Source organism: Arachis hypogaea, chromosome 11 (genome assembly GCF_003086295.3).
Source record: "Arachis hypogaea cultivar Tifrunner chromosome 11, arahy.Tifrunner.gnm2.J5K5, whole genome shotgun sequence".
In the NCBI taxonomy this organism is placed as follows: Eukaryota; Viridiplantae; Streptophyta; class Magnoliopsida; order Fabales; family Fabaceae; genus Arachis; species Arachis hypogaea.
This window is the reverse complement of record NC_092046.1, coordinates 21,801,329-21,856,091: the sequence shown is the minus strand read 5'-3', so window position 1 is coordinate 21,856,091 and position 54,763 is coordinate 21,801,329. Positions and strand designations below refer to the sequence as shown.

General features: G+C 35.3%; 3 protein-coding genes across 5 annotated transcripts; all 3 read left to right on the top strand.

Moving 5' to 3' along the window:
• Positions 1-12,627: 12,627 nt before the first annotated feature.
• Positions 12,628-15,026, top strand: LOC112720531 (microtubule-associated protein RP/EB family member 1C). Its single transcript, XM_025771494.3, has 6 exons — positions 12,628-12,894; positions 13,007-13,162; positions 13,271-13,374; positions 14,062-14,275; positions 14,361-14,474; positions 14,561-15,026. The coding sequence occupies exons 1-6, from the start codon at positions 12,787-12,789 to the stop codon at positions 14,828-14,830; spliced, it is 966 nt and encodes a 321-aa protein (XP_025627279.1). The 5' UTR covers positions 12,628-12,786; the 3' UTR covers positions 14,831-15,026.
• A 1,127-nt stretch (positions 15,027-16,153) lies between these two features.
• Positions 16,154-16,858, top strand: LOC112720530 (uncharacterized). The gene is made up of 2 exons (XM_025771493.3): positions 16,154-16,308; positions 16,461-16,858. The coding sequence occupies exons 1-2, from the start codon at positions 16,294-16,296 to the stop codon at positions 16,692-16,694; spliced, it is 249 nt and encodes an 82-aa protein (XP_025627278.2). The 5' UTR covers positions 16,154-16,293; the 3' UTR covers positions 16,695-16,858.
• A 371-nt stretch (positions 16,859-17,229) lies between these two features.
• Positions 17,230-41,797, top strand: LOC112720528 (ADP-ribosylation factor 1). 3 transcript variants are annotated; one of them, XM_025771491.3, is made up of 8 exons: positions 17,230-17,369; positions 17,455-17,629; positions 18,209-18,279; positions 18,379-18,498; positions 18,566-18,684; positions 21,019-21,100; positions 22,074-22,159; positions 41,593-41,797. In XM_025771491.3, the coding sequence occupies exons 2-8, from the start codon at positions 17,482-17,484 to the stop codon at positions 41,636-41,638; spliced, it is 672 nt and encodes a 223-aa protein (XP_025627276.1). In that variant the 5' UTR covers positions 17,230-17,369; positions 17,455-17,481; the 3' UTR covers positions 41,639-41,797. The 3 variants fall into 3 exon arrangements, with proteins under 3 accessions (XP_025627276.1, XP_072062688.1, XP_072062689.1); XM_072206587.1 differs by having other exon boundaries at positions 22,074-22,186; XM_072206588.1 differs by lacking the exon at positions 22,074-22,159.
• The last annotated feature ends 12,966 nt before the right edge of the window (positions 41,798-54,763 follow it).

Here is a 54,763-nt window from a genome sequence, read left to right as displayed (position 1 = left end):
TATTAAGAAAATAGTTATGTTTCGAGTTTAATTCATTTAAGAAAAGTATATGTTTTGAGTTCGATTTATTTAGAAGAATTATTTTACGATTTTAAATTATTTAAGAGAAGTATTATGTTTTAAGGTTGATTTAAATATGAAAAGGGCTTATATTTTGAATTTGACTTAAAAATTTTATTCGGAGAAGTTTTAGTAAATTTTAAAAGTAATTGAATTTTGATTGAATGTTTTCGTTTTGCGACATCTTGGAAAATGTTAAAGAATTAATTTTAAGGATGACACTCGGATTGGTGTTGGTTTTGACATTGGTTCAAACCTCTGATTTGTATGATTTAGTTTTGATTTGATTTAGAAACTTTATTTGATTAATTCAATTTAGAAAAACAATGATTGTTAAGGATTTCTAATGAACTTAAGAAAATGAGATTGGTTGTCGCTCCCCTAAGGTTTGGAGGCTTTGTTGAGGGGTTTAACTAATAAATGGTTTCTCTTTGTCTTTTGAAAGAAGAATTGATTTTAAGTGAAATTGTTTTAAAGGTTTTGGAGAATATCATAAAGAGGTGGTTTTGATTTTAAAAGAAAACGAGAAGATAAATTGGCACGTATGATTATGGGAAGGTCACGAGAGGGTGACGATTCCTATCCATCTGAAAATCTTAGTTCAAACTCTTCGATTCTTACTGGATCAATGCCCGAGTGGTTAATGGGGACGGACTGTAAATTAGTTAGCAATATATCTACGCTGGTTCAAATCCAGCTCGGCCCAATAGGGCACACAAAGAAACAAAAAAAATTAAGATAATTATTAAAAATCAAGTTGTTTTTCCATTGATCAAGAATTTCGATTTTTAGGGGATCATATTGGAATTGGGATCCCAAAAAAACTTGGGCCTTTATTACTTGGACCATATCCGAACTCAAATTCATTATTTCAAGATAATAAATAATAAAAACCATAATATGGTTAAGGTGCCGAAAGATAGATGTTAATAAGCCGTGGGTTTTGTTTGTGATTTTGCGGGGATGCCCATAAATATGGAATGGCTTCCAGGAGAAGGGGTCACATGCTTCAGTTGGAGAATCAGTGCCTGCAAGTACTTGCAGAGGTCATGTTCGACATACTTCAGCTGGAGAATCAATGCCTGCAAGGAGTGAAAACTTGTAGAGGTTATGTCGCTGGAATGCCTTATCCGACTTGCGAGTTGGATTGCGTCGGGTGCGGGTCGAAACCGACAAATGAGCTCATTACCTACGATAGGAATAGGCATACATCATCCTTGTTTGCATATTTTGCATTTGGTTCGGTGTTGTAAATTGTTTGTAATTGTTTGAGTGTGTTTGTGATTTTCTTTGCTTGTTAATTTGAACTTCTATGACTGGTTATTGTTCTGGGTCCTTGTGTTGGACTGTGAATTAAGTTGAGCTATGATAATTCCGACTTAACTAACTACTCCGGTCCTATTAAGAACTCCCTAGTTCTTACCCCCTATTTCCATCCCTTTCAGTTACAGGTGCGAAGGTTTAGTGCGGAGCTAAAGGAGCATAAAAGATTATGTTTATGATTTAAGCTGTTAGATTTTATTTTTCCCTCGTCGTTTATTGTTTTTAGTTTTTAGAGGGGCAATATTTGTTTTTGAGAATCTTGGAATAAGTCTATGTATTAATGCTATATATATACCTTTGTGGTTTAGTGGTTTAAAATAAAGAATTTTCGTTTTCTTAATTAAAAGTTTCGGTTCGTATTTGCAAAGGCTCAATATTAAATAAATATAGTATAAAATTAAAAAAGTAGAGGGAGGTGACACCCGGACTTTTAGTGCGATCATGAGGTGCTAAAAGTTAGGGTGTTACATTATGGTATCAGAGAAGTTCGTTCCTGTTAGAGCCTTGGGAATGGACTGACTATGCTTCACTGCATACTCTGAGTGTCTGTCATGCGATAGGACTTGTCCTAATGACAAAAGTTTAGATTTTAGATGCATGACTGTCTATTGACTGATACTGTTAGTCGACCGTTGTATTTCTCATGGTATTAAGTCTGGCCAACTTAATACTGATAATTTTTGTATACGAAAACACTAATAAATTATCATAGACAAAATAGAAGTAATAGGTTATGCGAATCTTGGGGTTTGGGAATATTAGAAGTTAACTTTTAATGATTCATTTTCACGTATACTCTTTGTTCGTGCTGTGTGACTTGGTGTCATCTCTTCTTTCATTGTTTTCATTGGAATTCTTTATTTCGGATTCCATCCTTAAAATGTGATTTGAATGTTTCTTTCAACCACACCTTATCACTCATGTATATCTTTGCCTGATTATGATCCTATCTGTTTACTTGAATTTTTTCGAATATTCATTCTTGACATTGCCTGTATCATTCTTCTTGATTCCTGTTTTCTTTTAGTAGAGTTTGAATTTATTTTATTATATCAAATTTCGAGGGCGAAAATTTTTGTAAGGTGGGTAGAATGTAACGACCCACATTTTTGGAAATATAAATATAAATAAGTTATAATTTATTTTATAAATTGGAGTTTCTTATTTTTAGAAATTATTTTATTATAAGTAATTGAATTAATTTTATAACTGTTTGAATTCAATCAAATTTATATTCTTATATATATTTTTGTTATGATGAAATATTTTACAAAATTAAAACTATAATTTTAGTAATTTATAAATAATAAAAATTATATATATATATATATATATATATATATATATATATTAATTTGAGTAATTGATATTTTTAATTTAAAAATAAAGTTTAGTTAATAATTTATTATCGAGCTAGATATCCACCGATATGAGTAAATATCAGTACTTTTCGGTGAACTTAGCTTTGCCTATGCTTTATCGTATATCTTTTATTATTATGTTACTAATGTTATTTATATTAGTAACTCATATATATTATTACTTGTATTTTAATATATCTAATTTTCATAGTTATCCGTTTAAGATATTTATAACTTGAATCGCTGACTCAGCAGTTTAAGAACATGACACGTCTCTCCTAATGTGACCCATGCCCCTATAACACATATAATCACATTAATCTCATCCTTCCCTTCATTTTGACCGAAGCCAAGAAAGGAAGAGAGAGAGAGAGCACGAGAAACTCCATGGAAGCCACAAACCTTCGGCGTTCGATTTCTTGAGATCTGTAACTCTAATAAAAAATCTAATCAGATAAAAGTGTTCGTATCTTCTTCCTCTTCACTTTGACGTTACTTTTGTTTAGTAGAAGTTGACGGTGACATAGCTCCCCTTCCCTTGAGTTCGGCCAATTAGAATTCTAGGAGGCACAGACGATTTCTAACGTTTTCTTCTTCAGCAACTCGGTCAGAAAGCTTCTCTGGAATTTCTGGTGTTGTGATTTCTATACGGAGGTAGGATTTGGTAGTTTTATAATAATTGAATGTGAATTTGATAAGTGAATATTCTTGTGATTGATTATTGATTGAATTTGACTGAATTTATGTTGAATTTTTGTGATATATTGATATTTGTGAATAGTTTGGGGTTCGGTCAGTTTAAGTGCAGCCAAGAACTGAATTATTTTGATAAATTTGGGGCTGGAATGTTGTTGGTAATCAAGTGAAAGATTTGATTATGACAATGAGATTTAATAAGAAATAAATTGATGACATGCTTTGAGATATGGAAATGGTTTGATTTTGGAAGCGGCTGAATTTTTAATTGGTTTAATTTTATAAATGTTTTGGATATTAGAAATGATTTTGATTTATTGAAAATTATTTGAAAGAATTTGAGAAATGGTTTGGATGGGACCCGAAAAGGGTGGCAATGTCCGAGTTTTAGGGAAGATGCTGCCAAAATTTTGTTATTAAATTTAAAACTTTGTTTGAAATGTTATTTAGAAAAAGATTGGGTTTAAAAAGTTGTATTATTTGATTTTTGATTTATTAAGAAAATAGTTATGTTTCGAGTTTAATTCATTTAAGAAAAGTATATGTTTTGAGTTCGATTTATTTAGAAAAGAATTATTTTATGATTTTAAATTATTTAAGAGAAGTATTATATTTTAAGGTTGATTTAAATATAGAAAGGGCTTATATTTTTAATTTGACTTAAAAATTTTATTTGGAGAAGTTTTAACAAATTTTAAAAGTAATTGAATTTCGATTGAATGATTTTGTTTTGCGACGTCTTGGAAAAAGTTAAAGAATTAATTTTAAGGATGGAACTCGGATTGGTGTTGGTTTTGACATTGGTTCGAACCTCTGATTTGTATGATTTGGTTTTGATTTGATTTAGAAACTTTATTTGATTAATTCAATTTAAGGAAACAATGATTGTTAAGGATTTCTAATGAACTTAAGAAAATGAGATTGGTTCTCGCTCCCCTAAAGTTTAATTTGGAGGCATTGTTGAGGGGTTTAACTAATAAATGGTTTCTCTTTGTCTTTTGAAAGAAGAATTGGTTTTAAGTGAAATTATTTTAAAGATTTTGGAGAATGTCATAAAAAGGTGGTTTTGGTTTTAAAAGAAAACGAGAAGATAAATCAGCACGTATGATTATGGGAAGGTCACAAGAGGGTGACAATAATATGGTTAAGGTGCCGAAAGATAGATGTTAATAATTCGGGGTTTTGTTTGTGATATTGCGGGGATGCCCGTAAATATGGAATGACTTCCAAGAAAAGGAGTCACATGCTTCAGCTGGAGAATCAGCGCCTGCAAGTACTTGCAGAGGTCATGTTCGACATACTTCAGCTAGAGAATCAGCACCTGCAAGGAGTGAAAACTTGCAGAAGTTATGTCGCTGGAATGCCTTATCCAACTTGTGAGTTGGGTTGTGTCGGGTGCAGGTCGAAACCGACAATTGAGTTCATTACCTGCGATAGGAATAGGCATGCATCATCCTTGTTTGCATATTTTGTATTTGGTTCGGTGTGTGAATTGTTTGTGATTGTTTGAGTGTGTTTGTGATTTTCTTTTCTTGTTAATTTGAACTTCTATGACTGGTTATTATTCTGGGTCCTTGTGTTGGACTATGAATTAAGTTGAGCTGTGATAATTCTGACTTAACTAACTACTCCGACCCTACTAAGAACTCCTCAGTTCTTACCCCCTATTTCTGTAATGACCCAATTTTCAGTACGCCTAGGACATACCGGAAACTGAGTGCTACCAATTTTTCGTCCTAATTATTATCTATTATTTATTATATGAGCATGATTCGTTGTTAAAAGCGTAGTTAGTTTGCAAGGCACTTTTTTTTTGAAAATGTTTGAATTAATAAACAGAATCATTTATAATCAATTCACAAATAATAACAGATAAAACAGTTATAAATAACCACACATAAATACATCACAAGTAGTTGACAACATTCGGTGATTTAGCCTTTGTTAGAGTATAGACTGTTAGTTAGAACACCCCTAGATATAGCTAGATAATAACTATATACATATATATACATACAACATCCCAGGCCCTGACCTGTTTAAGAAGTCCCTAAGCTGGCACCCAGGCTAGCCTAGACTCTATACTCACCTAGTCCCTCTAAACTACTAAAGCGAGGGAAAGTACGTTCTAAGTCTTCAAAACTCAAGTCAGGTGGAACATCATCAAAAGGTAGAACATCATTTGTTACTCCTCTGCACGATCATACATTGCCATATAACGTCGCTCTGGTACCTCATCAAGTAGCCACACAACAGGAGTCTTGTACACAGGATTTAGGTTAAAGTTCACGTACAAACGGGGTGCAGACATTGGCTAGTCTCACAGTATATACATATAAACAGAAAACGAGATTCACCATAGACCCAGAAGACTACCTAGAGTGGAATCCTTTTTACGAACAGTCGTCAGTGAACTACGGAAGGGTACTCATGCTTCCATCTGAAGGGGAAGGGAGAGAGAAGGGGTAAGAACTTGGGAGTTCTTAGTAGGGCCGGGGTTATTAGTTAAGTTCATTAATTATATGTTATTTTGCAAACGAATAGCAAAATACAGAAAGCAGTAAATAGAAGATGAAGATAAATAGAGGAAATAGAGAAAATAGAAAATAGAACACAAACAGAAGAATACAAGAAAATACAACACAGACACAGAGAATAGAATACAAACAAGGAAAGCATACATTCATACCACAATCATACAAAGGAAATGCACAACCAAGTATGTTGCATGTCTAGCCCTAGCGCAGGTAATGAGCTCATTTGTCGGTTACATACCCGCTCCCGACTTTATCCAGCAACCTCTGTCTGGATAAGGCTTTCCTGTTGGCAATACCCACTGCAAGCAACCTTTGTCTTACAGGGTATCCACTGCAAGCAGCCTTTGTCTTGCAGGGCGGCACTTATTAGCCGATATATGCTCAACACACTCATTGTAAGCAACCTCTGTCTTACAGGAACAACAACACACTCACTATAAGCAACCTCTGTCTTACAGGAGTAACAACACACTCACTGTAAGCAACCTCTGTCTTACAGCAAAGTATTATAGCAAGGTATCCCAGGAAAGCACTCTCAGTGGTTGTACCACCATCTATCTAACTGCCTCAGTGCAGTAGATGATCATACAAATAACTCTGGAGTTGACTTAATGCAACAAATGACCTTTCAATAGGCCCTCTGCTTGTTCTCTATTCTGGTTTCTCTTTTCTCTGTATCTCTTTACTTTGCTCTGGTTACTTTGCTCTGATTTCTCTGCTTAACATATGTATTTAAAGCTTATGTAAATTTCGGTATGAATAGTTAGTCTGTCCCAAGTATAGGTTCATTAAGTCTATACTGAAATACTTTAACTTTTCATATAATACCTAACCCTAGTCGCAACTCAAGGACTAACTATGTTGCCCTAGTTCGTTCACTAATCCCTGTCTGTTTTTCTATCATTAAAACTTTACAGAATTTTCTTTGGTTTTTATCTTTTCTTTAACTTCTTGTCTTTCCTTTATCTTTGCCTCAATATCATGTTATTACCACTTCCTAAGTGTTTTATGAAGGTAATTATGAGATTCTGCGCTTAAAGTTGTTTTTCTAAAGCTTTTACAGAAAACTGTCTTTTTTGCATTATTTTATTATTTTTATTATAATATTATTGTTACGTTGGGTAACCGGAGATTATTGGGCTGGACTCGCTGGATTAGCCCAATCGTTTGAGGAAGGAAGCCTTCTAGCGGGTTTGCACCTTGGGGGCCTCCGTCCGACTTGTGAGTATGAACGAATGGGGGTGGTACCTGCAAAGACACTCCGATGCCTAAGTCAGCAAGGGTGTGAGCAGGTCTAGAGAGTATTGGGACTTAGAGATACCTGAGGGGTATCAGGGTATTTATAGCGGTGAACCAATAACCACCGCTGAAGTAGTTCCACCTTTTAAGATGAATAATCGTCCCTTTATCTTAGCGAAGTTGAGATATGGCTCCTGGAAGTGGGTTGAGAAATTTTAGGGGCAGTTACCCATTTGAATGAGTGTTTATCTGCCAGCTAATCGTCGTTCCCGACTTCTTTAGAGCAAGCCGTGGTAAGAACCGACTTTGTAGAATGAAGGTCGGTGTAGGGTGAGGCTTAATCCTTTGGATTAGACCTTTCGTCTAGACCTGGGCCTTAGCGTTGGGCCAGGGTATGAACAATTATTTTTAATTAAATATTATTATTTAATATTTTATTATTTTTTATTATTTTATTAATATATTTTTGAGATTTACCCTTTCTTACCCTAAAAGTTATTTAAATTCACTTTTTACCACCCGTAACTTTTAATATTTCTACTTTAACCACCCTAACTTTCAGAAATTATAAAATAACCCCCCCAAACACCAAAATATTTACTTCCTTACCCTTTTTAAGATCTAAAAGGTGTTCTTCAATGTTCTTCATCACACTCAAAGTGTTCTTTGTGTTCTTCATAAATTCTTCAGATTCTTTCTCTGTTTTAACCCGTTTTTCAATCTTTTCAGCAACCGATTTTTACCAAAATTCAAAATAAAATTGCAGCCACTAAAGCTCCATCTTTTCCACATGATTTCAACACAAATTAAACCTTAATTTAGGGCTTAGGGTTTCATTTTCCAGCAGCCATGAAGAACACAAGTTCATAGCTTGAATTTCATCAAATTTCATCAAATTTTCACCAAAATTTCAACAAGAATTACTCATATAAACAATCAATTTCAAGCACAGCTAAACCATATCATAATCATACAACTCAAACACAATCAATCAAGATTAAATTCGTCAAACCCTACCTGGTTTTGCTGCTCCTAATTCGGTTATGTCCTTAGGTGGTCCTTAAGCACTTTTTCCTCCTAAATCACATCAAGAACAACTTTAAATTCACAAACCCTCAACTGACCAAATCTTTCTCAGCACATTATAAAGGGATATCTCACATTAGACTTGCTGGAAATTAACGTTTCTTGGCCCTCAAGTCAAGTTAAGCATGATTCCTAAGGAAGAACATCAAGAAAATACATGTTTAAGCATATTTCCTTGAAAACCGAATTGAAATGGGAAAGGAACAGCCATCTCACCTTATTTCCAGCCTTGATAAGTTACATGGTTATGTAGAGGAAGAAGAGAGGGTCATTTTGGTAAAATCGGAGTTTTGATTTGAGTTTTAGTTAAGAAGAAATCAAGCTTTGAAGATTAAGTGTTCATGAAGTTTTCTCTCTTTTTTCTCCTTTCAATTTCGGCCAAAGGGAATAAATGACCAGCCTTGGAGTGTCTTGGAGGTGTAAGGTGAGTTGTGATTGGTTGGCTTGGAGGTGGATTAAAATAATATTAAAATATCTCAGGTGTATAACTACTAAAACTAGGTGTATCAGAATACTTGTAAAAACATTTCTAAAAATTATTTTCTGAGCTACTAGCATAAATGACACTAGTAACATATTTATTATGAGAATAGAACATGTATGATGAGACCTTAGCATTGCTAAAGTCATCAGAGAGTGCTGGTGCTAAGTTGCACCAGTAAACTGTGAACCCGGTTAAACCGATTTCTTATTTTTAACTAAAACAGACCGGATAACCTTATAATATCATTCAATCACCTTCTGATACTAATATAATGATAATATTATACTATTATCTCTCTTCTATCATGAATCGAGTCCGGTTCATCAAACAGAGACTATTTACGAAAACTAGAATCAAAACTCCTAACCGATACGGTTCAAAAACAAGGTTCTTCGCGATTGCGTTGTCGGGCTTGTCTCAACTAACGTCCTGAGTTAAAGATAATATAATGACAATGAGGATTGAGATGCTTGATGATACAGAAGAGGTGTTCTCTTTACTGATATTTCGGAGAAATCCGTGTCTTCAGAAAAGATCTCACGTACTCGAAAATTAGGGTTGTTACAATTTCCATCCCTTTCAGTTACATGTGTGAAGGTTTACTGCAGAGCTACAGGAGCATAGAAGATTATGTTTATGAGTTAAGTTGTTAGATTTTATTTTTCCCTCGTCGTTTATTGTTTTTAGTTTTTAGAGGGGCAGGATTTGTTTCTGAGAATCTTGAAATAAGTCTATGTATTAATGCTATGTGAATATATATATTAATGTTACAAGGTGCAATGTTGTAACACCCTAACTTTTAGCACCTCATGATTGCACTAAAAGTCCGGGTGTCACCTACCTCTACTAATTTAATTTTATACTATATTTATTTAATATTGAGCCTTTGCAAATACGAACCGAAACCTTTGTGATTCAGTGGTTTAAAATTAAGGATTTTCGTTTTCTTAATTAAAGGTTTCGGTTCGTATTTACAAAGGTTCAATATTAAATAAATATAGTATAAAATTAAATTAGTAGAGGTAGGTGACACCCAGACTTTTAGTTTAATCATGAGGTGCTAAAAGTTAGGGTGTTACAACATTGCACCTTGTAACAGAACCAGGATATATCTAGGTATTATTTCTTCTTCCCTTCTACTTTTCTTTTTCTGTAACTCAGGAGACAAAAACAAAAATGTCTCTCAGTTGACCACGAGACAAAAGTGAAAATATCTCCTAAGTTCCCTTAAGAAAGAAAAAGCAATATTCAACAGAAACGATAGCTAAGATTCAACTCCCCGTCTCTTAGCCACTGATAACCATCAATCTCTTTAAACAATTTTTTGTAATTTTTCTCACTTTTATTCTCTCTTTTTTTTTTGTTTGAAAACTCTCTTTTTTAGATTTTATTTTCTGAATCTTTTTTTCCTTTTATTTTAGGTTTTTTTTCCTGAATTTTTTTAACCTTTTTTTCTCTCTCCCCTCTGCACTGATTTGTTTGTGATATTTATAAAAAAATGCTCCTCTATTAATATAAATTGAAGAAAAAATTTTATCATCTGTATATATTTTGGTCAGTATTTTTAATAACAGCTTGTAGATAAGATGACTGCTTTGTTTTACAAAATTTTGGTGCTGTTAATTTTTTTAAAGGTTTCTATCTCTAACTTTATTCTGTTGTTAGCTTATTATTTATGATTTTTCATATTTTTTATTTTTATTTTTATTTTTTTATACTACTATAAAAAAATATAAAATTATTTTTGTGATTTTTATGATTTTATATTTTTTATTTTTAAAAAAAGATAATAATAATAATAATAATAATAATAATAGAAATAAAATTATATGTTAGTTAAAATAAATAAAAAAATAAAATTTATTTTGAATTTATAAAATATTCACTAAATAATAAAGATAAAAAGGTATAAAATATTGAATCTATTATAAGTAAAACTTCTAGGATTTAGCGTGTATTATATTACTTTGTGCGATTTTAATTGAATTGGATCGATTTTAAAAAGTAGATTCGAAATTCGATCTAATTCATGCGGTTTGTCAAAAATAAAATCCGATCAAATTTAAATTAGTACAGTTTTAATTGATTTTCGATTTGGATTAAATTAGATAAATGATTTAATTTGGATTACTTTAGATTTAAATACCACTACTAAGAGCCATTGTTAGAACTTTTAATGTTAAAAAAAGGGATTAAGTACGATTTTGATCCCTAAGGTATATGCCAAAAATTTTATTCGTCCCTAACTTTTTTTGCATACAAAATTGTCCCTAAGGTTCAGCTTGATTTTAAAATCATCCTTTTGGACAAAAATACCTTTCTTCCCTAATTTATCCTAATCCCTCATCTTCTTTCTTCATTGCAATGAAAGGAGGGCAGAGAGATAAAGACACTGGCAGTAGCAACGTGGGTGAGTAGAGATGCAGGCGGTAGCAATGCGAGCGGGAAGACACGTTAGCGGCAGCGAACCAGACGGGAAGAGAAGCATGCGACAGCCACACAAACGGCAGCGACACGGGTGGGAAAAGATGCAGGCGGCAGCAACGCAGGCGGGTACGGACGTAGGCGGCAGCGACTTGGGTAGGCACAGACTCTCACGACAGCAACGTGGGTAGGCATAGATGCTCGCGGTGGTCTGAGTCGTCTTCTTCTCATTGCGGTGGTCACCCCCATTCGTACTCCCTCAAGTTCTAATCTTCAGCCTTTCATCACATAAATTTTTGAGTATTTGGTGATGATTTTTGTTGTTATTTGTGACTGATTTTTCTTCTGTTAGTTTTTTGTTCTTGTTGTTGATTCTCTTTGTTCATCCTTCTCTTTTTCTGGTTCGGTCTTTAAGAAATTGTGACATTTGTGTGAGAAATTGGTGTTGCTGATTCTTGAATTTTCGGAGTATATGTGAGAAATTGTGAAAATTGGGGTTGTTGAGTATGAGAACTTGGTTGGTGTTGCTGAGTATGAGAACTTGGTTATCTTTCAATAATGTTGGATCTGAGAGAGTGGGAGTCAATGTGTGTAAAATTGGGGAAAGCTAATTTTGTCCGAAAATTAGAGAAAGGACGATTTTAAAACTAAGCTAAACCTTAAGGATAATTTTGTATGCAAAAAAGGTTGGAAACAAACAAAATTTTCGACTTATAACTTAAGGACCAAAATCGTATTTAACCCTTAAAAAAAATAAATGTAACATATAATCTTTAAAATGACATAGGATTTCAAAACTTAAAATTTTTAGATTTTAAACTAAGAAACAATTCGATCAAGACATTTATTATACACTATTTATTTTACAAATTGAATAATAAATTGATTGATATAATATTTTAATTATCTTTTAAATAATATATTATGTAGATTTAGTTGATATCTTTATGTTTTTTTTATTACGACTAGCTAGAAAATTCAAATTTCTGCTCCTATACAGCTTAGAGGCCATATTTTAGAGAAGATAAAAACTATATATACACTATATGTAACTAACTAATTTATTTTTTGCTAACAGCGTTTGAGAAATATGTTTAAAAATCACCAACAAATTCAAATGAGATAATTTTTTTTTATTCATCTAAAAGATCGCATGTTCGAGTGTCTATATCTACGGTAAAAAAGAAAAAGAAATATGTGTGAAAATCTATTTGTTATGTAATTCGTAAACTGTGCCTACCAGATTAGCTAGTAAAGTAAAGTAATATATAAAGCCGTAAATTTTCTTATTTTTGCACAAAATAAAATAATTAATTTTTTATTTAGATAAAAGAAACCCTAAAATTGGTAGCACAGTAGTATTTTATTTGGACTTAGCACAGTAGTATTTGAGTCACGAAGGCCCACCTAGAGGCCCAAACAGCGTCAATCAACGTTCTGATTTGAAATTCGTGAGATTCCCGCTCTTCTCTCTATTTAAATTTCAACGCTCCCCACATTCTCTCTCCATATCCAGATAGCCGTTAGAACTTAGAACTCAGAACGAGAGAGAAATAATCAGAGAAAGAAAAAGAAAATGGCGACCAACATCGGCATCATGGATTCGGCTTACTTCGTCGGTAGATCTGAGATTCTTACATGGATCAACTCCACTCTCCAACTCAGTCTCTCCAAAGTTGAAGAGGTAAGTAAAAGATTCTCTCTCTCTCTTTCTCTTTCTCTTTCTTTCTGTCACACTAAACCCTAAAAAAAAATTAAGAATTCCGTCTGGTTCTTGTATTTTGCAAAATTGATAGGCATGTTCGGGCGCGGTTCATTGCCAATTGATGGATGCGGCTCATCCAGGGATCGTGCCGATGCACAAGGTCAATTTCGATGCCAAGAACGAGTACGAAATGATACAGAACTACAAAGTTCTTCAAGACGTTTTCAACAAGCTCAAAATCACCAAGGTCGGTTCGAATTTCATGAATATTCTCTTCTATTTATGTGGTTGATAAATTCAAATTTCTAATTGATTTTGTGGTTTTGTTTTGTTTTGTTTTGTTTTGTTTTTTCAGCACATTGAGGTTAGTAAGCTTGTGAAGGGACGCCCTCTCGATAATTTGGAGTTCATGCAATGGATGAAGCGATACTGTGATTCAGTCAATGCCGGCGCCCACAAGTAATTTCTTAACGTTCTGTGTGACGCTTAGTTATTAAGATTTAAAGATTTTGTCATAATTTTGAGATTTCTAATCCTAAGGTGAACCGTTGTTGTTAGTTATCAATTTCAAATCTAAGAAGTTGAACAGGTTCAAGTGCATGTTTGAATTATCTTATGTACTGTGTTCGAAATGATTTGTAACTTAAAGCATGTGTCCCTTTTAGATGGGACAAAAAGGATAGGTGATTCTCGATGTATTGGTTTTTAGGCTCTTGGTTTAATGGTATCTGAATTGATTTGGGGGTTATGTTTTTAAGGTTATCTGAAAGTCTAAATTGCTTTACGTTTTTGTTATAATATAATGGTATCTGAAATTTTGAATTGCTTTCTGTTTTGTTATTTAATCTGTTTTGATTTGTAGTTTCGTTTAACAGTATCATCTTCTTTTAGGAGATGTTTTTCTTAGCTTATAATTTATAATCATGAAATATGCAAAATTGAAACTTCAACTGTATGCTTCAAAATAAATTGCAATTAAAAAGGTTGTGTTGCTTTTGAGCTTAAAAAGTGATTTTTGAATAAAATTGGCTACAGATATATTAAATGCCTTGATATTTCTAGTTTTGAATTTCGTGAAGTTTGGTTTTCCATGGATTTGTATATAGGCTTTTGTTTGATATCTCAATTTGAATTTGAATGCTGCAGTTATAATCCTCTTGAAAGGAGAGAGGTTTGCAAGGGAGGAAGAGAAGGTGGCAAGAAATCAGCACAATCACAAGCCTCCACCAAGGCTTCTTCAGCACCGAAATCTCACTCTTCTCATCCTACTCGAAGAAATGAAGTGCCATCTGCAAATGCTGCTGCAAGCCAAGCTGCAAAGAGGCCCTCTTCTTCTGGTGGCCCTGCTTATGACGAAAAGGTGTGTCTTTTTTTTTTTTTCAATCTAAAATTTATGAAAGCAATAGTAAAGTGCATTTATCTTGACTAATCCAAAATCAATGCAGATAACTGAGCTGAAGCTATCCATCGATAGCCTCGAGAAGGAGCGCGATTTCTACTTTGCAAAATTGAGGGATATTGAGATACTCTGCCAAACACCAGAGATAGAACGCTTACCGGTATTGCACTCTTTTTTTCCTTTGGTTTTGTAACTGAATATGGACTCCAATACTGATTATGAGGTTCTTTTTATCATTTTCTTCAGGTTGTTGCAGCAATACAGAAGATATTGTATGATGCTGGGAATGATGGAACAGCCATGGCCGAAGCTCAAGCTATGATTTCTTCTGATCACTACGAGGATGCTGCTGGATTGAGCCCCATCGCGGAGGTTTCAGACGAGAGAAGCGCTTCTGAAAACCAGAAGAGAAAGAATATTGTGAATCCAGAGTTTGATGCTGCTGGCATCACAACTCCGAGACAAAGGCTTTCGGACATTTCCAATGTTCACTGCAGCGAGTCACCTCTTGTATGACTTGCTAAAAGAAAATGACTATTTTTTTCTTCAACTATGAGCCTGTATTGCTCTGGGTGAATGTGTAGTGTTGGGTGAATTATGTGTTGTGTTGGGTGAATTATGTGCAATGATTAGTATTGTTCTGCTTCTATATGAATACTCGTGTATCTGATATGCTATATGATTACAGGAATCAAATATTTTATCAGGACAAGTTTTTTTTCTGTTTTTTCATTTATTTTAAAGTGAAGGTTAAGAAGAGAGAATATAAAAAATCTTATTTTGTTTAGTATTTAGTATTTACCAAGACATGAGAATTGAGAAATCTTATTGGGTGATTATATCATATTAATTTTAAAAAAAAAATCAAAACTTACAAAACTTATCTTGCTAATCACTATAAAGGGGGTATAACGGTCTCTGCTTTTTGCTAGGACTTTGAATGCTCTTTGGTTTTGAAGAAATAAATACATCTTCCATAGGACTTGAGAGCCTGAGGAAGGAAAAATTGATGAGCTCGTGTTTCATATGGTAAAGGACTATCATATAGCTAACTGCCTAACTCTGAGTGTTTGCAAAGGTGAAAAAGAGAGTCAGTACATTTTAGGAGAGATTACTTCGCTGGCATCCACCCATTTCGTCCTACATCAATCTGAACTCGGACAACTCGGTTGACAAATAGGGAAGGGCGGCTGGTGGAGGAATTTTGAGGGATCACCATGGGAGGTTCATTGGTTGCTATAATGCGAACCTTGGTTGCTATTCGGTAACCTCAGCTGAGCTTTGGACTATTTTATTTGGTCTAGATTTGCTGCTACAAGATCTTGGTAGTTGTATTCTTCAATATCATTTGTAGCGGATTTTGTAACTCAATTCTTCATCCTGAGTATAGGGAGACTAATACTTGTGCAGATAAATTTGCATTTTACTCATAATTTATCTTATGGTTGTCATATTTACTTTATATTATTAACTTGTATTTCTCTGTGTGTCCATGCAAATTAAGTTGGAATTACTCTTTCTTGAATAATTTTTTTTTTGATCAAATTTCTTGAATAATTTCGATATCGTTTTTTTTAGCGTTTAGTCCGGTTGTTCTAAAAAAAAAAAGTATCCGTTACAAATCACCTTTATCTATTAGAAATGTCCTATCCTAATAGCATCATAAAAATCAAATAAACACGTGACAAAATCTTATTGGGTGGTCCAATGACCCAAAATGTAGCATTTTGCTTTGGTGACACGTGGACTTGGGTTTGCGTGTGAGCAGACCCTCTTCCTATGCCTATATAATCGTCTTTGAAGTAGTAATCAACTCCCAACATCCGTTATTACCTGAAATATTTTGTTTGAATAGCAATTTTTAAATAAAAGAAGACTAAAAACAAAAAGAAATCTTAAAACTGAAGCATCTAAAGAGTAATACCAAATTAAATTTCCTCAAGGAAGAAGCAGTATCTAGATCAAAGTCCTTTGTTAAGATGAATGCACAACAAGTAAAGAATCTATATCCTTAATTCCTCTGTTTCTATGTTAATTGTCGTTAATCAATGTGTTGTTATGTAAATTCTCACACTAGAGAATCTATATCCTTATTTCCTCTGTTTCCAAAGTTGATTGAAACTTGCATGATGAGTTCCTATGTCAGAATGAGACCATGAACGCAGAAGCAAGTGCCACTCAAACAAGGGTGGAGACGGTGGAATATCGATCCTCGGCCGGGCAACCGCAAGAACAGAGGAAGGTGGAGGTGATTCACCAGCACCAGCACCATCCCAACACCACCACCAAAACCAAAACCAGCGGTGGCATTCTTACTGAAGCCGCAGCTGCCGTGTCGTCTACTCTGGAGTCTGCAAAGGATGCCTTGTCCAAGAATTAATGTCAACTCAGGATGTCCCATTCCCATAGATAATTCAGCATCTAAACAAGTTTGTTTAGGCCATGTAAATTTGGCTTGGTTTATGTTTCATTTGTATCTTCTGTTTTTGCTATGGCTAGCTGCACCTTTTATTATTATTATGATCATTTTTTTTAATTTGTCAATTTTCTTTGTGCCTGATCCATATTCTACTATTCCTTTGTTAAGATATTTTTGGTCAAAATGTCTAGTTCAACAGATTCCTTCTTTCATTTCTCAACAACAGCATTATACAGATACTTGTAATTCTAATAAATGACCTAATTGTGGAAGCAGGGAAATAAACAAAAAGAGATTTTTTTATTTAAAAAATGATTATTAGAATGATGCTTTCTGCATGAACCGCTGCCTTTTATTTTTCTTTAAAAAATCCCGCACAAAATGATTGTGCTAAAATTAAAGACATATTCGAATGCTTTTATTTATGTCAAGCACAATATGAGAATGTTACAGCTGGAACAATCCACATTCTCTTTTACCCAACTTGGGCCTCCTTTATGCTTTCATCAATCCACATTTGAATCTTATTCCTATCAATTCTTAATGGTAATTTCTCTTTTTGATGATTATATAATACGCCATCTGCTAGTGTGAAGTACTTAAAAGATATTTTGCTATAAGATATCATCTAAGCAGGTAAATTATTTCTTCCTTTTCTTTGTCATAAATTGTTTAATTGACTCTGGAGAATTCTGTTGGTCTTACTTTTCTGTTTTTTCAGCCTCAGATTCAGTTCCTAATAGGTACAATGGGTTTGATGATATCACGGCTATTCAGAATGCTGTATTCAAAGAAAGAAATGAGGATTCTCATGGTGGGTCTTGATGCTGCTGGCAAAACCACCATACTCTATAAGCTGAAACTTGGAGAAATTGTCACTACCATACCAACCATAGGTGATCCACTACTTACTTCATCCCATGATTAAGTGTTTATGTCTTTGTTTGCTTGGTGTTGGAAGAGGATGAAAAATTGAAATTAAAGTCTGTTTGGTTTCTGTTCTATTTCCTGTGTTTATTTTTAGTGTTCTATTTTCAGGATTTTAGGAAGACCAAGAGATTTTGTTGTTTTTCCTGTTTCCAATATTTTCTTAGCAAAATTTGTTAAATAAAAACATTGAAATATTTGTTCTGCACTTCAATGTTCATTGAAGTTGCAGTTATATATTATTTGTTCTGCACTTGATGTAATATCACTGATTGCACAGTTGTTCCAACTTCCAACTTCCAAGTTTATGATTGTCGAATAATGCTATGGTGAAGAGTGTTTTTAACGAAAAATAACGATTCTTCTTATTACAAGAGAAAAATATTTAAAAAAAGACATGTACAATGCACATTCTCCTAAAAAATTTAGTTGCAATTTTCACTTTCTATCCAATTTTACTCTTCACTAAAGAAGTTTATAGATTGTCTGTCATTAGTTCATTATAACAACAAATAATATATTTGTTAATTACTTTCTTAATGAAACAGGTTTCAATGTTGAGACTGTTGAGTACAAGAATGTTAGCTTCACAGTTTGGGATGTTGGAGGACAAGACAAGGTACAACATGATTTATGACCATTAATCCTAGATTGATGCGTCAAAGTGCTTTGTCAAAGATTTATGTATGATATAATTATTTTGCCAAATTCTATGTAGATTCGACCACTGTGGAGACATTATTTTCAGAACACACAAGGGCTTATCTTTGTGGTAGATAGCAATGACAGAGAAAGAATTTCTGAAGCCAGAGATGAACTCCATAGGATGCTAAGTGAGGTCAGTAATGAAATCCTAATTTGAATTAAAAGGAAATATGTGATTGAAACCATATCGTTCCTTGCAGATTGAACTTCGCGACGCAACATTGCTAGTTTTTGCCAATAAGCAAGACCTTCCAAATGCCATGAGTGTTTCAGAAATAACAGATAAACTCGGTTTGCATTCGCTTCGCCAGCGCCGCTGGTAAGTCACAATTTAATTAGAGAGTAGAAGCAAGAGCTCCAGCTAAAATGAAATTATCAATCTAACTAATTCAATTTTTTTACATCCCTTATATACAGTACTCCCTAAATTTCAAAATATCCGTTAATTTAAAACCTTGCTTCATTTATATCTCCACGTATCGAGTTGCAATTATATCAGATAGATACATTAAATTATTAAAAATTAAGATAATATATAATTTGGTCTTTAAATTCATAAGCGAATCTCAATTTAGTTTCTAAAGTTTCAAGTGCCTCTATTTAATCCCAAAATTTTACGAACGTGTTTCATATTAGTTCTTGAAAATAATTTTTAACGCATAGATGTTAACAGAATGCTGTCAAGAAAACGACGTCATTTTGGTTTTGGTACTCAAATAGCCTAAAAACATTGTAAGTGCTGTTTATTAAAAGCTTTCTTCAAAAATTAGTGATATGACGTGATTTTTGAGTTATTTAAGAACCAAAACCAAAACTATATCAATTTACAAATTGCTAGTGGCATCTGACTATATATGTCAATGCTTCACTAACGTTTGTGTGTCGAAAATTGTCTCAGATACTAATAATGTGAGTCACGTTTGCAAAATTTTGAGATTAATGGCCAGTTTGGATAAACAACTTAATTAAGTTCTTTTAAAAAAAGAGTTTAAAACATAATGACTTACATTAAAAGTATCTTATAAATAAGTTGTTACGGATCCGGCCCACGGATCCTACACCCGAAACGGTCCCCGAACCCGGTTACCAGGGTCTGACCCGCTTCGCCCTTCCAGAAGGCCCGGAACTAGCCCACTAGAGCTCCTAACCAACTTTCGAATTCAAACGTCTCCCTTATCTTAGCCAAATAAAATAAGATAAGATAAGATAATTCAAACGTCTCCCTTATCTTAACCAAATAAGATAAGATAAGATAAGATAAGATAAGATATTCACCATCACCTATAAATAGAGGACCCAGGTCCCTCCAGGTATTCATTCATTCCTCACAGCCTCCCGAACTACAGAGAATTGGACTCTCCAAACAACTTACCATTGAGACCAAGTAAGCATGCTCTCATGCTCCAGGGGCAACTGTTCCAGACCCGATCTCCGGGCCCTTCCTCGGAACGGTCATCAAACCCGGCATGTGATGAGACGCACAAAAAACGCAGTCCTCGCCTGACCATGAAACGACTAGAAACTCCCCAAAATTCTCGACCTTGGTCGGAAAAACCAAACAACGATCTCCTTGCCAAACCACAATGGCGAGGAAAAGGTTCCTCCAGCGATGAGACCGAGCACCCTCACTCTCTCGCTCCGGGGGCAACTGTTACGGATCCGGCCCACCGATCCTACACCCGGAACGGTCCTCGAACCCGGTTACCAGGGTCTGACCCGCTTCGCCCTTCCAGAAGGCCCGGAACTAGCCCACTAGAGCTCCTAACCAACTTTCGAATTCAAACGTCTCCCTTATCTTAGCCAAATAAGATAAGATAAGATATTCACCATCACCTATAAATAGAGGACCCAGGTCCCTCCAGGTATTCATTCATTCTTCACACCTTATATTTCTTAGATCCATTCTGACTTGAGCGTCGGAGTGTCTTTGCGGGTACCTCCCCCATTGCTCCAGTCAAGTGATCCGGCATCTGCCTCAACCCAAGTTCTCAATCCATCTTTCAACCCGTACTAGAGACATCTTGTACATAAGTTATTTTGTATTCGAAAAGTTATCATAGAAATATTTAATTTAAAGTTGTTTAATAAATAGGAGTGATAAAGCTTTTGAGAATGAGAAAAATAAAATTTTTTTACTTCTTCAAAAGCTTTTTTTAAATAACTTTTCGAAAAGTTAAAAACATATATAAAAAACTGTACCAAACATCATTAATATGACTTTTCATGAATCAAAAGCATTTTCAAACAGGTTCTAAATAGAGGTAATTAAAACTTCAGGACTAAATTAAAATTCGTATATAAATTTAAAGGCTAAATTAAATATTAACTCTTATAAATATATATAAAAAAATTTAACGTCATAGATATTTTGGAATAGGTGGAATATGCATATGCGTAAAGTATAAACGAGATAACTCAAAAGTTAACAGATAAGTTGTAACAAACTGAAAGTGCTTGGTTGAGGGAAAAAGTTTGAGATTGCATATAAGAAGAATAAGTTGTTAGACTTGTCTCCACAGTAGAATCTCTAAGCATAAAGTACTTAGAGCTATGCTATCTAATTTGTACGTCTAAAAAGTAGTATGAACACCAAAATTCGAAGCTGATATTGATATTTTCATGTAGTTATTATTGCGGTTATTGATAAGTGCAGGTACATTCAGGCAACTTGTGCTCCATCTGGCCAAGGACTATACGAAGGGCTTGATTGGTTATCCAGTAACATATCCACCAAGGTCATATAATTTACAATCCAAGCTATCATCGTTTCTGATCTTTCTCTCAACTATGAAGAAAACAAGATCGGTACATAAATATACGGTGTAATGTAATCTAAAACAAAAATGGTTATATATATACACTAAAATTAGTTATTATCTATTTATATATAAATATGTATTTTTAATTTATTTATAATATATATTTTATATTTTAATATATATTTTATATTAATAACTGATATTAGTATATATTTAGTATGGTTAATCTAAAATATTTTAATTTTTTATGGACATATGTAATATATTTAGGCATATAATTGTTCCAAGGGATATCTGAAACATTGATTTTGTGCTTGAACGTGAGGTCCACTACAACAATATAGATTATTTTTGAGGGTTGTAATGTGTAAAAGAAAATTAAAATTTGTCAAAAAAATAAATTTTGACATTATTTTAACTATGAAAATATGTTAATAAAAGTTTTGTCAAAAATAGTATTTTTAACGTATAAGTGATTGTGAAAAAAATTTAAATCTTATTTTGATAAATATTGACTGTCAAAAATAATTTGTTAGAAAATTTTGAGAACATATTTTCTGTGATACTTATTAATTGTCAAAAATACTATTTATTTTGACACTTATTGACTATAAAATATTCTCAACAAAAAATTTTAACAAAGAATGAGATGAGATCTTGAAACTAAAGAATAACTTGAGATTTTGAAGATAAAGAATGAGTAGTATAATCCTAAACTGAAAGCAGTGTGATGTCAAAATTAACAGAGCCAAAGAAGAAGAAAAATAGTGGAGTAAATTGAAAACAAATAAGTGTCAAAATTGATGAGTAATTTTCTACGGTCAAATTATTCATCAAGAAAACATAGAAAATTTGACATTTATGATATTTGTCAAAAATATATATTAATTTTGACATTTAATTATAGTGTTAAAAAATAAAGTGTTAAAATAACTCTATTTTCTTGTAGTGGTCTAGACTCCTTCTGAGACAGCGTCCGACTTGTTCTTACGGAATGGAGCTGACGTCCGAGTTCTTTGTGATGAAGTGGGGGTGGTACGTGTAAGAGACTCCAATGCTTAAGTTAGTAAGGATTTTAAGCAGGATCTTTAGTAAATTAGAATGTAAAATATATCTGAGGGGTGTCAGTGTACTTATAGTAGGGCTCATAACCATCTTTGTTGGAGTAGTTCCACATTTATTGGTGGATAACCGTTCCCTTTATCTGAGGAGTTTGTTGGAATCTATCTTTTAGGAAAGATAGAGATAGTTAGAGAGATTTGCGGAGGCAGTTACTTGTTTGGACAAGTAGCACTGAGCTCCTTTCGTTGCGTCTGACCTCTTCAAAGAGGTTGGATATACGGCATAGGCCTCCTCTTTAGATTGGGCCTTCTACCTTTATTGGGCCTGAGTATGAACAGTGTCCCTGCTTGAATCCGAGCTTTATATGAGATTGGGTTCAAGCATTTCGTGGCTCTAGTCTCGACGTCGGGTACGCCGTCTTCAAGAGATCGGGTACTCGACATGTTTTTGAAAATTTGAACATTGCCTCTTTAAATGAAGGGTGAACGTTTTGCGACACTTCCCTTGAGATTCGCGCACATCTTTAATGGGGGATGAAAGGACTATTTTGCTCCTTCTTTCTTATAAAATGCTCCACGTTTTTCTTATTCCCCATTTCTAAAAGAGCTTCCGTTGCTCTCTTCTTCGCAAAAATTCCATCTCTTTGTTTGCTTCGCGATCATTTTTCGTTTTTCAAGATTTTCTCTATCTTGATTTGTTTGAGAGAGCATTTAGTGAAGAAGATCGTTCGTGTCTTTGCCACTTGACGTGCCTCTTTCCTTATTCGAATTCTTCATCAAGGTTGGTACTGTTGACTTTTGACTTCTTTTCGTGTAACTGTTTGTTGGTCTTGTTGAATCTGTTTGCATTGAGGCAACCTTTTAGGTAGCAGTAGAGGTTCTTCATAATGTTGGTTTTGTTCTATCTTTGAAACTTTTCTCTGAAAATTTGTTGGTTGCTGTCGCTTTGTCTACTAATGAAAAATTCTTTCGAAACTGCCTTGTTGAAACTGCTTTTTGCCATTTGTGATGTGTTTGAACTACGTTTCTGGTGTTTTGAGGGATTGTGGTCCTTTGTGACTCGTTGGTTATGTTCGTGTTACCCCCAATGGTGTCGCTGCTATCGGCACAGGAGAGATGCCATTTCTGTTTATTCTTGTTTTGAAAAGATGTTTTTCAAATCGCATTTTGCATTTTGTTTCTTTTGTCCGACTTCTTTTGAATGATACCTAAGTTCTGTAGTGATGATTTCTTTGTTGTATTTGTATGTGTAGATTTTATGTCTCGGTTAGTCATAAAAGACATGCCGACAAAAGTCCTCCTCTCTTTTGACTTGGGTAGATACTCCCGTCCTTATCGCTGTCCCTGTAGTTGATAAAGAGTACTGTGAGGTATTCCGTAGGCATAATAGGTTATGTGAAAATAGAGAGGATGAGCGAAATTACGAGATAATAGTACCCGATCCTGAGGAGAAGGTGTGTTTTCCTCCCTTAGACGACTCGAAACGTCCCTTTTCCTATGCATATGACTGCTTCTTTACAAAACTAGGCATTACATTTTCTTTTTCCGATTTTGAAACGAACATCCTCTGGACCTATAATGTCGCTCTTTCCCAACTTTACGCAAATTTTTGGGCTTTTTTGAAAATCTACCAACTTTTATGTCAAGAGCTCGAGGTCTGACCTTCCCTTAAGGTCTTCTTTCACCTTTTTGTCTTGACAAAACCTGGATCTTCAAAAGGGAATTCTTCTTGGTTTTCCTTTCGCATTATTCAAGGTAGAAATGTTTTTTACATTTACGATGAATTCTTCCACGATTTTAAAAACTATTTCTTTAAAATTCGAGCTGTAGAGGGTGCTTGGCCTTTCTATCTAGATGAAAATGATGAGCCTTCTTTTCCACTGTAATGGGAGGAAAAATCCATAATAGCTAAGTACAACGTAAATGCCTTAGATGATATTGAAAAGTGTGTGGTGGACGTGTTTAAAGAGTGTTGGGGCCGAACTCTTTACTTGGATACTAAAAGATTCTTAGGAAACCCCAGTCAATTTCGGTTCGAGCTAGGTAGATTTTCGAGCTTTAGCTTTTATAACCTCTCTGTTGTAACTTGTTTAGCTAAGTGGCCCGAGGTATTCAGGAAAAAGAAGCCGGGGGTGCTTCTGTCTGACCTTTCCCGAAGAAGACAGATTCGGGTTCTTCAGCCCAGAAGAAGGTCATCCCCACCCCTTCCATTTGATTCATTTCTCCTGATTCTCTGTCAAAGAGGCGACAGTCCCTGCTTCTCCTTCATCTTCAGAGCCTCCTCCAAAAAGGCAAAAAACTGCTGGAGAGGAGCATTTATGATACAAAGTTCGACGAGATTGCTTGGAGTGAGAAAAGCATCTTTCTCCATAGCCACATTAGCATGGACAATGCGGCTATTCAGAACCATCTCCAGCTTATGGCCCAAAATGGAATTCGGATAGCTGGGGTATGTACATCCTTGGTCAAGGAGTTGTAGAAGACTCCCCTTAGTGCCACCCACAACTCTTTGGTGGCTTCCCGAGCTGAGGTGGAAAGGCTTAAAGAGATAAAGAAGGAGCTGGAGGAGGAAAAAGATGGGTTGACCTCTGACTTAGAGAAAGCTCGGTCTCGGATAAAGAAGGCAGAAGCGGCTGCAGCCATGGCGGAGGGGATAAAGAAGAAAGCGGATGAAAGTTATACTCGTCTTTATGGGGAGAAAATTGACCTTCAGGAGAAGTTAAAAAATGTCAGAGAGGAATATGCTGCTCTTCAAGAGTCTGTGGTTGAGGGGATGGACGAAATGTTTAACAATCTGAAAGCTCAAGTCCAGGTCCTTGCCCCCGGGGTCGATCTTTTCTTGTTCAGTCAAGACAACAAAGTGATTGATGGAAAAATCGTCCTGGCCCCCGAGGACAAGGAGGAGGATCCTTTGCCCGACCCGAAGTCTTCGAGAGCGCAAGGCGGTCAAGCTTTTCAAACCCCCGAGGTCCAGCCCGAGGTTGTTAATGCTGAACTCCCTCCTTCGCCTCCTAGTGCTATCCCGGCCGTGCCGATCTCTGTTCATCCTCCGACCCCTCCTGCCTGAGGTCAAGACGTCGTGACGAGGGAGGATCTTAACCCTCTTTTTGGCCCCTCTTTGTAGTTTTTCGTGATTTTTCTTTTTGTTGAATGACCTGACTTGTGGGCCTTTGGCAAACGATTTATTTTATAATAGTGGGTAGTTTCTTAGACACTTTATTTTTTATCGGTTGTAGTTTTAACAACTTTTTGTAGTTGCATTCAAACAACTTTGAAATTTAGAAAGCCTTTTTGCTCTTTTAAATGAAGCTAAGCCTTTTTTTTTGGAATTTAGCTTTTATATAGTTGCTTAGTTTGTTATTATGTCTTAGCAACCTTTTTCAATGCTGCTCATTTACTGAACCCAAACAATGAGCAGATTTCCTTTTTTAAGTTCCGACTTCGTGTAGTCAGACTTTGTTAAGTTACTTCTACACTTTGTTTTTGTTCTGCCTTATAATTGAGGTCGGTTTTTACGAGTTGTTTATATAACTTCTTACATTAATTTGTACCTCGTCGCTTCATATTGCCGACCATTTTAGGTCGGGCAATGATTTTCACGATTTGTCGAGTTTAAATTAATGCGTTTTATAAGAAACTTTTTGAAGAGTAAATGGAATTTTTATTAATGGATAAGAAATTCCTTTACATGAAACCTACTACTAAGGGTTTTGACTGCCCTTAGCCCTTACTGTGATGCCTCGTTAAAACCCCCTTTTGAAAAAACTCTTTTTAGGGAAAAAAAATCTTAAGGTTGGGAAAAAGAGTACACTAGCTAGGGAGCAAAGTTTACTTCTCAACTGTAGTACTCTTTTAGGTTGCATGCGTGCCTAGACCTCGGGAGCTCCCGTCCTTGTAGGTGAGACACTTTATAATAACTCTTTCCTAAGACCTCGACAATTTTTTAGGGTACTTTTCAATTTGCTGCTAGCTTCCCTTCACCCGAATTTTGAACTCCGATGTCGTTTCGGATCAGTATGAGATCGTTAGTGGCAAAGCTTCTTTTGATCACATTTTGATTACCTTAGGGTCATCCTTTGTTTTAGTACTTCCTCTCTAATCCGGACCCATTCTCGGACTTCTGGGAGGAAGTTGAGCTCTTCTTTTTGTGCCTAGGTATTGGCCCCTTCATTGTAGAATATAACTCTGGGTAACTCTTCAGTGATTTCTATGGGAATCATGGCGTCCATTCCGTAAGCAAGTCGGAAAGGTGACTCCCCTGTCGTTGAATGAGGGGTTGTCCGATATGCCCATAAGACTTGGAGAAGCTCGTCTGTCCATGCCCCCCCCCTTTTGTTACCTGCAATCGGCGTTTTAACCTGGCCAGTATGACTTTATTGGTACCTTCAGCTTTTCCATTGGCCTGGGTATGTTCCACCGATGTGAATTGGTATTTTATTTTGAAGTCGGCCACCAGATTCCTGAAGGTTAAGTCATAAAATTGGGTTCCATTGTCCGTGGCGATGGAGTGGGGAACTCCAAATCTTGTGACGATGTTCCTGTATAGAAATTTCCGACTTCTCTGTGTAGTGATAGTTGCTAGTGATTTTTCCTCGATCCACTTAGCGAAGTAGTCAATCTCCACTATGAGATATTTAACTTGTCCTGGAGCTGGGAAAAATGGTCTGAGAAGATCGAGTCCCCATTTTGCAAATAGCCAGGGGGAGATGACGCTACATGAAAATTGGCATGCTTCTAGCAAGGTGGACATTTTTTAACAAACTCGGCACTTTTCTTTGTAAGGTTGGCCAGAAGAAGCCGGCCCGGATGACCTTTTTGGCTAGTGATCGGGATCCCAGGTGGTTCCCACATATATCATTGTATACCTCATCTAGGACTTCCTTTGTGTTAGAGGTTGGGATGCACTTTAGGAGAGGTGTTGATATTCCTCTTTTGTACAGGACGTTGTGAACCAACGTGTAATTTTGTGCCTTCCTTATAAGTCTTCGGGGTTCTTTTTCATTTTCAGAGAGGATATCAAATTTAAGATAGTTGACTATAGGGGTCATCCATCCTAAATGTTGATTAGATATAGTCATCACCTCTGTGCTGTCACCTCCTTTTGATATTGATGGTGCATGGAGAGTCTCCTGGATGAGGCTTCTATTGTTGCCCCCTAGCTTGGTGCTGGATAATTTTGAGAGGGCATCAGCTCGGGCGTTGGATTCCCGGGTTTTATGTCGGACTTCTCCTTGTGAGAACTGTGCTAATTGCTCTCGTGCTTCTTTCTAAGTATTTCTTCATGTTGGAGTCCTTAGCTTGATAGGTACAGTTAATATGTGAAGTTACCACTTAAGAGTCACTGAATACTATTAGTCTTTCTGTCCCTACTTTTTTAGCCAGCTTCAAGCCAGCAAGTAAGGCTTCATACTCTGCTTGGTTATTAGAAGTGAGAAACTTGAACTTTAGCGAGAGTTCTGTCCGTGTTCCTTGTTCGCTTTCTAGGATAATGCTGGCCCCACTACTGGCTTTATTAGATGACCCATCTACATATAGACTCCATGTTGTTGGGCTTCCTTGACTTTCAGTTTATTCATCAATGAAGTCGGCGAGATATTGAGATTTGATTGCTGTTCGAGCTTCATACTATAGGTCGAACTCCAGCAGCTTGATAAATCCACATTTCATAGTATTTATTTGCTTTAATTGGGTGGAATTTATTAACTTCTCTTGCATTTATTCACTAAAATAGTATGGTTTTGTAAATTCTTCCTAAATTGTGCTTAAGAGTAAAAACATGCTTTTTAGACCCTTAAATTGATAATTTTAATTCACTTTAATTCCATTCAATGCCTTGATGTATTTGATGAAGTGATTTCCACGGTTCCAAGGCAAGTATAGATTGAAGGAGTGAGAAGAAAGCATGCAAAAGTGGAGAATTCATGAAGAAATGAAGTTTGGAGTGTTTTATAGCCATGCGTACTCACAAGCATTCATGCGTACGTACAACTACATGTTTTACACACGAAAATTGATGCGTATGCACGATTGAATTTTTCACAACCATGCGTACGCATGGTCAGTCATGCGTATGCACGAATGCGATCACGTGCCTCATTAAAGAAAACATGCTGAGGGCGATTTCTGGACCTGCCAAAGCCCAATCCAACTCATTTCTAAAGCTATTAGAGGCCAAATTCAAGAAGGATAAGGGGGAGAGCAATGAGGTTTAGTTAGAAACATGCTTTAGGTCACATTCTAGAGAGAGAAGCTCTCTCTTCTATGTAGAATTTAGGGTAGAATAGTTTAATTTCTCCTTAGATTTAAGCTTTGATCTTGCCTTAATTTAGTTTTATTGCAATTTCTTGTTACTACATACTTGCTTTCTTAGTTTTACTTGTTATTTCCTTTATTTTGTCACTTTTATGTTCATGCTCTCTTGTTGATTTTAATTTCCATTTAATACAATTTGATGTTCTTATGTTTATTGATGTTTAATTGAGTTGTTATTATTGTTATCTTACATTTGGTAGTTTTATATTTTATTATTATTGCATTTTTACCATGCTTTCATTTTTATACCTTCCAAGTGTTTGATAACATGCTTGGTTAGATTTTAGAGTAGATTTTTATACTCTTGGCTTGAGATTGAGGACTTAGGTGCCTTGATATCATTGGTATCCAGTGTCATTGGTAATTTAGGGTTGTTAGTTGGTTTTAGGATGAACTATGTCCACTTGACTTAACCCTCTGATGTTAGAGAAAAACTAAGTGGAATTAACTCTTTATAACTACCATGTTGTGGTCAATGATACAAGATGGGAAACTTTGACTCTTAATCCTTGCCATGAGTATCTTTTAGCACTTATATTATCTTAGTTGCTAGCTTTGCTTTATTGCTATTTACATTTCTTGTTCATCATTATAAAAACCCCAAAATATCTCATAACCAATAATATGCATAATTTCCTGCAATTTCTTAAGAGAAAATCAATGTTTAAATACTCTCGGTTTTTATGGGGTTTGCACTTGTGACAAACAAATTAAACTTTGATTGAGGGTTGTTTGTTGGTTTGGATCTATACTTCAATGATATTATTTTTGTGAAAATTTCTAACTGACAATTTTCCTCCGTCAGAGCTCCACAGCCCATTGCAGCATACGTCCTGCTAGGCCCGTTTTTTGTAGAATGTGTTTCATTGGTTGATTAGTGTGGACTTTTATGGTATGAGCTTGGAAATAAGATCGGAGCCTTCGAGAGGCGAGTATAAGGGTATATGCAAACTTTTCTATTTTTATAGTTCAGTTCTGCTCCTTGTTGATAAAGTAGATAAGCTGTTGTCCATCCTTATATTCTCTTACCAGAGCTGAAGCTATAGCTCGACTTGCTACTACTAGGTAGAGGATGAGTTCTTCTCCTGCTATGGATCGGGTAAGTATAGGGATTGTCCTAGGAAGGTTTTGAAGTCTTGGAAGACTTTGTCGCACTCTGAGGTCCATTCAAATTGCTTCCCCTTTCTGAGAATTGAGTACAGGGGTAATGATTTCAATGCTGACCCTACTAGGAATCTGGATAGTGCTAGAAACCTTCCATTTAGTTAAACTTTTTTAAGACAGGTCGGACTCTTCATATCTATTATGGCTCTGCAGTTGTCCGAGTTTGCTTCTATGCCTCTTTGTGTTAGCATAAAGCCTAAGAATTTTTCTGCCTCTACTGTGAAGGTGTATTTTGAGGGATTTAGCCTCATTCCATGCTTTCTTATTGTAGAGAATACCTCGGCGAGATCGGACAAGAGTATTGAGTCGACTTTGGTTTTTACAAGCATGTCGTCCACATATACTTCCATAAGTTTTCCGATATGAGGGAAAAATACTTTGTTCATTAGTTGCTGGTATGTGGCATCGATATTCTTTAACCCAAAAGGCATTACCACATAGCAATAGCTAGCTTTTGGAGTTATGAACGAGGTCTTTTCTTGGTCTGGCTTATGCATCGGGATTTGGTTGTATCCCAAGTAAGCATCCATGAAGGATACGTATCGATAGCCGGAGGCTGAGTTGACCAGGGCATTGATGCTGGAAAGAGGGTATGGATCCTTGAGATAAGTCTTGTTGACGTCGGTGTAATCAACACACATCCTCCACCTTCCGTTTTGTTTCTTTACCAAAACTACGTTAGCCAGCCACAACGGATACTTTACTTCTCTTATGAAGCCTGCTTCTAATAGGGCTTGAACTTGTTCCTCCACGACCTGTGTCTTTTCGGGTTTGGGCTTTCACCACTTTTGCTGGATAGGCCTAGAATCCAGGTAGACAACGAGTTTGTGAGACATCAGGTCAGAATCTCTGCCAGGAATATCGGATGCTTTCCAAGCGAAGGGGTTGGAATTCTTTCTTAGAAGGTCAATGAGTTGCTTTTTTAGACCTTCTTCCAAGTTAGCCCTTATATTCATTATTTTTTCAAGGTGATCTCCAATTTGCACTTCTTCCACTTGACCTCCGGGTTGGGGACGCAGTTCCTCCCGAGTTCGAACACCTCCAAGCTTGATGGTGTTGACATATTTCCCTCCAGGATTGCCCTTTAAATTAAGCTTTCATTGTAGTACTTGCGTGCTAGTTTCTAATCTCCCTTTATGGTGGCAATCCCTTCTGCTATGGGAAATTTCATGCATAGGTCAAGTGTAGAGACAACAGCTGCAAGTCGGTTCAAGGTTGTCTGTCCTATTAAGACATTGTATGCTGAGGTGACGTCAATCACAATGTAGTTGATGCTCAAGGTCTTTGACTTTGCACCCTTTCCAAAAGTGGTGTATAGAGAAATGTACCCAAGAGGTCGGATTGGCATATCCTCTAGTCTGAAGAGACTATCCGGATATGCTTTTAGATCCTTTTCTTCTAGTCTGAGCTTGTCAAAAGGGGGTTTAAATAGTATATTCGCCGATCTGCCCTGATTTATTAGTGTTCTATAGAGATTTGCATTGGCGAGGATCATAGTTATCACCACAGGGTCATCATGGCTAGGTGTTACCCCTTGAGCATCTTCTTTAGTGGAAGAGATTGTTGGCAAGTCGGGAGATTTGCTATCTTCCTCGAGTTGATACACTTCATTAAGTTGCCTTTTTCGTGATGATTTAGATATTCCTCCTCCAGCAAATCCCCCATTAATCACGTGTATGTGGCGCTCGGGGGTTTGAGGTGGACGTTCTGTTCGTCCCCCTTCTTCATCTCTTTTTTTCTTCCTCGGGTCGTCTGACCTACTCGCCAAGTACCTATCTAGTCAGCCTTCTCTGGCCAACTTTTTTCTATGACATTCTTTAAATCATAACAGTCGTTGGTAGAATACCCATAGAGTTTGTGGTACTCACAGTATTCTGTCTGACTTCCTACCTTTTTGTGTTTAATTGGACGAGGAGGTGAAAGCTTCTTAGTGTGACATATCTCTATAAACATCTACAAGAGAGACCCGGAGGGGGGTGTAGTTATGATATCTTTGAGGTTTTTCCGAGTTGTATTTTTCTTTATTCTTAGCTTTTTTATCTTTTTCCCGAGATGGATAAGGCAGGCTAGGTCTCGGAAGTGGTTCTCTCAGTCGTGAGTTCTCCTCTATGTTGATATACTTCTCTGCCCATTCTTATACTTCATACAAGGAGGCTACGTGTTGCTTGGATATGATTGAGAAAACAGCCCTTCTTTAAGGCCACACTAATCCTATTATTACTGCTTTAGTGGGTAGGTTTTGAATCTCCAAGCATGCTTTGTTGAATCTTTTCATGTAATCTCGGAGTGTCTCCCCGACCTCTTGCTTAACTCCCAACAAACTCGGGGCATGTTTTACTTTATCCTTTTGAATAGAGAATCTAGAAAAGAATTTTCTTGCCAGGTCGTCGAAGCAAGTTACCGACCTGGGGGGGTAAGTTATCAAACCACTTCATCGCAGCTTTAGTAAAGGTTGTTGGGAATGCTTTGTAACGAGTAACGTCAAAGGCGTCGGTTAGATACATCCGATTCTTAAAATTGCTGATATGGTGTCTTGGATCGGTTGTTCGTTGTAAAGATCCATATCGGGAGTTTTGAAATTCCTTAAAACTTTGTCCCGCATGAACTTTTCTTCTCGATCTACTCAGTTGCTTCGCTTTTGGAGATCGGCTTCCAATTTTAAGAGCTTTTCTTCTAACTCCTTTCGACTTTCGTTGTCGCACGTCCCTTTGTAGTTCTCATTCTGCTTCCCGTTGTCCAGTCGTCCATTGTGACCGTGGACCAGACCTAGTATCTTCGTGGGATTTGGTGGTTCTTCCTCTTCTGGTGGATGTATCTCTGATTGAATCCACCTCAGCTGGGGGTTTTAGGACGTTCCTTCTCCATGAGAAATGTGCGTCCTCTTGCGTGGTGGGGGTATTGAAAGTGGGAGGTTGTCCCGTTGAGGTTCGGGTTCTGATTCAGATGCCGTATGACCGTCTTTATACAGATTATTTGCCGTTGACAAGGGTCGAGCTCCAGGTCCCCGACAACGGTGCCAATGTTCCGAAAGTTACTAGAAACATTGATTTTGGGCCTGAACATAAGGTCCAGACTTCTTCTGAGGCAGCCTCCAACTTGTTCTTACAGAATGGAGCCACCATCCGAGTTTCTTGTGAGGAGGTGAGGGGTGGTACCTGCAAGACACTTCGATGCTTAAGTTAGTAAGGGATTTAAGTAGGGTTTTTAGTAGATTAGAACGTCAAATATACTTGAGGAGTGTCATTGTATTTATAGTAGGACTCATAACCACTTTTGTTGGAGTAGTTCCACCTTTATAGGTGGATAACCGTTCTGTTTATCTGAAAATTTATCCAGATTTCCATTAGGCTCTGGCCTTGGCTTTTTCTGAACACGAGAGTCCAAGTCCACTAGAAATACTCTAGTAGGGTTTTTGGCCTTATCCTTCAAAGTCAAGCTTGCCTTATTACATCTGACAGCGGCTATCTGATCTTTGCGAATTGTAGCCACACGACCTTCAAAGGTCAAATACTTCATGGCAGAAAATTTTGTTGAGATAAATGCACAGAGATTATTGAGCGTCTTTCTTTCGAGGATCACATTGTAAGCTGTAGAATCCTTTAAAATAACAAATTTAGCATGTACCATATGAACGTTAGTTCCTTCCCCCAAAGTAAAGAGGAGGTTTACCACATTTTCGGACTTGATGGAAATGATCTCCCAAATCTACCACACGGGGAAGATGTGGCTTTAGGTGCTGGTCGATTAAATCCAACGCATCAAATGCATTTCTGAAAAGCAATTTTGAATCTGTCCCGTATCAACAAAGATCCTTTTGGAAATTCTATTTCCCAACTTAGCTGTGATCACTAAAGGCTCATCATCATCAAATGTGATGTGTTAGAAGTCTTCTAAAATAAATTAAACATTTGGGAAAGTTTGCACCTTCAGCACTTTGGAACTCGCAATCTTAATGTCCTTCTTAACTGCATTCCTGGACTTTGCCAATCCATTCTTTCCTACCACCAAGTTTACCACTACTTGAGCAGTGCCATCCTGGTTTTCACTGGGTTTAGCATTTTTAGGGTTCTTGGCTTCCCCGTCTTCAGAGGCTCACCAAATCTGAAAAAAAATTGGAGGTTATTTGTATTCCTTGGAAACCCCCACCAACATCACCATTTAATATTTCTTGGCCCACTATTGGCCAAACCACTTGGGCACTAGGTCCAATGTGAGTTGGATCACTTAGCCATGCTTCATAATTGAAAAAACGAGCATCATCTTTATGCCATCGAGGCGGCCTAACAATAATCTCGAGAAACTTCCCATCTTGAATAGCCTGTTCCAAAACATCCTTTAAATCTATGCAGTTCTGTGTTCTGTGACCATAGGAATTGTGATAATCACAATACTGTGATTTGTTCAAGGAAGTCCTTGGTCATATTTATCTTTCTTTGGGAAGTATACCCCTATGTGATACTTGTTGATAAACTTCTACTAATGATTCAACTAGAGGGGTATACATGGAGAACTTTCCTACACGAGGAACTAATGACTTCGGAGTAGTCTGACCCAAGCTCCCTGCCTTATTAAGTGAGGGGGCTAGATTATTTCGTTTCGTCAAAACTATTCTGTAAACATCTTCATCCCTCATGTATTTTAGAGCAATCTGATGAATTTCTTCCATGAATTTGACATCTTTAGAAGTGAAATGCCTCCTAAAATCCCCTTGGAGTAATCCAACAATGAGAAAAAGACACACGACCTCGGGAGTTCGTGTATTAACCTCCAAAAATGCTTTATTAAAGCGGTCTAGGTAATCTTAGATGCTTTTTCCAATTCTTTGCTCCACACTAATTAATGAGATAGGGTGCTTGGCTTAAGTTCGCCTTGTGGTGAAGTGAGCAAGAAACTTTACCTTGATATCATAAAACGAGGAGATAGAACCAGAAGATAAAGTATTAAACCATGTCATCGCTGGCCGAGATAAGGTAAATGGGAACGCCTTGCCTCTTATGACGCATTTCCTCATTGCATGAATGAAATCTACCGATCCTAGGCCAACAAAGTGCCGAGCTCTGGTATTGTGGTCTAGATGTTTCCCAAAACCTGGAGGAACTTGATGTTCATCCATGGTATTGGGATCAGTTTCATGCCCATCCTCGTGAAGCACTTCTCAGGATTCCTATAGACGGTGCCAAATGTTTGTACCTTTGGATATTACGAACTCATGAGTTTTTGGGACCTGACATGAGTTGTGTGGACACCAGACCAGGAGGATACCTACAAAGGTACTCTGAAACTTAAGTCAGTAGTGTACTTATGGTGATTGTAGTGATGAAAAGTGTCTTTCCTCGAGGTTTCCTATCCCTTTATTATACTGTTACTATGAGACCTTTAGGCATTTATAGCCTTGGGTATACGTTTCGGTATCGTGATTTATTAGATTTTCGAGTTATGACTCCATCATTTCTCTAATATGCGTTATCCTTGTGTCAAGCTAGTAATGTATGAAGATCATTTAATCGGATCCTTGATATATTATTCTTATCCATAATAAAATCCATGATTGTAGGCATGTAGTATAGATCGTTGACAGTAATGGTGTTATAAGTCTTAACTCAAATTGCATTTTAACTCAATCTAAAAGCTTTAGGTATTTTCCTAACCTTTTTAAGTAAGACCCTAACTGGGTAACCCATCAACATTAGAACATGAGGTATTATTTTCTCAAGCCTTCTTAGGTTTACGAAATAACTCATATTGGCTCTTCACTAACCTAAAAATTTCAGATATTATTTCTTCAAACTTTTTTAGGACTAAGCAGTGCCTCAAATTGGATACTCCATCCATCTAAAAATTTTGGATATTCTTTCCTTAACCCTTCTCAAGACTAAAAATTACTCTTAGATCACTTTACGAAAAAGATTTGTGAAGTTCAATAACTCACAATATTTTCTAAGTAGTATTGAGAAATTCAAAAACTTATCCTAGTTTTGAGTAATTCAAAGATAATTTCAAATGAACACAAACTATTCTTAGATTTATAAGAATGTAGTCCGGACTAAGATATGAAATTAAAACTACTAAAATTATCTTTAGAATTTCTCCTAAGAAAGGAGTTACAGAATAGAATGAAAAGCAAAAAAGAAACTTTAAAAATTTTTTTACAGAACTTTCTTTTAGCAATCTTTCTACTTGTTTTTTCTAAGGTTTGGGATCATTATATATATTATATACGTCATTAAAATGTGCAAAAGACAAATGCTTTTTGCTTATATCTACATCATTTTTTTAAAGTAGTTTTATACTATACTCTGCAAATAGTTAAAGAAAAGCTACTTTTAAAAGGTTTAGCTTGATGGACAAGCTCATTTTAAAACATTGGTTAAAAAGTACATTTTACTTTACACATTTTTTAGGTGAGTACTTTTGAGTCTTTAAGAGCAACTTCAATGCTACTAAATCGGTTTCATTTTAATTTTTTCTGTCAAAAGATGAGGACCAACTATTGAAAAAGAGAAATAGAGAGTCTCTACTCATACATCAAGAAGAGAAACTTCCAGTTTATAGGAATTTAGAGTAACTAATAATAACTTACCATGTGGAAGTTATTTTAAAAATAAATAATTATATTAAATTATAATTAATTAAATAGACATATAATAGAAGAAGATTGGAGAGGATTCTAAGGAACACTTTGAACATTATTTATATTATATTAAATCATAATTAATTAAACTTGTTTGAATAAAAAAATAAATTTAATTTTTACACATTATAAAATAATTTTTAAATAAGTTGTTTTTTTATTTATAAAATCTAAAGTGCTAACTAAATTTAAGTTGTTTATTTTGACCATTGCATATATATATATATATATATATATATATATATATATATATATATATATATATATATATATATATATATATATATATATATATTAAGGATGTATATGTGACCGTTACTATATTACCGTTATTATTAATAAATTAATATTTTATTACTTTATATATACTACTTACATATACTTCTTTTCTCACAATGTCTTCTACTCTTTTTCATTTTTCTTTCAAAATTACAAAATCTAAATTCTATTGATATTTTTTGTTCAAAAAATGGACCCAAACTAATTCAATTCTTTTTTCAATTACTTACAAAATTTTCTCAAACTCTAAATACCTAACAATCTCAAACTTCAAACTCTCAAAATTTAAATCAAAACTTCACACTACCAAATACTTTTCAAAGTCCAAATCCACAAAATCTTTCTAATTTCAATTTTCAAGTTCCTTATAATAATTAATGTCCTATTCTCCAACCATATAATCAAAATTCACAAACACCATATTATCCATTTTTATCCATATTTATCCCCTCTATCGAAAATGTTACTCCAACATTCTTGCCGTTTTCAACTCAATTCAGTGCATCGAGACATGACTCATCTAGTATGGTGACTCTCTAACCCATCCCTTCAGACTCCAATACAATCTAGGCAAAATTCGCAATATTCAGATTTTCCCAACCTTCATGGATTAAATGCTATCAACCTCAATGATGATGACATTGAAAATTGTAGGCAAGATAGTATTCAACACTGGCAATGAAAAGAAGATGAGATGTTGATCAGTGCATGGTTGAACGACCAAAAGGACAAACATTTTGGAATCGAATTCACGGCTAATGTGTAGAATTTAGCACAAATATAAAAAGGGGCAGTTGCATGTAAGAAACGATGGTATAAGATCAACAAGGTAGTTGTTGGTTGCTATGATCAAGCTAGTCGAAACATAAGGAGTGGTTCAAATGCTGATGATATAAAGAAGTTGGTCTATAAACTTTGTTCCACAAATTAAGGAAAGGGAAAGAGAAACGGATATGCAAATACTTAATGTTGACATATCTACAATGAGTGAAAAAAGACGAGCTTTTCATGAGATTGCATATGAAAAAATAATTAATAAGTAGTTTACTTAATCGTTTCTTATATTCATGGAGTTAAGTAGTCTGTTTTATTTTTATTGTGTATTATCGTATGTGATGTAGTATATTTTATTCATTTGTGATGTAACTTTTAAAATTAGTCAATATTATTATGTGTTATTGTTTATGAAAGTAACCATTGCAAAACTAGCAGTTTTAAAATTAGACAAGAAAAAAGCCTAGTTGTTGTGAAATAGACATTGTAAAACTAGCCGTTGAAGAGTAACTACTTGTTGCAGATACACTTATAAATATTAGTTATTAAACATTTACAAGCACAAACTACATTTCAAAGCTAGTTTCTTACCTAAAAAAAATACTAAATATTATATTTCAAGAAATGACTAAAAATTTTGATGATATGTTTAATGAGGTTTTGAATGGTAAAAAAAAGAAGGCGAGATAACACACTCATGGATAATTGGATCGAGAGAAGCTCTTTCCAAACTCCTCATAGATGGATGAACAGAGATCGAGAAGCAGGACATGATCGCTTTTTCAAATATTACTTTGCAGATGAGCCAATGTATAATGCTGGCATTTTTCGATGGAGGTTTCGAATGAGAAGACACGTGTTCCTTTGAATAGTAGACGTCCTCTCAAATGTCTATCCGTATTTCTAATAGAAGGATGATGCAACCGGAAGAAATGACTTGTCACCACTGCAAAAATACACTACTGTGATACGGATGTTAGCATATGGTATAGCAGCTGATGTTGTTGATGATTATGTTTGCATAGATAAGGGCACCACAATTAAATGCTTGAAAAAATTTGTTGAAGGTGTCATTTTGGTGTTTAAAGATAAATTCTTGCGAAAACTAAATTCAAATGATGTACTGTAAGACTCCGAATTTTTGAAAATTAGATAATAAAATTAATTATGATTTATTTTATTTATTCAAGAATATATTTTGTGAGATATTTATACCAATTGGGTATTTTCTTATTCATGATTTAAAATTTTAATAATTTAAAAATAATGAGAATTTTATATACTTTAATTTGAATAATTAAATTTTTAGCTCTATTTTATAATTTAAAAAAAATTAATTTGATTATCTCTAAATATTGAATTAGAATATTGAGTTGAAAATAATTTATAAATTGATGATTAAATGATAATTTTATAGATATTATTATTAGATTTAAAATTAATTTTTAATTATTCTATTATCTCATAATTTTATTAAAATTATTAAACTACCCAAAATTCTCAATTTCATACACAAAATCCTAATTCCCAAATTAAAACCCTAATTGATACAAATCCTAACCCATCCCTCCCCCAACGCATATACACACACAATCACACCACTCACAAACACAAACACACCCACAGTGGCGCTCACACATGCATGGAGAAGAGAATCGCGAAAGGAGGGACGGTGACCTCGCCCCGCCGCCCAGCTCACCATTGTGCTGCTGCCGATCTATCTTGGAGCCGCCGTCGAGCCGTCCCGCTGCCGCTGCCAGCGCTGCGATGAGAGAGAGACCGGGCAGAGAGGGAGAGAGCTCGTGAGGGAGCTACTGAGGACGCCAGCCAAGGGCTAGGGGAAGGAAGACGCCGCCACCGTTTGAGCCCATCTCCGTCCATAGAGTCGCGAGGAGCGCCGCCGTTGTTATCGCGGTATGCGGCTTCACGAAGAAAGAGAGACTAACCGAAGTCTGGGGTAGGAGCGAGGCCCTGTTCTGCGCCGCCCATGCCTTCACGACGTCGAACCACCACCGCCACTGCTAGGGTTTGGCTCCGTCGCGTCCTGCTGCCGCCATAGTTAGCCGTTGTTAGAGCTTCCGGTTCTGTTAGGGGTTCCTGCCATGAATGCCACCACTAGCATCACTTTCTTGTCTTGGTCTCAATTCTGTAATTCCTAAACCTATCATGCTTTTACCTTTGTTTTATTCCAATTTTGTTGATCTCTGCCAAGTTGTTCTAATTTCATCAGTGTATGTATATATTATCTCTCCGTTTTAATCGATCGATGCCGGTTTATCATTCGAAAAAGCTATAATTGATGCTGAGGTTGCTGTTGTTCTGCTCCGAGAGAACTGATGTCACCGTCGCTGCTGCGAATTAAAGAATAAAAAGGGTTGTCGCATTTAACTTTTGGGTTTCGACTAAGGTAGGGGATTTATTTTAAAATTAGCTGTTTTAATTTATGAATGCCATTGAAGGTTAGTGAGTAACCGCAAATAATTTATAAATGTCTTGTTTGATTAATTGATGAAAATTGATTAAATTGAGATTGTTGGTGATTGTGGATATGGTTGAATGTGATAAAATTGTGATGAGATTGATTTGTGGCTGTGTTTGAGGATGATGATTTCTGTTGGTTATGTGATTTGATGATGATGAGGGTATGCTTGAAAATGCTGTTGGAAGTTGATGAATCATTGTGAATATGTATGTGTAATTTTGTGAATTATTTATTCCGAGTTCTTGGGGCTATACTACTAATTTTTTAATAACTTTGTTTAATGAAATGGAAGTTGGAATTGTGATATTGGAAGAGTTCTAGGCTTAGATACAAAATTGGGAGTGTAAGGGTGCTTAATTGTTATTAAATTGAAATATGATAAGTTAATTATTGAATGAAACATATTTGAGAAAAGTTAGTTGTGATGAATGAATTGAAATCTTGATCTTTGATGAATTATATTGAATTGGTTGTTGATGAGCTAGTCATTCGATATATGGTAACGGTAGTGGACTTGATTGGTGACTGATTGAGAATTGGTTTTGGGAAATTAGTTATGAATTTTTGAAGTTGGACTGGTTTATTTTTTTTAAAGAATGGTTGATGGAAATTCTGAATTTAATTGATGATAGGATGTTAGTTGTTAAACTGAATTATGAAGAGATGATTATTGAGAATCTGTTGTAGTGATAATTGCTGATAAAAGGGTTGATGGATTGTTGAGATAGAGGGAACCCGTAATGGGTGGCTAAGTCCGAGTTTTAAGCGAGGTGCTACCCAAATTTTTATAAAATTTGACACTTTGTTTGACATGCTATTTTAAAAGATTTGGTTTCGGAAAATTAAATTATTTGAGATTTATTTAGTTAAGAAAAGATTTATTCTATTTTGAATTCGATTTATTAAGAAAAGTATAATGTCTTAAATCCAATCTTTTGAAGAGAGATTTTGTTTTAAGTTACGATATGAGTTCGGTTTGTTAAGCCAGAGAAAGAAAGAGAAAAGAGAACACGAAGCGTTTGTTATGAAATGATTAAGAGGTCACGAGAAGATGACGAAAGTAATTACTTGTGGTGTCGATGTGAAAATGTTAAGCCGTGGGCTTTATATATGAATGATTGTGCGGGAATGCCCGTGTATATGAAATGGCTTCCAGGAGAAAGGGACACATGCTTCAACTGGAGAATCAGCGCCTGCAAGTACTTGCAGAGGTCATGTTCGGTATACTTCAGCTGGAGAATCAGCGCCTGCAAAGGTTTGGGACCTTGCAGAGGTTATGCTGCTGGAATTCCTTATCTGACTTGCGAGTTGGATTGCGTCGGGTGTGGGTCAAAACCAAGAAATGAGCTCATTATCTGCGTTAGGGATAGACATGCATCATGTTGTTTGCACATTTGCATTTGGTTGTGTTTGTATTACTTCTTTATATTTGTGTTGTTTGACTTGTTTGTGTGTTGGTTTGGATCTCTTGTGCTATTAGTTCACGGGTGTATTAAGGTGAAATCTTGTGATTGAGAAATGATTATGTGGCTGAGAGATGGTTAATAGGATTAATTCTGTGATTAAAATCTGTTTGAATATAGAAATTTAAAAAAAAGTAATTAATTATCTAAATTAAAACTGAAAGTATATTGAGGGATTTGATAAAAATGGTTTTATTGAGTAAGATAATTATTTGCATTTTATTTCATTACTTTTACGGCATTTCCATTTCCTACTGAGAACGTGTGGTTTGTTCTCACCCCAAAATTTTCTACCTTTTCAGTGACAGGTTCAAAGGCTCAATACGAAGCTGCGGGCAATCAGTTTAGATTTTATTTATGATTTATGTTGCTTTTATAGAATTCCCTCGCCTTTGTTGCTTAGGATTTTTATTTTATACAGAGGGATAGATGTTATAACTGAGTTTTGTTTTGATTTCTTGTGTATAATATCTATTATTAATATTTATGTGATTATTATTATTTGGAGATCTTTGATATGTGATTTTAATTAATAAAAACAAAATTTTCAGTTACTTTCTATAAAATTGAAACGTGATATCGAACTAAAGGATCAATATTAAATATTAAATAAGGAAAATAGATTAGTGCAACGCCTTACTTTTGATACGATCATGACGTACTAAAAGTTAGGGTGTTACATGTACGATGTCTGCTACAAATGGCAAAGGTTGTGGCTTTTATGGTATGTTGTGTAGCATTGACTGCAAGCATTGTCAATGAAAAATTCTCTAAAGGCCTGAAAAGGTATGTATATGAGTAGTTATTGTGGGGTTACAACCATAGTACTTGAGGTTGTATCATCTTTAGACCTTTGAATTTGGCATGCATTTATTAGAGTTTTTGGTTGAAATAATGATATAAATATGTTATATCATTCATTTATGTTGAAGGTTGTAGAATGCTTAGAGAATGGGAGTTGAATCTATAACCTTGTTTTAAGTTACTGTAATAACCCTTTTAAAACAAATTTGCAATCTGAATCTGTTTGAACTCAGCAGCGAAAAGTTTACGAGACAATTCATTTTGTCTCATAAATATCAGAAAACAAAACAGAGCAGGGAAGAGAGAAACTGACACCATCATGTATTCTGGTTCAGTTGCCTTATGCAATTGTGGTGAAATTTTCACTATAGTTACAGTATTACATACACCAATTCCACAGGATTGACCCAATCCTTTCACACTCAAGTTCTAACCTAACTTGACTTGGTTATGCTAATACCTAACTATTCACTCTTAGTGCTCACCCAACTAAGAAAGGGGTACCTCACTGGTACAAGATACAAGACACAATCAACCTAAAGAAATATGAAATTACTCTAGGCTTTTCACTCATGTGTATCTCTCTGCCTCTTTCCATTCTTAGGCTCTTTCAATGACTCTCTCATTCAGTCTTTTACCTCAAGAAATTACATAAAGATAAAAATTAAAAAGAAAATTACAATTTGTAAAACATGAAAGAGATTGATGCTTCAACAGCCTCTTTGCTATGTGATAAACCAGATTTGCTTTTCTCTGATTTAGTTCCTCATTCTGGCAGAATGCCCCCTTTGACTAGGAAGCACTGTCCAAGTTGATGAACTTCTTCAGAGAACTCTTCTCAGAACATAGACCTCAAAACACTGGTTATCTCTCCTTGGCTTTAGAATGATGAAAAATCTTCTTTTGTATCTCGTTACATGTTGCTGAGTTGCTCTCTCCTAGGCCAACTCTCGAGCTATGTGCTTCACCAACTCATCATCTCACTTTTTTCCGTTAAGCCTCAAAATAGGAACTTTGGTTCTGACCTTCTTTCTTGACCGAAAGCCTCATGACAACCAGGAAGAAAATGTTTTCAATGGTAAACCCAAATCTTAGCCATTGAAACACTACTTGGTCCCCAAGATACACTTTTGACCGTAGATACACAATAGTGTTGAACAGAGATCATCTTTCCTATGTATCCTATTTTGGACTGGCAGAGAGTTGGGAAGAGGAGAAGAAAGCAATATGCATGCAAGAGGAAATATGTTACCTTTGACCTCTACCTTAGCTTGATTTGATTTGATTTGGTTAATTAGACCTCAACCTTTCTTGCTTAACCTTCTCTTTCTTTCTTCTTTAGTGACTAGCTTAGGAACTAAGCTTTATCTCTCTTTTTCTCTGAGTTCTGACTGAGACAGGAAAAAGTGAACGTTGCTTTGGAAGCAAAATGGAGGGATTAGCTTGCTATTGGGATAGGATCGGTTCTTTTCATTCATGCTACCCGTTTGCTTTCTATTCATCACCTTTGGACTTCTATTATTTTTGTGGCCCACTAGAATAGATTCAGCTTGCTTTGTGTTAGGCTGCTGCAACAATGAATTTTAGCCTACAACACTTAATCACAAATAATTAACATTAATTAGATAATTGCCAAAAAATAATGTTTGTCATCATTAATTAATTTAGTTAATTTCTTAACTCAACAATCTCCCCATTGATGACAAACATAATTGAAACAATGATCAAAAAAGGAAATGAATTTGAGTAAGGTTTAGGAACTCTCTTTGATTGTTGTCATTTGCTTTTATGTTGCTCCCCCTTTCCTTTTTAAGAGTACCTCCCCTAGATTTATGCTCTTTTCTTCCTTCCTGTTTATTATTCTTATAGAGAATACAAAAAAGAGCTACACACAATTCAATTTGACTAAGGGATATTGCATAACCAGTAACACAGATCCATCCCAGTATAACATATCATGTTAATAGGGGTGGAAAAGCGGGCCGGCCCGCCCCGCCCCGCCCCGCCAACTAAAATGGGTTCAAAATGCTAGCCTGCCCCACTTTATGGCGGATTGGCGGGTCGGCGGGCTAGCCCGCTTGACTCTTTTTTTTTTTTTTTGAAAAATAAAATTCATTAAAATTAACTAAAAAATAATAATTAAAAAATCAAATACAAATAAAAAAGTCAAATTATAATATAATTTTTTTATCATCTTTTTTTTAATTTTTAACTTCAATAAAATTGTTCAAAATAATATCTGTTAATAGAACTATCTTTATTTTAAAAAATAAGTCACATAATTCAAACAAATATACGAAATTGTAAAATAAAATAAATAAAGTTAATAACTAAAAGAAGAATAAAAACAAAAACAAAAAAAAAAGTGTTTGAAAATTCTACAATTATTAATTTTATAATAGTAATCACTCTTTTATTTAATAAAAAATAAAAAATAAAAATCTTCGGCCCGGCGGACCGGCCCATCCCGTCTGGCCAAAATCCGCCAATTTGGCGGTGCGGGTTTGACGGATTTTTTTAATTTGGTGGGCTCCAAATCCTAGCCCGACCTGCCCTTTTTAGCGGGTTTAGCGGGTCAGCCCGACAAGTTCAACCCGTTTTGCCACCCCTACATGTTAACATCAAAACAGAGCATTAAGTTTAACAAGGGCAAAACAACAGGTCATAAAAAGTAAGTTCCAGTTTTCATGCAAAAAATCACAGCAGTAGCAAAATTTGCAGAAATAAGCAAATCAAATCTTCATACCAAAACATTGTAGCAGCAGCTGTCAAAAAACACAATAAAAATCAAATTCACAAAAATTCAGTAGCAGCAATTAAATTCATCCTAAAAGTTCACATATTCATGCTGCTCATGCTATTACTCCTCCTTTTGTCATCAAAAGTGGAGTATAGTCAAAATCAAATAAAATTCGCACCTTAAAACTTGCAAAAAAGTGTTAATGCACAGTCTAAAACATCAAATTAATTGAAATTAAATGCAGCAGTTGTTAAAGTATTACAGTCATCCGGAATAAAAAAAAAGTAGTTCAAAAAACATAAGAGAAACAATATTCATGAGACAAAAGTGAAGAAACAGGAGCAGCTTTATGAGACAAATCTAGACATATGAACTATTTCCCTTCGAATCAGCTTCCTTTTCAGCATCAGTGGCATGATCTTCATCTTGTTGAAGATTATCAATGAACTTCATAAACACAGCCACTCGATCTCTTGATTTTCGGAAGAAATTCTCATGCTTGCTTGCTAGCTACCTTTTGTTCCTTACTCATGGCAATCATATGATTTGATTGGAAGACAAATTCTTGAACCACATCTCGAACAGCATTAAACAGAGCAGATTTTTGTCCAATAGAGATGGAAGTGCCTTCAGTGGAAGGAGGAGGAGATTCCTCAGGAATGAACTCATCATCTTCATCATCTAGAACCACTCTCTCAGAACGAGTAGGTCTTTTTTGCTATTTCACTGCACCACTTCCCTTTAGATATGAATGTCTATTTTTATAATCCTCATTAGACAAGTCAACACCAAAATGCTCAAAAATGCAAGTTAGAAACATGCCATAAGGAAGGGCTTTGTCTTTCTCACTTCTAACAGAGTCAAACATGTATCTTACCATCAAATAAGCAAAAGAAATTTCTGTTTTAATGAGCAGGGCATACAACACAAGAGTGTCAGTATAAGATACCCTTTGATATGAACTACTTTGAGGAAGTAAAACGTGATTTACAATTCGGTGCAACTGAGCACGTTCATATCCCAGGGCTTTGTGTGTGGGGGTAATGCCATCAATCAAGGAAACATGTTCACAAATATGAGCCAAAGCATCATTGAAAGAAATACCAACTCCTTCATCCCACTTAATAGAAGTATAAGCACAAGCCCCAACATCAGTGTATTTCAATGAATCACTGATGGTTTCATTGTTCGGCACAATGTCTCGACCCTTGACATAAGAATGAACACTGCCCTCATGATATGTCATGTTAGCATAAAACTCTTTGACCAAAAGAGGATACATTGGTTTTTTTTATGTTAAAAAAGGGATTCCAGTCTAAAAATTTCAAATTTTCAACAAATGAAAAACCTTTCTTTTTCAAAGTTGGTAAATCAGCAAGAAAAGAGGGACACAGGGTACGATACTTAATAACTCTTTCATAAAAGTCATTATTTATGGCAGACTTAAATCTGTAAGGGTTATAGTTGGAATGAGATGTCATGAAGTGGGATTTATGAGCAAAGAGATCAATGTCTGGTTCTCTAACAGATTTAATAGGGAGTTGAGGTTTACCTCTCTGAGAACGCAAGGGAACAGACTTTGTCTTAAGTTGAGTGGACTCAGAGGTAGGTTCGGTAGCAGCTGGGCATTTCCCCTTTGATGAACTTGGCTTCGACGAACCAAGTTTAGATGGAGGTTCCTTCGGTGGTGAAGGCGTCTGCTTAGCTGAATGTGGAAACCTTGAGGGGTTTTTAGCCATAGGATCAAACCGAGGAGGTGAGGTAGGCGGAGAAGGAGATGGAGTAAAGGTTCAGTCTTGAGAGCGAATTGAAGGTTTTGGTTTTGCAGGAAGCTTGTATATCTTTTTACGTGGTGGCTTTCGTGAGACAGTTTTCTTCCTCATTTGGGTGGTTTCTGGCTTTGAACAAAGAGAAGCAATAAAGGTAGTGGAGGAAACCGAAGAGTTTGAGGAGTTATGGAGGGAGAAAAAGAAGTATTGGTAACCGTACCCAAAAAAATTTTCTTAAACCATGCAACTGCATCACCTCTGATTTGACTTGAAAGGACTTGACATTACAAAAAGAAAGATTTGATTTTATTTAAAAATTAAAATGAAAATTAATTTTAAAATTTGAAATCTTTTTGGACATAAGGACAAAAAGAAATAAACTGAAATATACAAGCCAACAAAAACAACAAAAAAATGTAGCATCCATATTGGGCCAAGAGGTGGTTTGAATTAAAGAAACATAAAGGACCACCCATGTTCTGATTTTTTAGGTTGGCCCAAATGATTCTGCACGTGTGGCAAGGCCAGAGAACGCTGATTGGAGAGAGGGTTCTTCATTTGTCCATAATTGTCTTATACCTGTTTATAAGACAAAACTCCAACAAACACATCAGCAACTTTCAAATAATGAATCATAGCTTAAAATCCCTAGACTAGTCCTAAGCATGCAAAATCTATCCTCAGCTAGTGGTTTAGTAAAAATATTTGGTAATTGCTCCTCTGATTTAACAAATTGAATGTTAATATCCCCCTTTTGAACATGTTCTCTTATTGAGTGAAATCTCACTTCAATATGTTTAGTCATAGAGTGCAAAACTGGATTTTTAGAAATATTAATGGTACTCATATTATCACACAACAAGAAAATATTTTCAGCATTTAATTTGTAATCAACAAGCTGTATTTTTAACCACATAAACTAAGAACAACAAGAAGAAGCAGCTATATACTCAACCTCTGCAGTGGATAAAGCCACTATTGGCTATTTCTTACTTGACCAAACATTCAAGAACTTTCCAAGGAAGCAACATAAGCCTGATGTGCTCATTCTATCAATTCTATCACCGGAAAATCTGCATCATAATAACCAACTGCAGAAAAATCATCAATCTTAGGATACCAAAGACCAAAATTGGATGGGATATGAACATATCTAATGATCCTCTTAACTACAGAAAAATGAGACTCTTTTGGTTTAGATTAGAATCTTGAACACATTGCAACACTTTGCACAATATCAGGTCTAGAGGAAGTTAAGTACATAAGAGAGCCAATATCCTTTATACCTAGTTTCATCTACATCTTTCTCAGTTTCTCCCTTATCTAATTTTGAGTTAGGGTGCATGGAAGTTTCCATGGGTTTGGCATTTTTCATACCAAATTTCTTAACTAGTTCCTTGACATACTTCTCTTGATGAATAAAAATAACATTTTCTATTTGCTTAATTTGAAGCCCAAGAAAAAAAATTAAGTTCACCCATCATACTCATGTCAAATTCACTTGTCATGAGTTTTCCAAATTTAGAACAAAGGGATTCATTGGCTGATCCAAAAATAATGTCGTCAACATAAATTTGGACTAGAATGAAAGAATCATTAGAATTCTTGATAAATAGAGTTGTATCTGTGGTGCCTCTTTGAAAACCAGTTTTCAAAAGAAAAGAGCTAAGTCTCTCTTACCAAGCTCTAGGAGCTTGTCTCAAACCATAAAGAGCTTTTGATAATTTGAAAATATGGTTAGAAAATTCTTTATTTTTAAAACTAGGTGGCTGCTCCACATACACTTCTCTATCTATCACACCATTTAAGAATGCACATTTCACATCCATTTGATATAATTTAAAACCACAAAAGGTAGCATAAGCTAAAAGAAGTCTTATGGCTTCCATTTGGGCAACAGGGGCAAAGAATTCATCAAAGTATATTCCTTCTTTTTGGTCATATCCTTGTGCCACTAGCCTCGCTTTGTTTCTTGCAATGCTACCATCCTCTCCTAGCTTGTTTCGAAATATCCACTTGGTGTCGGTCACTTTCCTTCCATTTGGCCTTGGAACCAATGTCCAAACTTGGTTCTTCTCAAACTCATGAAACTCATCTTCTATTGTCTTTACCCACGAGGGGTCATCAAGGGCTTCCTTGACATTCTTAGGTTCCATTTAAGAGAGAAGAGCTATGTTTGACTCTTCACTTGCCTTTCTAGTTGAATACCGAGTTTTAACACCATGAGAGACGTCCCCAATGACAAAATTCTCAGGATAATTCTTCAAGAATCTCCATTCACGAGGTCTGGTGGACTTGGGGGCAGATTCAGTCACCGAGGGATTTAGGGAACTGCTGGTTTCAGGATTTCCTTCAAATTCATGAGATAAAACAGAATTGTCTCTTAAATTTTCAACAACTGCAGTTTCTAGTTTAGCTTGTCCAGAATTTTCAACTTCATGATTTTGTGCAGTTTCATCATCCTTCTGAGCTTGATTCCCTGCATCACAGTCTTCCAAAATACTTTGAACCAAGTTATTATCGCAAGAAGTAACATGTATGGACTCCTCAATTATTCTAGCATCTTGATGATAAACTCTATATGCTTTACTAGTTGTGGAATATCCTACAAATAAACACTCATATGCTTTTGGATCAAATTTTTCTAAATTTTCTTTGTTATTAAGAACAAGACATTTGCATCCAAAGATGTGCAAGTAGTCCAAGTTTGGTGGGTAACCTTTCCAAAGTTCATAAGGGATTTTCTTCAAAAATTTCCTTATGATAGTTTTATTCAAAATGTGGCAAGCTGTGTTTACCGCTTCAGCCCAAAGAAATTTTGGAACATTGCTCTCACAAAGCATAGCTCTTGTCATTTCTTGAATACTTCTATTTCTTCTTTCCACAACAACATTTTGTTATGGTATCTTTGGACAAGAGAAATTGTGAGATATTTTAAATTCCTCACAAAAGGATTCGAATAAATGGTTTTCAAATTCGGTTCCATGATCACTTCTTATAGAAGAGATCTTTGAATCCTTTTCATTTTGAATTTTCTTGCAAAAGATTTCAAAGGCCGAAAAGGCTTCATTTTTGTGTGCAAAAAATAAAACCCAACCAAACCTAGAATAGTCATCCACAATCACTAAACCATAATGTTTACCACCTAGACTTTGAGTTCTTGTTGGACCAAATAAATCAATATGTAGCAATTCAAGTGGCCTTTTAGTGGAGACATCTTCCTTTGATTTAAATGAACTTTTTGTTTGTTTTCCCATTTGGTAAGCATCACAAGTGATGTCTTTGTCAAACTTTATCAAAGGAAGACCTCTTACTAAACCTTTTTTTACAAGTTTGTTTATTTGAAACATACTTGCATGACCCAATCTCTTGTGCCATAGCCACTTTTCAGATTCTTTAGAATGAAAACAGGCTACATTTTAATCCTTTAGTTCATCAAGGGTAAGTCCATACACATTATTACAACGCTTAGCAATAAAAAGCACTTCATTGGTCTTTTCATTCACCACACAACATTCAAGTAATTTGAAAGTCACTAAATATCCTAAGTCACACAGCTGACTTATACTCAAAATATTGTGCCTCAAGCCATTTACCAAAAAGACATCATCAATGAAAGTAGAGTGATTATTACCTACTTTTCCAACGGCAACTATTTTACCTTTTTCATCATCTCCAAAGGTCACAAAATCTCCATCATACTTGTCTAGTTTGATGAAGTAAGTTGACTTTCCAGTCATGTGCCTTGAGCATCCACTATCTAAGTACCACATATCCTTTTTGTTCTTGGATGCTAGGCAAATCTCATCAAGATGATCATTACCAGCCATAAAGCAGATTTTGTCTTCACCTTCAGAATCTTCTTCCTCATTCGAATCATTCTCAAGCTTTTTCCCAAGATTCCATGAGCACTCTCTTCTTTTCTTTCTTCCCTTTGTCCTCCTTTTTGAGCTTCGGATAATTTAGCTTGAAATGTCCAGCCTCCTTGAAATGATGACAAGTCACCTTGCTTAAGTCCACCTTGTGTTCCTTTGAGCTTGAACCTTTGTACTTGCCCTTGTTCTTTATCATCCTTCTAAGTCTCCTAACAAAAAACATAAGCTCATCATCTGAAATACCATCACTAGACTTACTCTCTTTTGATTCTATTTTTGACTTGAGGGCTATTCCCTTTTTCTTTGAGTCCGGGTTTGTGTGTGTGGTTTCATAGGCAAGGAATTTTCCTCTCAGCTCATCATAGGTTATAGGGCTTAGGTTATTGCTCTCAACTAGGATAGTGGCAGTGGTTTCCCATTCCTTTGTGAGGCTTCTAAGGAGTTTTTTCACTAGGGTGTGTTCTGAGTAGTTTGTACCCATAGCATCAAGGTTGTTGATTATGATCGAAATCTCTCAAACACTTCATCAATGCTTTCTCCATCCTTCATATTAAACATCTCGTACTCTTTTCGCAGCATATCAATCCTCATTTTTTTTACCTGTTTAGTGCCTTCGTGTGTAACCTGGAGTTTTTCCTAGATTTCTTTGGCTGTCTTGCATCTAGACACCTTTCGGTACTCTTCAAAGCTGATAACACAGTGAAGAAGGTTGATGGCTTTAACATTCAGCTCCATCTTCTTCTTATCGTCTTCATTCCATTCAGCTTCTTCTTTTGGAGTCACCACTCCATCAGCACTTGTTTTTGTTGGAATCTTGGGACCGCTCACAATAATCTTCCATATGTTGTAGTAAATGGATTGGATGAAGATCCTCATCCTCTCTTTCCAGTAAGCATAGTTCTTCCCATTGAAGAATGGAGGCCTATTATTTGACTGGCCTTCAGTTAGAGTGTAGGCAACCGTGGTTGTGCCCAAGTTGTTCGCCATTGGACCTTTGCTCCAAGCGGTGAAGTTTGATTCTTGAGACCAAGGCTCTGATACCAATTGAAGGTTGTAGAAGGTTTAGAGAAGGGGGGTTGAGTCTATGACCTTCTTTTAAGTTACTGTAATAACCCTTTTAAAACAAAATTTTAATCTGAATCTGTTTGAACTCAGCAGCAGAAAATTTATGAGACAATTTTATTTTGTCTCATGAATATCAGAAAACAGAACAGAGCAGGGAAGAGAGAAGCCGACACCATCATGTATCCTGGTTCAGTTGCCTTGTGCAATGCAACCTACATCCAGTCTCCACCACAACAGTGGTGGAATTTTCACTATAGTTACAGTATTACATACACCAATTCCACAGGATTGACCCAATCCTTTCACACTCAAGTTCTAACCTAACTTGACTTGGTTATGCTAATACCTAACTATTCACTCTTAGTGCTCACCCAACTAAGAAAGGGGTACCTCACTGGTACAAGATACAAGACATAAAATCAACCTAAAGAAATCTGAAATCACTCCAGACTTTTCACTCATGTGTATCTCTCTGCCTCTTTCCACTCTTAGGCTCTTTCAATGACTCTCTCATTCAGCTTTTTACCTCAAGAAATTACAGAAAGATAAACATTAGAAAGAAAATTACAATCTGTAAAACATGAAGGAGATTGATGCTTCAACAGCCTCTTTGTTATGTGATAAACCAGATTTGCTTTTCTCTGATTTAGTTCCTCATTTTGGCAGAATGCCCCTTTGACTAGGAAGCACTGTCCAAGTTGATGAACTTCTTCAGAGAACTCTTCTCAGAACATAAACCTCAAAACATTGGTTATCTCTCATTGACTTCAGAATGATGAAAAATCTTCTTTTGTATCTCCTTGCATGTTGCTGAGTTGCTCTCTCCTAGGTCAACTCTCGAGCTGTGTGCTTCACCAACTCACCATCTCACTTTTTTCCGTTAATCCTCAAAATAGAAACTTTGGTTCTAACCTTCTTTCTTGACCGAAAGCCTCATGACAGCCAGGAAGAAAATGTTTTCAAAAACCCAGATCTTAGCCATTGAAATACTACTTGGTCCCCAAGATACACTTTTGACCGTAGATACACAGCAGTGTTGAACAGAGATCATCTTTCCCATGTATCCCATTTTGGACTGGCAGAGAGTTGGAAAGAGAAGAAGAAAGCAATATGCATGCAAGAGGAAATATGATACCTTTGACCTCTGTCTTAGCTTGATTTAGTTTGATTTGGTTTATTAGACCTCAACCTTTCTTGCTTAACCTTCTCTTTCTTTCTCTCTTTCTCTGAGTTCTGACTGAGACAGGAAAAAGTGAACGCTGCTTTGGAAGCAAAATTGAGGGATTAGCTTGCTATCGGGCTTGGATCCGTTCTTTTTATTCATGCAACCCGTTTGCCTTCTATTCATCACCTTTGGGCTTCTATTATTTTTGTGGCCCACTAGAATAGATTCAGCTTGCTTTGTGTTGGGCTGCTGCAACAATGAATTTTAGCCTGCAACACTTAATCACAAATAATTAACATTAATTAGATAATTGCCCAAAAATAATATTTGTCATCATTAATTAATTTAGTTAATTTCTTAACTCAACAAATGTTCAATGATATTCTAAATGACTATGCTTCAGAGGTAAATTAAACTAACAATAGTAATAATTATACTATGGGAGCTATTTAACATATGATATTGATCTTAAATGAGTCATATTTGTCAAATCAATATCAAAGCCACAAGGAGAGAAACGCAAGTTATTTGCACAATACCAAGAAGGGCAAAGAAGAGATGTGGAGTGAGCATTCAGAGTGTTACAAGCACGCTTTATAATTATATGTGATCCAGCGCACTTTTAGAAAAAGAAGTTTGCAAACATAATGAGAGCTTGTATTATATTGCATAATATGATCTTGAGAATGAAAGAGACACTTATGTAGGAAATTTTACTCAAGGGCTAGAGTATGACAATGTCAAAAATGGCTTATCATAACCTCAGTTGAGAGAGAAAAATTTTGCACCATGCCATTAATTTCTCCAAACAAAATGCCCAACTTCAAAATAGGCAACAGTATCAACAATTGAAAGATGACTTGATTGAACACATATGGCAATTTCACAATACTTGTCATCAACTATAGAATTTAACTATATTTTTTTATTAAGTCATTTTATAGATTAGTTTAATCTCAAATTATATATTGTGTATTATTGTTATTTATGAAGTTATTACTTTTTTTCGAATATTAATATTTTTAATAGTGAATTATTTCTGAATTTATAAATTTTAATAATGTTATTGTAAAAAAAATAATTATATTAATTTTAATTATTTTAATTAATTAATTAAGTAGGATCACAATAGGAACTAAACTTAATTCTTCTTAATGAAGAAGAGAGAGATGATTTGAGTTTCTATTTACTGTTTATGATGCAAAAACTAATGTGAAGTTACTTTTTATGACAAATGGACCATAAATAAAGATTGGGATGAGTTTCCTAGTAGAGATGGTCTAAGACTTTTTTACTTATAGAACATTGATGTTGTTTTTGAGGTGATCTTATCTCTTTAGTTATATTCAATTTCTAAAGTTGTTTGACACTTTTCCGAGTTCAAATTTCATGTAGTTTGCTTGTATCACATAGGTAGTGTTTGTTTTGAGGTACTGAGACTTGAAATTCAGTATCATGTTTGTTGGTTCAGAAATTGATACTAAATTTTTTGTCTCTATTCCCAAAACTTCAGTATTTCAGTACCTTCAAAAAGTAGGGACATAGGGGACTAAAATTTTTAGAGATGGAAACTGAAATTTTAATAATATTTTATACCTAAAATACCCTCATTTCAATTAATTAATTTCAATTTTATTTTTTGTGCAAATTAAATTAGAATTTTATTCTTATTTCAATTTTTGTCTCCCACTTTGCACCAAATAGAATATTGAGATTTATTTCAATCTTTGTCTCTTAATCTCTGTCTCTCTGTCTCAGTCTTTCTGTTTCGGTCTCTCCACCAAATACTACCTTAAGAAACAATTTCTTAGTACAATATATATACTTGAGCAACCGATAGATAACAATTAATAAAATTTTTAAATTATATTTATACTTATTAATCATCAAAACTTTTCAAATACTGTAGAACTAACATAATATTATTGATAATTTATATTTTATATGTTTCTTTTGTTTTTTACTGAATAAAATTCCATATGTTAGGTGTCTAATTATTGAACATAAATCATAAAATGATATTGAATGTTTGCTTCTTTCTACACAAAGCGTGCT

Bases quoted from the DNA above. Each gene is read 5' to 3' on its own strand.
- LOC112720531 (XM_025771494.3), top strand. From the start codon at position 12,787: ATGGCGACCAACATCGGCATCATGGATTCGGCTTACTTCGTCGGTAGA. The intron at 13,163-13,270 runs GTCGGTTCGAAT...TTGTTTTTTCAG, and splicing joins ACAAGCTCAAAATCACCAAG to CACATTGAGGTTAGTAAGCT. The intron at 13,375-14,061 runs GTAATTTCTTAA...TGAATGCTGCAG, and splicing joins GTCAATGCCGGCGCCCACAA to TTATAATCCTCTTGAAAGGA.
- LOC112720528 (XM_025771491.3), top strand. From the start codon at position 17,482: ATGGGTTTGATGATATCACGGCTATTCAGAATGCTGTATTCAAAGAAA. The intron at 18,280-18,378 runs GTACAACATGAT...AATTCTATGTAG, and splicing joins ATGTTGGAGGACAAGACAAG to ATTCGACCACTGTGGAGACA. The intron at 18,499-18,565 runs GTCAGTAATGAA...CGTTCCTTGCAG, and splicing joins TCCATAGGATGCTAAGTGAG to ATTGAACTTCGCGACGCAAC.